This window comes from Amphibalanus amphitrite, unplaced genomic scaffold (assembly GCF_019059575.1).
Source record: "Amphibalanus amphitrite isolate SeventyFive unplaced genomic scaffold, NRLGWU_Aamphi_draft 000888F_arrow, whole genome shotgun sequence".
In the NCBI taxonomy this organism is placed as follows: Eukaryota; Metazoa; Arthropoda; class Thecostraca; order Balanomorpha; family Balanidae; genus Amphibalanus; species Amphibalanus amphitrite.
The window spans coordinates 62,712-134,800 of record NW_024882382.1 but is presented as its reverse complement, the minus strand read 5'-3'; the positions used below and the strand labels follow the sequence as shown (position 1 = coordinate 134,800).

At 46.2% G+C, this 72,089-nt stretch overlaps 1 protein-coding gene across 1 annotated transcript; it reads left to right on the top strand.

The window, feature by feature from the left end:
* Positions 1-14,116: 14,116 nt before the first annotated feature.
* LOC122367678 (beta-1,3-galactosyltransferase 5-like) lies at positions 14,117-59,201 on the top strand. Its single transcript, XM_043341015.1, has 6 exons — positions 14,117-14,268; positions 25,540-25,969; positions 31,532-31,662; positions 46,451-46,641; positions 53,141-53,282; positions 58,366-59,201. Exons 2-6 carry the CDS (start codon positions 25,577-25,579, stop codon positions 58,583-58,585), a joined length of 1,077 nt encoding a protein of 358 aa, XP_043196950.1. The 5' UTR covers positions 14,117-14,268; positions 25,540-25,576; the 3' UTR covers positions 58,586-59,201.
* Positions 59,202-72,089: the final 12,888 nt, after the last annotated feature.

The following is a 72,089-nucleotide window of genomic DNA, read 5'->3' as shown; positions in this document are numbered from 1 at the left end:
GGCAGGCACTGCGGATAATGGGTAGCCAGCGATCCTGTAGCATAGCACCTGAATTTCTGTTCAAATTGGCATCATTTGGTGACACTAATACAGTCTCGCGTCGTCCTACGGTTCTGATGTAGGCCGACTCCAAGAGGAGTCTCATCTGATGGTGAGCGGCACGGTCGAGGATCTTGGCATCATCAAACAGAGGCGTGCACTGCCGATGGGAGTTGAATGCTGAGGCGTTGGCTCTGGAGCTCCTCGAGCCAGACCAGCAGTCTCTGTGCTCTCTGACTCTGGTTCCCAGCTCCCTGTCCGTCTCGCCGATGTAGATGACCGGATCACCGTCAATCTTGCAGGAGCACTCGATTTGATAGACTACGTTGCTCTCCTGGTGCTTCGGCAGCTTGTGCTTGCTTTTGCTGCACAGAACTGCTCCAAGTGTCTGAGATGGCTTGGAGACGAGTGAGATGCCGATCTTGTTGGCTGCTCTTTTCAGTTGGTAGAAGTAAGCACCTGCGAAGGGCACTGACATTCTAACCTGCAGCTGACTGTTGCTGGTGTCTGGCGGAGAGGGTAAAGCCCGAGCTTTCAGACGGAGGTCTTCATTGGTCTGGTGTATGGTGTCGTTGATGAATGAGATAGGGTAGCCATGCTGATGAAATTTCCGGCGAATGAAGTCCAGTTCCTTCTGCCGATCCTTTACGCTCGTGCAGTATCTGCTGGCTCGTAAACAGTCTGATCTGATGGCCGATCGAAGGTATCTTGTCTCGGTGTAGGAGTTGAAGGATGGAACCTGATTCGTAGAGCACGCTTTTCTGTACACCTTTGTCTTGTAACAGTTCTCCGTTCTGCTTATGAAGATGTCCAAATAGGGGAGTTGTCTTCCTTCTATGTCTCTGTTGTGACTTTGATGTTCGCATCTTTGTTGTTCAGCTGCCTGACCCACTCTCCGATGATGTCATCACTGCCTTCGAACAGGACAAGGTAGTCGTCAGCATATCTGCAGAATGCATGAACTTGTCCTCCACAAGCAAGAGCTAATTGCTGCAGGTCACGCTCCCAATGGCCCATGTAGAGGTCAGCGACCACAGGCGAGTAGCTCTTCCCCATGGCCAAGCCAGTTGTTTGTCTGAACCATCTCTCACGGTCACCATCTTGAACCACTGCGTGGCAGTTCTTGATGGACAGGTCCAAGAGGTCGGCGATAGCTTCTGGCTTCAGACAGGTGACGTCAGACAGAGCTTCTCTATGTTCTAGAAGCATGTCTCGGATGAGTGGAATGGCTTCCTGCGTCGGGATGGATGGAAACATCGCTTCCACGTCTAGAGACACCAGGCGGCATCTGCTGGCGGTGTGCTGCATGTTGTTCAGCATCTCTAGCACTTGGAGCGGCGAAGTAATGGAATGTGAAGGTCTTGGTAACACTTTCAAGCAGGTTGTCAGATGTTTTGTCAGCTCATAATCTACGCCGCGGTGGGCTGGGCAGATCGGTCGAAGTTTGAGACTGGAGATCCAGTGGAGCCTTTCGGCCTCTGTTGTTGGAGGCCCTGTGTACTTGTGGGTCTTCACTAGTCCATAGAAGGGGACTACAGAAGAAGACTACACTCATTCGTTTACATGTAATTGTACATCAACCGGGCCTGCCTATTGACTAGGGCCGGTCTCCGGCTGGTTTTGTTAGGTCTAGTTTCAGGCAGAACATGAACGGCGTTGATGTACTTGGGAGTTTTTTACAGCGTTAACTAAACAATGCTTTATGCTACAGCCGAGTCTGCAACTCAACCTGGTCGTTACTCAGCATTGTCGTCATCACAGAGCTTCAAATCGATCAGCTACAGGCTGAACACGTACCTATAGGGTATAAGAAGACGTCCAAAAACTGTTGGCCATAGTATCTGTAGTGGGATCTACGTTCCATGCTGGTCAGGCATTTTGCAAAATGCCTAGTCATTTTGTAAAATGGCTAGCCATTTTGAAAAAAGCCTGGTTGCGTTCAGTCATTTTTCAAACAGCCGTCTTTTTGTAAAATGCCTAGGCATTTTACAAAATGACTGATTTTCTAAAGTGCCTGCAACATATACACGTGTGTTTGTAATGCCCGTCACGAGAGGAAACCGATGGATGATATCCAATTTTAACCCGCGCACCGACCGGGGGGGGGGGAGGGGGTCGGTTATCCGCCCCCCCTGAGGTTTTACGTAGATAGCGGGAAAACCGAGGCAAATTTGTTACGACTATTTTCTCATGAATTTTACACATGGGGTGCAAGTTTCAACCTCCCAATTTTTAAAGTCAGGTCACGAGGTCACTTTGAATGACCCAACCTCAAGTCACTTTTTTGCAACTTTGTCACCGTGCCAGAGCTACAGTAGATGTCGGAGGCCTTTGAAAGTCGCAGGTGTAATTAGGTCACTAGTAGCTACAATTTGTATATCTCGGAATTTTGATATCGATGACCTAAGGTCAGGTCAATTTCGCGACCTCCCCATTATAAGTCAATGGGGGAAAAATCAACTCCCTGTTTTTACCACTAAAACGGGTCGGAATGGCCCCATATACCATACATGACTTTTTATGCGATCAACCTTCACTACCTTGAGGCCTGCTTTGCTGTTGGACAGCTGGAAGGTCATGTGACATCATCAAAGGTCACCAAAGGTTTTTTGCTAATAACTCCTTACAGCAACAAGATACAGCCGCGCCGATGGTCTCATTGTGTTCAGCTCGTCAAAACGCATCAAATGATATACGTGATGACCTCGAGGTCACGTGACCTGAAGTCAACCTTTGACCTTGACCTTTCGTTGTCAGCATATATTTGGTTTGATGCGGATTGACGAGAGGATCACGATGGTGTCCTTAGTTTGTTCCTAGCTTGACCAATGTGAAAGTTATCTATTCGAGAAAAAAAACTCCCTCCATATCTAGCGACGCCATTTTGACTTTTTTGACCCCTGTGACGTCATCTTTGATCTGACCTGAAAATGACCTGTGTAAAAATTGTAGACCTTGTCCGTGCGTACCCCATACCGTTTACCGTTGCTTCGTTCTCGAGATCTCAGGTGGGGTGGTCATCCGCCCCCTCCCCAAGTCGGTACTAAGTTGGCGCAGACCCCCGTCGGTGCGCGGGTTAACCCTATTCCGGGCGGGCTCTGAAGGGCTCGTTTCTGGGCGGGGGGGGGCTTCTCGGCCCCCTTCATATCTAAAAAAAAAACACACATCGGAGCGACAAACGGCAAACGGTGTTTGATAGGTCGCTTAACCCGCGCACTGCTGGGGGGTGTTTGAACACCCCCCTTGTGGTTTTTCGCGAATATCTCAAAAACGGCGGCGCGGAGCGCCGCCGTTTCTGGTACACCTTATCATACATCAATTCTACACATGTTGTCAAAAGTCAGACCAAGGTCTTTTAAGGTCAGGTCACCAGGTCACTTGAAGTGACCTCACCTCATAAAAAGTTTCAATGTCTGTGATAGCTACACCGAGTGACCGATCGCTTTGAAACTTTCAGCGATTGCTAAGAGCAATAGCATGTACAAAATGTTTATCTCAGAATTTTGATATCGATGACCTAAGGTCAGGTCAATTTTGCGACCTCCCCATTATAAGTCAATGGGAGAAAATTGAAATGCGCCTCTTTTGGACGAAAGACATTACAAACACCCCCAAACACTGATTTACAAGTGGTTTAGACACACTGACCATGAAAATGGTGTCCGTGACCCCTGCTTATGCCCTGACGTCATCTTAGGTCACGAATGGTATCTAACAGTTTTTCGCAAATAACTTTTGATAGAGGCATGCTAGCCCGCGCCCTGCTGGGGGTCCTGGATTTCCACGCCCTGCTGGGGGGGGGGGGGTGTTTGAACACCCCCCCCCCTTGTAACTCGGCTCCTGGGCCACGTAGCGATACGCGGAAGGCGGCGTTCGAAAGAGCGTCAAAAATAATGACGAAATCACTTCGGTCAATTTTTTGGTCAGGTCAAAGGTCAGGTCACCAGAGGTCATTGAAGGCAAAATTTCGCCGATTTCCAGGTCGAATGTCGAAAATTTCCAAGAAGCCAACGCATAACTCGGCAACCAATAGAGGTACAGCGCCGCGGAAAAGCGCATTCGATAGCCCTATTAACGCCCTTTCTGAGTAATTCTCTCAAATTTGACCTAACGTCAACGGTTTTGCCTGCGGGGGCAAAAACTGCAAAAAAAGCCGATTTTTTCGGAAACAGTTTTTCTGCAATAACTTTTGACCCAAGCCTTGTACGAGCTTATTTTTGCCGGCATCGTGTTCCTCTCGTCAAGACGCATCGAATGAACTATGACTTGACCTTGAAAGGTCAACTTGAAAATTTGACCTCAGGTCAAGGTCATGACCTGACCGGAAAGGGTCATGTTGCATATCAGTCGATCCGTATCGTCGAGCTGAACACATCTAAGGCGTTTTCAGCGCTCTAGCATGCCTCTATCAAAAGTTATTTGCGAAAAACTGTTAGATACCATTCGTGACCTAAGATGACCTCAGGGCATAAACAAGGGTCACGGACACCATTTTCAAGTTCGGTGTGTCTAAACCACTTGTAATTCGGTGTTTGGGAGTGTTTATAATGTCTTTCATCCAAAAGAGGCGCATTTCAATTTTCTCCCATTGACTTATAATGGGGAGGTCGCAAAATTGACCTGACCTTAGGTCATCGATATCAAAATTCTGAGATATACATTTTGTTCATGCTATTGCTCTTAGCAATCGCTGAAAGTTTCAAAGCGATCGGTCACTCGGTGTAGCTATGACAGACATTGAAAGTTTTTATGAGGTGAGGTCACTTCAAGTGACCTGGTGACCTGACCTTGAATGACCTTGGTCTGAAATTTTCACAACATGTGTAGAATTGATGTATGATAAGGTGTACCAAAAACGGCGGCGCTCCGCGCCGCCGTTTTCTAGATATTCGCGAAAAACCACAAGGGGGGGGTGTTCAAACACCCCCCCCCCCAGCAGGGCGCGGGCTAGAGCGATGAAAACGCCTTAGATGTCTTCAGCTCGACGATACGGATCGACTGATATGCAACATGACCATTTCCGGTCAGGTCATGACCTTGACCTGAGGTCAAATTTTCAAGTTGACCTTTCAAGGTCAAGTTATAGTTCATTCGATGCGTCTTGACGAGAGGAACACGATGCCGGTAAAAGTAAGCTCGTACAAGGCTTGGGTCAAAAGTTCTTGCAGAAAAACTGTTTCCGAAAAAATCGGCTATTTTTGCAGTTTTTGCCCCATGCAGGCAAAACCGTTGACGTTGGGTCAAATCTGAGAAAATCACTCAGAAAGGGCGTTAATAGGGCCATCGAATGCGCTTTTCTGCGGCGCTGTAGCTCTATTGGTTCCCGAGTTATGTGTTGGCTTCTTGAAAACTGTCGACATTCGACCTGTAAATCGGCGAAATTTTGCCTTCAATGACCTCTGGTGGCCTGACCTTTGACCTGACCAAAAAATTGACGGGATTGATTTCCTCATTATTTTTGATGCTCTTTCGAACGCCGCCTTTCGCGTATCGCTACGTGGCCCAGGAGCCGAGTTAGAAGGGGAACGGGGGTGTTCAAACACCCCCCCCCCCCAGCAGGGCGTGGAAATTCAGGACCACAGCCGGGCGCGGATTAAAGATCTACAACTTTTACATAAAACATTTTCGGGTCAGGTCAATATTGAGGCCACCAGAGGTCCTCAAATATAAAATATTTTGGAATTAGTTACTTATATAAATAACTTTTGAACTAAGAGATATAGAGACTTGAAATTAATACATTTTTTTTGCTCTCGTCGAGGCGATTCGAATTAAGTATGCGATAACCTTCACAGGTCAATTTGAACTTTGACCCGAGGTCAAGGTCAGGTCATTCTTCAATGAGGTTGTGAAGCATGGTAATGCTGCATACCAAACGACGCGCCTTGACCAGGCGAGCACTTTGGTACCACTTACAAGTTTTTAGCACCATCATGTCGTGATTTATTGACAAAAAATGATTTATGACGTCACATGACCTCTGATGACCTTACCCAGTGCCTCGGTCAATAAGCGGCACCAGGATCATCACCGATGAGATAATCTTCCATAATACTGAACGAATTGGGTGGTTTTGACTCGTTTACACGAAGCAGGAGGCGTTTCAATATTTTCCCATAGGCTTGTAATGTAAAGGTCACAAGTCTGGCCTAACCTCAGGTCACAAATATAAAAATTCTGAGATATTGAAATTGCACATACTGGTACCCTTACTAAAACCTGAAGAGAAGAAATTCATCAGTCAAAAACTCTAGCTCTGGCGTGATTGCAAACTTTTCAGAGGTGGGGTCAACAAACCGCCTCTGGTGACCTGACCTAACCTGACCCGGCAACTTTTTTTTTGTCGAAATGTGCGCAATGAATGTTTAGAAAAAGTCACCGAGTATGAGCTTTCAGTCTCGCGGCGTTTGGCAATGGCACAAGAAAAACCTGAGGGGGGCCTAAACCCGCGCACCGACGGGGGTCTGCGCCAACTTCGCACCGACGGGGGGGCGGATGACCGCCCCCCCCCCTGAGATCTCGAGAACGAAGCAAGATAGCGACAAGCGGTAAACGGCATCGGATACGCACGGCCAAGATCTACAATTTTTACTAAGGTCATTTTCAGGTCAGGTCAAAGATGACGTCACAGGGGTCGAAAAAGTCAAAATGGCGGCGCTAGATATGGAGAGAGTTTTTCTCGAATAACTTTCGAATTAGTCAAGATGGGAACAAACTAAGGGCATCATCGTGATCCTCTCGTCAATCCGCATCGAACGATATATATGTTGACCTCGAAAGGTCAAGGTCAAAGGTTGACCTCAGGTCACGTGACCTCGAGGTCATCATGTATATCATTCGATGCGTCTTGACGAGCTGAACACAATGAGACCATCCACGCGTCTGTATCTTGTTCCTGTACGGAGTTATTGGCCAAAAACCTTTGGTGACCTTTGATGGCGTCACATGACCTCACAGCTGCCCAACAGCAAAACAGACCTCAAGGTAGTGAAGGTTGATCGTATATGAAGTCATGTATGGTATATGGGGCCATTCCGACCCGTTTTAGTGGTAAAAACAGGGAGTTGATTTTTCCCCAATTGACTTATAATGGGGAGGTCGCGAAATTGACCTGACCTTAGGTCACCGATATCAAAGTTCCGAGATATACAAATTGTAGCTACTAATGACCTAATAATATCCTGCGACTTTCAAAGGCCTCCGACATCTACTGTAGCTCTGCCACGGTGACAAAGTTGCAAAAAAGTGACTTGAGGTTGGGTCATTCAAAGTGACCTGGTGACCTGACCTTAAAAGGTAGGAGGTTCAAACTTGCACACCATGTGTAAAATTGATGAGGTTATAGTCATACCAAATTTCGCGGCGCTTCCCGCTATTTGCGAAAAACCTCAGGGGGGCGGATATCCGCCCCCCCGTCGGTGCGCGGGTTAAAGGCCCCCCGCCGCCCGGAAAAGGGTTAAGCTACGGCGTCCTAAATGCAAATATGGATTTTGTCCCAATGTATCTGCCAAAAAAAAAAAAAAAATGACGGTGTACGGCTTTGGTCGATCTATCGTGGAATGTCCCAGAGTCTGAGTCGGGCACAAACAAATACATGTGGGGACAAGAAACACAGGCATAAGTATTCAATCGCTGGACACTCGCTCGCTCTATATAGGTACATACGGACGATTCAAGACAGCACACCGCACACGGATGTCGCACCTCCTTCCCCTGACACGGGTCATCGTCGTGCGTTCGCCATCGCTGGACAGACTGCAGCATTGGCCGCACGGGCGAATTAATGCATGGGATGAACTTTACATCCGTGAACCGATTGATTTACTACCGAGGCGTTGACACTTACGTATAGTGGTGAGTGTACCTGTACACCATGCACGACATCCATATATGTCCTACTATTGTCTACCATTGTCCATGGAGTTTCCTACACTGCTTGCGCTCTGCATTAATTCCATGGGGCTGTTAAGTACTACGATAACAGGTTCTAAGCGCCCGCTTGCAGTCGGCCATTTGCAGAGTGGGTTCGGCGTTTTACCATGCGCCGAAGTATGCCCACAGCATTAGCCCGAGCGTGTGATAAAAGCTTTGATTGGGCATATATATTTATTACTACATATATATCTGAGGTGGGTGTGCCTGTCCATGATCGAGGTCCCGGCATGATTGCGTCTAAAGCAGGCTACAGGCCATGTAGTGCTTAACCCTCGCCGGCCGAGGGGGGCGGGTGCCGCCCCCCCCATAGGGTTTTTTCGCGATAGCTCCGAACACGCTGGCGATAGAGAGCTGAAACTTGGAATACCTGACCTTTGATTCAAGCCGCATCTTTTGACACCAACCGCATTTTTGTGTCAGGTCAGGTCACTGACCTATGACGTCATAAGTGAACCTCTGCACGGTCTTCAGATGTCGCAACTTCGCAACGCCCTCACTGCCAGAGGAGATGTCACAGGGAAATGAAACTTGCAGGATCTAATATCCATTATGAGTCTTACAACTTGTATATCTCGGATTTTTCCTAAAGGTCATATGAGGTCAGGTCATTTTCGTGACTTCACCATTATAAGTCAATGGGGAAAAATGAAAACTGCTATTCTGGCGCCGGGAACGATCTCCAACTATCTCAAGCACACAGAATCGCGATTTGATGCACTCCTTGCAAGGTTAGATGCGTCACTTTTGCAATGTTGACCTTGCGTGACGTCATTTATGACGTCATCAAGGTCATATTAGTTTTTCGTCAATAACTCTTGATCAAATTGAGCTAGCGAGTCGCGGAAGCCACCAATGGACTCAGGAAGACCTGCCGAATCGAATGATATGCAACATGACCCCTTTCGACCAACTTCGTGACCTGGGGGTGCTGACCTGACCTTGACCTGAGGTCAACACCCCAAGTTGACCTGACCCAAACAAAAAGTATATCATTCGACGCGCCTGAGCGAGGCGAACACGATGCTGCCAAAATCGCGGCTCTGCGGCCGTTTTTTGCGAAGTTATTAACCAAAAACAAAACCGTACCCTGGGGCACTTGACCTGACCTCAGAGGTCACCGGTTGACCTAGGACCTTAAAATCGGGTACCAATCTCTGCGTCTCGTAACGGCGCACACGCTCGTTTTTTCCGCGACGCGCTAGCTCCACCAGGGGCGAAACGGCGAGGGGGGGGGTCGTACCTGCCCCCCCTCGGCCGGCGCGTATGTAGAAAACCAATAGGTCCGGCGAGGGTTAACCCTCGCCCTGGCAGGGGGGTCGATGCGACCCCCCTAAGGTTTTTCGAAGATATCGTAAAAACGGCACAGCCTAGGGCCTATGGGGCACCCTTTTTACATATGACCTGAAAAGTTCAGGTCCGATAATAGTTTCAATGGCAGAAATCTGAACAATTCTGAAGAATGGTGGTTCAATGACGAAATGTGACTTCAAAATAATTGAGTAGCTTTCGACGTGTCACATAGATTTCGACGTCGACGACGTCTTAGAGCATTTGTCGTACGTCTATCTACTTGGATCTGATTTCATACGAGATCCAGGAATAAATTATATGAAAAACTTTGAGCTTCGTTAGCAAAAACGTAACCATTTCATGACCATTTACCCTTGATTAGGTCACTTGCTGTTGTGGGTAGTCTTCTTTCTCTCCAAGGTCAAACTTAAGATGTCAGTGAATTGACTTTGCTCAAAATTTTGCGATACGTCAAAAGGTCTGTCTTGGATGGATCCAGTTGAACGTCTGTTGCCCAAATTTCAGTCTCCTATCATCACCTGTTTTCAAGGAATCCGACTTAACCCGCGCCCCAGTGGCGGTCTCAGCCAACTTCGCCCTAGTGGGGGGGGGGGGGGGCATATGTTACCACCCACCTCTAACTCAAAAACTAAGAGGGCTAGAAAGACGCGGTAAAAAACAGTCGATAGCTCTCAATGCGTACGTTTGAAAGTATTTCAGTCATTTTTCACCTTAGAGCAATATTGGGGTCACCAGAGGTCATCAAAGGTCAAAATTTGCCAATTGTCATTATATTTTTCAGAAAACATGCCACTATCTCAGGAACTATGGTAGCTATAAAAATGCATGAAAGAGCAATCGATAGCTTTTGAACTCGTCTTTTGAAAAGGTCATTATCAATATTGACCTCAGGTCAACGGTTTAGCCTCCAGAGGGCAAAAACTCCAAAAATAGCTGTTTTTACGAAAAGTGTTTTCGACAATAACTTTCGACTACAAAAAGCCACGACATTTTTATTGCCAGAATCGTGTTCCTCTCGCCGAGACGCGTCGAATGAACTATAATTTGACCTTGAAAGGTCAACTTGAAAATTTGACCTCAGCATGTTGCATATCAGTCGATGCGTCTTAACGAGACAAACACAATGAGACCATCCCCAGCGTTCTATCTCTTTCCAATCGCGAGTTATTGGCAAAAAACTGTTTGTAGCCTCAAATGACCTCGGATGACCTTTCTAGAGGCTATCAGCAAAAATGACACATTTGTCATCACGAGTGGACTAAATCATTGTGATTCTGAAATAGTTGGACTGTTCCTATGCGTACACACGGATCTAGAGGCATTTTCATTTTTCTCCATTGACTTGTAATGGAAAGGTCACGCCACTGCCCTGACCTTAGGTCACGGATATAAAAAATCCGAGATATACACATTGTAGGCGCCCATAACAGCATGCAATCCACCAAGTTTAAAACCTTTCTGACAAACACTGCAGGCTGGACATGATTGCAAACTTTTTTTAGGCTTGGTCAGTTAACTTGACCTGGTGACCTGACCTGACATGACCTGGGTTCAAAAATTTCACACATTGTCCAAAATTGATGTACCAAAAGCTACCCCAAGCGGCGTGCCGCTGCGCGCCGCAGTTTTTTATTCACACGCAAAAAACGCGACAGGGTGGTAACATATCCCCCCCCCCCCACTGGGGCGAAGGTTATTAACCTTCGCCCCAGGCCTACTTATTTAGCACCCTTTTCCCCGCCAGGCCTACTACGTCCGGTCTGAATCAACCCTCGCATGGGGTGATGCAGCCCCGATTAGTTTTTTTCTGAGCTGGATGCTAAACAGATCAGCAGAGCGCGACAATATTTTGCATTTCCAAAGCGGCATCTTTGCGCAACCCCTCGCCCGTATAGGGGGGTCGAACGGACCCCCCATGGTTTTTCGCGAATAACTCGCGTAAAAAGCGGCCGATCGCGACGAAACTTTCCGTACCCTCGCGTTCATCAATTTCACACCTACCCTGAAAATTTCATGACCCTGACCCAAATGACCTTTGACCTGTGACCTACTTTTCGAGACCATGTTTGGCTGGAATTGCGATTCGGCGTATGTCGGCTCGCATTAGCCGCGCGTTTGCAGTCTTTTCGTGGTTTCAAGCGTTCAAACATGTGATATGATGTTGCCCTCATGCATTAGGGTGGGTGTCAAGGTCACCTGAAGGTCAGGTCAGGTCATTGACCTTTGATGACCTCGGTTCACTTTTTCGAGTTTTACATGTTTCTAGGTCAGTTTTTGGAGCTGAATTCGAATTTAGCAACCATATGAACATTTACGAAGTAGTTTTGGTGCCTTCGTAACATGTTACGAAGCTGTCAGAGGCGGTTGCCACCTACTACGAATACCCTTACTGGTTGACCTGACCTGACCTGACCCGACCTGGCCTAAATACATGAAGACATCATCTGTGATCAAAATTAACTTGATATTCGTGATCAGCACCCCGAAAAACCCCATTGCAGCTACACTTTACGACGTTCTAACAGGTCCCGATTTTCCCACCTTTGGGGTCATTGACCTGACCTGCAAGGTCAACCAATGACCTAAGACCTTAAAATTGGGTATCATCGGCTTCCTCTCGTCACGGGCAACACGCTCGTTTTTTCCGCGAAGCTCTAGCTCGATCAGGGGCGAAACGGCAAGGGGGGGGTCCAACGGACCCCCCCCCCCCTTATACGTTCGCGGCTGGAAAAAGACCAATACGGGCGAGGGTTAAAAAGAAGAAATAATTGACCGGGTTATGTCAGGTTACAGAGCTATAACGTTATAACAGGTACAGCCTCAGGCCAGAAGTGCGTAAAATCGCAGATTATCACGTGTTATTGGGAAATATCAACCACAACAAAGACTTTGCGGGCTATTTCGGAGCATGAGTGACCTTATCAAGGTAAAAGGAAGTCAGGGGAAGGTCATTGACCCTTTTTTACCTCTGGTGACCGTTCGTGACCTAGACTATAATGGGGTACATAGGTGTCCTAACTTCAACTTTGTCTTTTATTCAGGACGTCTAAGAGTGTTTATGAAGCATTGTGATGCAAAGCATGAAATGGATTGATTACATCAGTTTCGGATAGGTATCTATTAGGTGGTTCAATAAGTAACAGTCAATGGTTATATTATGCTGCGTACCCTTATATGGAAAATCCTTCCAAAAATGGAATGCTTCCAAAAATGGAAGATTTGACCACAGTTTCCCCGACTGATCTGACCTTTGAGTGGTAGTAACCCGGCAGTTGCTGGGGTATTTCGCCACCCACCGTTTGCTGGGGGGGGGCGTTAAACGCCCCCAGCCGATAACTCGAGAACCAATAGGCGCAGCGAAACGCACGAGGCGGCAAACGGAAGAACGCGACGAGACGCTTCAGATATGTACTTTAAAGTTTAATTTTGAGGTCACAGGTCAGGTCAAGGTCAGGTCAAACACCTGAAATCGGATTTTCAGTAGCATGGGCTTCAGGACTTCGCAATGGGCGCCTCTCGTCATAAACGCTGTCAAAACGGTGCACAATCCATCATATAAGGCCTACAAGAGTGTCAGCTCCATGTAGGCGTCAGTCAAGCATAGGTCAGGGTCAAGGTCAGGTCAACCGGGCAGGCACATATCCCCGAAAATCAAAACCAATATTCGCAGCCTGTGACACATGTTTTATGGGTAATTTGGGGCGTAGAACACGATGGTGACATTCATTTTACCATATGTGTACGTGTTTGGCTAAAAAAGTTCAATTTAAAAATGCATGTTTCATGGTCGTGAAGTAGTCACGAGAAATTGCCAAGATTCAGTCCAAGATTTTGGAAAATGCGGAACGCTAATCAACAATCGAAGAAAGCCATTTGATTGTAAGTACATGGTATTGGCAGTCCAATGGCGTTTACGACATGTCTGTATGTCTATTCTGTGATTTTATATGGTTTTTTGAACATATGCCGTTTTTGGTCGAAAACTCAGAAATCATGACGTCACTAAAACCTCGATATCTCAAAAATTTCCCGACCGATTTTTTTGAAACTTTGTCACAATACACTTCAATCAATTCCCTACAGGTACCCATAATTTGGCCGCCGTTTTTATGCTATGGCCCGGCGAAAAAAGTGGGGGCGTTTAACGCCCCCCCCAGCAACTCGCGGGTTTATCTATCAACAATTGCATGATGCACGTTGAAGAGGTAATGTCTTCATATTGATGTATTTAAAATAAATTTCTGAAAAAAACACGTAATAACAGGGGACTTTTGACGATTTCTGCCATTTGAATTTTGTCTTTTTGACTTTTTGCAAATTGACTTTTGTCTCTTTGACTTTTTTGCCATTTGACTTTTATCTCTTTGACTTTTTGTCGGTTTGACTTTTTACTTTTGACTTTTATCCATTTTGACTTTTTATATTTTGACTTTCATCTGTTTTGACTTTTCCGCATTTGAATTTTTGCTTTTGACTTTTATCCGTTTTGACTTTTTCACGTCTGACTTTTCTCCTTTTTGACCTTTTGCCATTTTGACTTTTTGCTCTTTTGACTTTTTAGTTTTGACTTTTGACGTTTTGACTTTTTGACGTTTTGACTTTTATACATTTTGACTTTCTTCCATTTGACTTTTATCCCTTTTGACTTTTTGCATTTGACTTTTTATCTGTTGACTTTTTGTCTTTTGACTTTTTGTCATTTGACTTTTTGTCCGGTTACCGACTAAAACAACGGGCAGCCGCTTTGCCCCACTCTCCCCTATCTAGGACAGTGGGCCAGCCAGTCGGCACCGCTGTGAGCTGATTGGGGATGGTTGTCGTCGTCCCAAAGTTGGCATGTGTGACGTCACAGACAACGGGCTGGCGCTCAGCAGGCCTGCATCAGTTTCGAAGGTGACGTGTGATTCGCCGGCCGGCCAACCCACTGGAAGTTCTGCACTGCTGACCCACAGTCCGAGCCAGCCGGTCACTCACTTCGGTCCGGTAAGACATTTCTTATGCATTAAAATGCCTGGCTTTTTAAAGAGCACTATGGTTGTAGGTATGTGTTTTAGGCATCGTTTAAAATCTTCCATTTCATAAAATATCTAGGCATTTCATGAAATACCAGACATTCGACGAACTATAATCGAAATTAACCCGTGCTTGACAGGGGGGGACTCTAAAGGGCCCCTCCCGTTTTTCTGCCATATCTTCTAACTAAATGATGTTGATATGTCCCACTAAATGTATCAAAACAAAACCAGCAGTACCTACCTTTAGCTGCATCGTCTTGATATCGTGTATGCAAACTGGAATTTCGTAACTACAATAGGTCGGCCGGAAATGACTTCGGAGTGACGTTGTATCGGTCGGTTTTGACTCAAAACATTGAATTACGGCAATCGCTCTCAAGAGCTTAGTTTTTAAGGAAGATCCGATTTCTTTGCACGAGAGGACTAGAAGTATAGATTACCATCAAACTGCAATATCAGACTTTTAAAAGTTTGAACATTTCGAAAACGTAGGAACATATAAAAATTTCATATCAGTTTTATTTAGTTAAAAAAAAAAACGTAGTATATGTGATAGAAAACATGCCGATGATTTATTATAGCAGGTTTTAGCCCGATATCTCCAAAAATAGCTTATTTAAAGGCATTTTAGTCTAAATATTACTATTATTCTTTTTTTCAAATCAATTTTTTGCCTTACATGTTACAGCAATGTAAATAGCACAATCGGGTTCCTGAGCTTAACCCTCGCCGGCACAGGGGGGGGGGGGGGGGTGATGCAACCCCCCTAAGGTTTTTCGCGAATAACTCGCGTAAAAAGCGGCCGATCGCGACGAAACTTTCAGTACCCTCGCATTGATCAATTTTACACCTACCCTGAAAATTTCATGACCCTCACCCCAATGACCTTTGACCTGTAACCTCTTTTCTGTGATCATGTTTGGCACAAATCGCGGTTCGGCGCATGTCGGCTCGCATTAGCCGCGCGTTTGCAAGCTTTTCGTGGTTTCAAACGTTCAAACATGTGATTTGATGTTGCTTCCATGCATTAGGGTGGGTGTCAAGGTCACCTGAAGGTCAGGTCAGGTCATTGACCTTTGGTGACCTCGGGTGACCTCGGTTCACTTTTTCGAGTTTTACATGTTTCTAGGCTAGTTTTTTGAGCTGAATTCGAATTTAGCAACCATTTGAACATTTACGAAGTAGTTTTGGTACCTTCGTAACATGTTACGAAGCTGTCCGAGGCGGTTGACACGTATTACGAATACCCGTCACAACCCCTACCGGTTGACCTGACCTGACCTGACCTGACCTGGTCTAAATGCTTAAAGACATCATCTCTGATCAAAACTAACACGATATTTGTGATCAGCACCCCGGAAAACCTCATAGCAGCCACACTTTACGACTTTCTAACAGGTCCCGATTTTCCCGGGTTTCGGGTCATTGACCTGACCTGGAAGGTCACCCAATGACCTAGGACCTTAAAATTGGGTATCATCGGCTTCCTCTCGTGACGGGCAACACGCTCGTTTTTTCCGCGAAGCTCTAGCTCGATCAGGGGCCAAACGCGAGGGGGGGTCGTACCAACCCCCCCCCCCCCCTTGTGCCGTCGAAGGACTCAAAATGGCCTGTGCTGGCGAGGGTTAAACTGCTTCTGATAGACACCCGTTTTTTGTTATAAAATTTTATCTTTAAAATTGGACCTTTTTGACCTGAAAGTAACCTGACATTAGCCAAATTCGGCTGAAAATTGCCCCAAATACCACAGTGGATATGCCAATCGGATACCACCTTTTTCGTTTACCGATATCAAACCGAAACCAACTTGATATTTAGTATTTCAATCCAAATGTGTTGGTGTTTTGTTGATATTATGGATCCTCGCTAACGCCTATGAGGCTGTGAATTTGGTAAAAACTTGGAATTTCCCCTCAAAGTCCCTACTTGGTTCAGTGTCGGTATTTTCCCATGGTTTTGGTGGGTATTTGGTTTGGTATCGGTATTCCGATTTTCTGTAATTGACATCACTATAACACAGACGATACTCTTTTCACATTATTTGTCTGAAATTAACACGCGCACCGACGGGGGTCTGCGCCAACTTGTTACCGACGGGGGGGCGGATGACCGCCCCCCCCCCCCTGAGATCTCGAGAACGAAGCAGGATAGCGACAAGCGGTAAACGGCATCGGATACGCACGGACAAGGTCTACAATTTTTACAAAGGTCATTTTCAGGTCAGGTCAAAGATGACGTCACAGGGGTAAAGAAAAGTCAAAATGGCGGCGCTAGATATGGAGAGTTTTTCTCGAATAACTTTCGAATTAGTCAAGATAGGAACAAACTAAGGGCATCATCGTGATCCTCTAGTCAATCCGCATCAAATGATATACGAGTATATGTTGACCTCGAAGGGTCAAGGTCAAAGGCTGACCCCAGGTCACGTGACCTCGAGGTCATCATGTATATCATTCGATGCGTCTTGACGAGCTGAATACAATGAGACCATCCGCGCGGCTGTATCTTGTTCCTCTACGGAGTTATTGGCAAAAAACTTTTGGTGACCTTTGATGACGTCACATGACCTTACACCTGCCCAACAGCAAAACAGACCTCAAAGTAGTGAAGGTTGATCGTATATGAAGTCGTGTATGGTATATGGGGCCATTCCGACCCGTTTTAGTGGTAAAAACAGAAAGTTGATTTTCCCCCCATTGACTTATAATGGGGAGGTCGAGAAATTGACCTGACCTTAGGTCACGGATATGAAAATTCCGAGATATGAAAATTGTAGCTACTAATGACCTAATAACATCCTGCGACTTTCAAAGGCCTCCGACATCTACTGTAGCTCTGGCAAGGTGACAAATTGCAAAAAAAGTGACCTAAGGCTGGGTCATTCAAAGTGACCCGGTGATCTGACCTTAAAAGTTAGGAAGTTCAAACTTGCACACCATGTGTAAAATTAATGAGAAAATAGTCGTACTAAATTTCGCGGCGCTACGCGCCGCGGTTGTTCTGATATTCGCGAAAAACCTCAGGGGGGGGGCGGATATCCCCCCGTCGGTGCGCGTGTTAACTAGTGGTGTCAATTTCAGAAAACGTATGTCCAAAGTCCATCCAATGTCCAATGCTTACGTCAACTGTCCGTCCAAAAATGTCCAAGCCAGCCATTTTTCCAAAGATGTCCGACACCTACGCAATAGTTTACACACAACACTGTTATTTAATTTGCTTTTCATGTACCGTTACCAGCTCAAAAGTGTTAATCATATTGAAAGCTGAGCTTTCTAATAGCCAATCAATGTTAAACACGATTACTTTTTAAAAATGTTGAGGTGTAGCAAGCGATTGTCCAAAGTTGTCCAAAGCCTGCTGCCATTGTCCAACCGAATTCCGAAATGGACATTGGACAAAATCGGAATTCCGAAGATTCAAGTTTCGATTGACACCACTAGTGTTAACCCGGCAGTTGCTGGGGTATTTCGCCACCCACCGTTTGCTGGGGGGGGGGGCGTTTGTATTTACATTTAAGAGCGATCCACATACGATGTGCGTGGCGATTGCGTTAAACGCCCCCAGCCGATAACTCGAGAACCAATAGGCGCAGCAAAACGCACGAGGCGGCAAACGAAAGAACGCGACGAGACGCTTCAGATGAGTACTTTAAAATTGAATTTTGAGGTCACAGGTCGGGTCAAGGTCAGGTCAAACACCTGAAATCGGGCTTTCAGTAGCATGGACTTCAGGACTTCGCAATGAGCGCCTCTCGTCATAAACTCTGTCAAAACGGTACACAATCCATCATATAAGGCCTACAAGAGTGTCAGCCCCATGTAGGGGTCAGTCAAGCATAGGTCAGGGTCAAGGTCAGGTCAACCGGGCAGGCACATATCCCCGAAAATCAAAACCAATATTCGCAGCCTGTGACACATGTTTTATGGGTAATTTGGGGCGTAGAACACGATGGTGACATTCATTTTATCATATGTGTACGTGTTTGGCTCAAAACGTTCAATTTAAGAAATGTATGTATCATGGTCGTGAAGTAGTCACGAGAAATTGCCAAGATTCAGATCAAGATTAATAATCGAAGATAGCCATTTGATTGTTCATAGTATTGGCAGTCTAATGCCGTTTACGGCATGTCTGTATGTCTATTTTGTGATTTTATATGATTTTTTGAACATACCTATGCCGTTTTTGGTCGAAAACTCAGAAATCATGACGTCACTAAAACCTCGATATCTCAAATAAAATTCCGACTGATTTTTTTTTTAAATTTTGTCACAATAGACTTCAATCAATTCCCTACAGGTACCAAAAATTTGGCGCGCCTGCAGCGCGCCGTTTTAATGCTTTGGCCCGGCGAAAAAAGTGGAGGCGTTTAACGCCCCTCCCCCCAGCAACTCGCGGGTTAACCATAAAACACATCTCACGCGACCGATACATGATATGAAATTTCCGTGACCTAGGATGACCTAACCTTGACCTAAAAAATTCGAAGTACATATTTTTTACCCTTAGAGTATCTTAGGCATATATAAACGAGTGTGTAAACCAAAATGAGTGTCAACTTCGCCATAGGGGGGGGGGGGACATCATATGTTACCACCAACCTCTAACCCAAAAACTAAGAGGGCTAGAAAGACGCGGTAAAAAGCAGTCGATAGCTCTCAATGCGTACGTTTGAAAGTATTTCAGTCATTTTTCATCTTAGAGCAATATTGGGGTCACCATAGGTCATCAAAGGTCAAAATTTGTCAATTGTCATTATATTTTTTCAGAAAACATGCCGTTATCTCAGGAACTATAGTAGCTAGAAAAACGCATGGAACAGCAATCGATAGCTTTTGAACTCTTCTTTTGATAAAGTCTGTATCAAATTTGACCCCAGGTCAACAGTTTAGCCTCTAGAGGGTAAAAACTCCAAAAATAGCTGTTTTTACGAAAAGTGTTTTTCGACAATAACTTTCGACTACAAAAAGCCACGACATTTCTATTGCCAGAATCGTGTTCCCCTCGCCGAGACGCGTCGAATGAACTATATATTGACCTTGAAAGGTCAACTTGAAAATTTGTCCTCAGGTCAAGGTCATGACCTGACCGGAAAAGGCCATGTTGCATATCAGTCGATGCGTCTCAACAAGACAACCACAATGAGACCATCCCCAGCGTTCTATCTTTTTCCAATCGCGAGTTATTGGCAAAAATCTGTTTGTAGCCTCAAATTACCTCGGATGACCTTTCTAGAGGCCATCAGCAAAAATGATACCTAGGTCATCACGGATGGTCCAAATCATTGTGATTCTGAAATATTTGGACTGTTCCTATGCGTACACACGGATCTAGAGGCATTTCCATTTTTCTCCATTGACTTGTAATGGAAAGGTCACGCCACTGACCTGACCTTAGGTCACGGATATAAAAAAATCCGAGATAAGTAAATTGTAGGCGCCCATAACAGCATGCAATCCACCAAGTTTAAAACCTCTCTGACTAACACTGCAGGCTGGACGTGATTGCAAACTTTTTTTAGGCTTGGTCATTTAACTTGACCTGGTGACCTGACCTGACATGACCTGGGGTCAAAAATTTCCCGCGCATTGTCCAAAATTGATGTACCAAAAGCTACCCCAAGCGGCGCGGCGCTACGCGCCGCGGCTTTTTATTAACACGTAAAAAACGCGACAGGGTGGTAACATATGCCCCCCCCCCCACTGGGGCGAAAGTTAACTAGCTGATTAAAACACTGCAAAAAAGGTTTTAGGACTGCAAATTACTGCTTCGTGAATGATTTTATTGATTAAAATCATACAACACAATATTAAATTGCGATTGAAATCAACACTGTGAGTGTTATTCACTACAAGAAAATTCATTTCTCTTGAGTAATTCAACCAAAAGGGCACATGAGTAAATATTACGTCATCAGCTTAACCCTCGCACGACCAGGCCATTTCTCATAACACGAACGACCAGGGGGGGGGTTGTTACGACCCCCCCCCCCTGGCGTTTCGAAACGGAAGGTCGTAGAGCTTAGCGGAAAAAACCAACGGATTGCTCTCAACGAGATCTCGCGATTGGTGGTATATTTTTTGGTCCTAGGTCAACATTTGACCTACTTTTGACCGGTCAAAGGTCAAATTTTCGGAAAAATAGACTTTTTTTTTCAACTTTCGGCGGCGATTGCGGCAAAACGGTGGGAGATATCGACTTGAAACCTTCACTATCGTGTTCCTTGATCAATTCTCTATCGTTTGGTATGTATTTCGTTTCCCTAGCTCTAAAAATGGCGCGTTGGGAGCGCCGGAAGTCGGCAAGGTCACAGTCGGCGGCAGAAATTCGAAAAATCAAAATTTAAATTTTTGAAATCTGATCGTATTTTTGGATTTGGGAGGTCCGTTTGCTCCCTATAGAAGCTAATATTGCTGCATATTCCCATTGAGGTGACAAGAATTAGCAAAATAGTGGTTCGGGCGCTTTTCAAAAATAGTACCGGACGCTGTTCCTCTTGTGACGTCATAGCTCCGTGACCTGACCTGACCCGGTCAAATTTTTTATACCATATGATAGCCAATACTTGCCCCAACATGCATGGGAAGTTTCATCACGATCCATCAACCGATGTCCGTACCACCGGCAGGAAACCTCGGGCGTTGGCACTCAGTTTGTGAAAATCCGGCCGGAGGCTGTACCTCTTATGACGTCATAACTCTGTGACCTGACATTACCCGATCATTTTTTTTCGGCAAAAGATGCGCAAAGGTTGCCCCAGAGGGTATTGAAAATTTCAGCCCGCTACGACAAGCCGTTTAGCGTGCACTTCGAAAAAACCTCAGGGGGGGGGGGTTGATACAACCCCCCCTAGGCGTTCTAGGGTTAATCCTTTCTTTAGGGAACAGAGGATCTTAAAAGTCAATCCTTGGAGATCATATTGCGCCACTTTGTATTCATTTTGTCTGAATGTTGTGTTTTCTTGCAAAGATAAGACAAAATGCTAGTTTAATTCATTTTCATTTCATTTTGTGACCAAAGTTAGGCTCAGGGCTACCTTACACCTGCCTTTTCAGCTGGATTTTCAGTGTCAAATTATTTGTAGAGTATCTCAGACCACATCTCAGGACTCAAGGCCAGTTTCCGTGTTTTGTGTTGTTTTGATTCTGCCTTTTGCCGAAGGAATGCTGCCATGAACATCTATTTATTGTATTGTATTATACCTATTACCTACCATTAGACTTACTATTTGGTTGTGCTTTGCAACATGAATGAGTATTCTTCCTTTGATAGACCACAGTAGATTCTTGACAATTCTAATTTTAGAGCCAAACCTGTGAAATGGTGAGGTTCATGTGTTACCCCTACCCTTAGCATTGGAACTTCTACCACAAAATGTATTTTGCAGTGGCTAAGATTGCTGTTATTACAATTAACCCGCGCCCCACTGGGGTCTGCGTATAACACGCCCTACTGGGGGGGGGGGGGGGCTATTCATAGCCCCCTCCTAACTCCGGAACTACTGGGCCGATCGTCAAAATTCAAACGGCGTCTGATAGCCCCGGAAAACTGTTGAGCGAAACTTAATTTCATTGACCTCGAGGTCACCGATGACGTCACAGGTCAGGTCAAAGTAAAAATTATTAGCATTTTGGCTTCTTCACGTTTTGGGCTCTGGCCGCCGTCTTACAAGTCAGATCAGGCTCATTTTTGGTTCACACACTCGTGAACAGATGCTCTAGATACTCTAAGGGTACCAAACTTGTACTTTGATTTTCAGGTCAAGGTCAGGTCATCACAGGTCACGAAAATATTATATCATCCGTTGGTAACGTGACACATGTTTTATGGTACATTTAGGCCAAACATTTCGAATTTGATGTCGTCTGTGTCATCCGAGGTCATTTTGAGTCAAATTTAGCTTAGGTGAGGTCACTTTCAGGCCAAAAAGGTCAAATTTTGAAGTTAAATTTTTTGAACAAAAAAGGTGTCTATTGGATGCAGTTTGAGCTCAGGAACACGATGGTGCTATTTATGTTGGCGTACGATGTCAATTTCGTGCTGAAAAAATTGATTTGAAAAATTAATAATTGTTAATTTTTTGCAATAATGCGTATAACTTGGCCATTTTTGAAAATATTTAGCTAAAACTTGCTAGAGTTAGTCATAATAATGCGTTCTATCACATATATTCCATTTTTTCGGAAAGTCAACAAAATTAAAAAAAAATGTAAAAAATATAAATTTTGAATTTTATTATATAAAATTTTCGAAATTTTCAAAATTTCGAAAATCCGAGATGGCAGTTTGGTAGCGCAGTTTATTTTGAGTCCTGTCATGCAAAGAAATTGGATCTAGCTTAAAAACTGAGCTCTTGGGAGCGATTGCCGTGGTTCAATGTTTTGCGTCGAAATCGGCCGAACATGACGTCACTTTGACGTCATTTACGGCCGACCTATGGTAGGTACGAAGTTCAAATTTTGACACAAGGTGTCAAATTGATGTAGCCGAAGGTATTGAAAGTTTAGCGTTGATACGTCAAGCGGTTTGGAAGTTATTGCAGAAAAACGGGAGGGGGGGGGGCTATAAATAGCCCCCCAGTGGGGCGCGTGTTTGAAATAGCCTCTTAGTGTCAAAAGTTTAAATCATATGCTGATAATTTTTGTGTGTGTGTGTGCAAAATCAAAAATACCGGCATGCTACCGGCAAGACATGCCAGATACCACGAAAAAACCTGCGGTAATGAAATATTACCGGCATGCCGGTAGCGCGGTAGGGAAATTTTGCAACTCTATTAGATACTATTTGTGACCTGAGATATCCTCGGGGACATAACGAGGGGTGACGAATACCATTCAGTTCAGTTCCCGGTTCAGTTCGGTGGTGGCATGTTTCGTTTTATTTCGGTGTTCGAAAGTGTTTAGATTGACGTTCGTCCAAAAGAGTCCCCTTTTAACCCGCGCCCGGCTGGGGTCCTGGATTTCCATGCCCTGCTGGGGGGGGGTGTTTGAACACCCCCCCCCCCTTGTAACTCGGCTCCTGGGCCACGTAGCGATACGCAGAAGGCGGCGTTCGAAAGAGCGTAAAAAATAATGACGAAATCACCTCGGTCAATTTTTTGGTCAGGTCAAAGGTCAGGTCACCAGAGGTCATTGAAGGCAAAATTTCGCCGATTTCCAGGTCGAATGTCGAAAATTTCCAAGAAGCGAACGCATAACTCGAGAACCAATAGAGCTACAGCGCCGCAGAAAAGCGCATTCGATAGCCCTTTTAGCCCTTTCTGAGCAATTCTCTCAGATTTGACCTAACGTCAACGGTTTTGCCTGCAGGGGGCAAAAATTGCAAAAATAGCTGATTTTTTCGGAAACAGTTTTTCTGCAATAACTTTTGACCCAAGCCTTGTACGAGCTTACTTTTACCGGCATTGTGTTCCTCTCGTCAAGACGCATCGAATGAATTATAAGTTGACCTTGAAAGGTCAACTTGAAAATTTGACCTCAGGTCAAGGTTATGACCTGACCGGAAAGGGTCATGTTGCATATCAGTCGATCCGTATCGTCGAGCTGAACACATCTAAGGCGTTTTCATCGCTCTAGCATGCCTCTATCAAAAGTTATTTGCGAAAAACTGTTAGATACCATTCGTGACCTAAGATGACCTCAGGGCATATACAAGGGTCACGGACACCATTTTCATGTTCAGTGTGTCTAAACCACTAATAATTCGTTGTTTGGGAGTGTTTATAATGTCTTTTGTCCAAAACAGGCGCATTTCAATTTTCTCCCATTGACTTATAATGGGGAGGTCGCAAAGTTGACCTGACCTTAGGTAATCGATATCAAAATTCTGAGATATACATTTTGTACAAGCTATTGCTCTTAGCAAGCGCTGAAAGTTTCAAAGTGATCGGTCACTCGGTGTAGCTATGACAGACATTGAAACTTTTTATGAGGCGAGGTCACTTCAAGTGATCTTGTGACCTGACCTTGAATGACCTTGGTCTGAAATTTTCACAACATGTGTAGAATTGATGTACGATGAGGTGTACCAAAAACGGCGGCGCTCCGCGCCCCCGTTTTTGAGATATTCGCGAAAAGTCACAAGGGGGGTGTTAACCCTCGCCCATGTAGGGGGGGTTGGTGCAACCCCCCCTGAGGTTTTTCGGGAATAGTGCAAAAACGGCGGCGCGCAGCGCCGCCAAATTTTGGGTACCTTATGGGGAAAACCTTGCGCATCTTTTGATAAAAAAAATTGACCGGGTCATGTCAGGTCACGGAGTTATGACGTCACAAAGGGAACAGCCTCCGGCCGGATTTTCACAAACTGAGTGCCAACGCCCGAGGTTTCCTGCCGGTGGTACGGACATCGGTTGATGGATCGTGATGAAACTTCTCATGCATGTTGGGGCAAGTATTGGCTATCATATGGTATAAGAAACTTGACCGGGTCAGGTCAGGTCACGGAGCTATGACGTCACAAGAGGAACAGCGTCCGGTACTATTTTTGAAAAGCGCCCGAACCACTATTTTGCTAATTCTTGTCACCTCAATGGGAATATGCAGCAATATTAGCTTCTATAGGGAGCAAATGGACCTTCCTAATCTAAAAATACAATCAGATTTCAAAAATTTAAATTTTGATTTTTCGAATTTCTGCCGCCGACTGTGACCTTGCCGACTTCCGGCGCTCCCAACGCGCCGTTTTTAGAGCTAGGGAAACGAAATACATACCAAACGATAGAGAATTGATCAAGGAACACGATAGTGAAGGTTTCAAGTCGATATCTCCCTTCGTTTTGCCGCAATCGCCGCGGAAAGTTGAAAAAAGTCTATTTTTCCGAAAATTTGACCTTTGACCGGTCAAAAGTAGGTCAAATGTTGACCTAGGACCAAAAAATATACCACCAATCGCGAGATCTCGGCGAGAGCAATCCGTTGGTCTTTTCTGCTAAGCTCTACGACGCTCCGTTTTCAAACGCCAAGGGGGGGTCGCACCAACCCCCCCCCCCCTGCATGGGCGAAGGTGGCAGATCGCCGTTTACGGGCGAGGGTTAAAACACCCCCCAGCAGGGCGCGGGGGGGTTCTATCTAATTGACTTTAGATAGAAAGGTCGCAAAATTGACCTGACCTTAGTTCACATATATCGAAATTCGGATGTGAACAAATATGTACATTTTGTTGCTCTTATCAAGTGTTGAGAGTTGCATGTGGTTTTGACATGAAATAACATTCTAGTTCTGACTCTGATTCTGTCCACCAGCTATCACTACTTCAGAGAGCCAGCCTCTGACGGCGCCATGATGGCGCCGATCGCATTCCGTCGGCGTCTGCTGCTGACCTTCTGCTGCTCGCTGCTGATGCTGCTGCTGGTGGCCCAGCAGGTCGTGCACCAGGCTTCTCAGATGGAGCTCCCAGCCGGCTGCTGGGGCGTTCCGGAGCCGCGCCCGGGCGCCGCCGTACTGCCGCAGTACGGCCGGTACCAGTACCTGCTGAACAGTCCCGTGTGTGGTGGCGGGGAGCAGGTGCGGGCCGTGATCGTGGTCCACTCGGACCCGCGCCGCCCGGAGGTGCGCCAGGCCATCAGGGACTCGCTGCCGGCAGCCGAGCTGGCCCAACTCGGTCTGAGACGTGCCTTTATGCTGGCTGAGGCGTCCACCAGGCTGAGTGTGAATGAGACCACCATATCGCGAGTGAGAATTGCCTTGTTTGCTCAAGCGTAAAAAACGACGTCATACATACATTTGTAGCTATAAATTATAGCATGCTATGAATTTGGTACACGGGAAAAATCATACAGCACTGAGCACAGTCGGTGAAACAAAACTACGGCGGCGCTCCCCGCCGCCATTTTGTTAAATATCTGTGAAAAACCGCAGGGGGAGGGTGTTCAAACACCCCTCCCGGCCGGTCGCAGGTTAAGGGCCTTTTTTTGCTTAAGTAGGTCGAAGGTCAGGTCAAGGTCAGGTCAAGGGTACAAAATGCATGTTTTACAGTATCGGCCTTGCACCGTAGTTGTCGAAGAATGGACTGAGACTGATTGCCCGAAACGTGTTCTTAGGCTACCAAGACAATATTCGTTGCATGCAATATCATGCAAAGGTCAAGGTCAAGGTCAGGTCACCAAAAACGAAACATAGAAAAGGGCATGTGCGACACATGTTTTATGGATCATTTTATTCATAGAATTCAATAGGCACACTCAATAAGTGATATGGACCACATCTGGATGAATTTCAGGTCAAGGTCAGGTCAAGGTCAGGTCGAGTGAGGTCAATTTTCAAAGTTGGTTGTTAAGACTTAAAAAGGTATCTATCTGATGCAGTTTTTCAAGCCGAATCGAATGGTGATATTTTTTGTTTCCTTGCGAGGACAAGAACTTCAAAAAAAATCATTCAAAAAGATTATGTGTCGTGACGTCATAAAATTTTTAATAACTCCCACATTTTTTACCGATTCTTCTAAAAATTAGTATGGATGTGCACATGTAGACCACTTCTCTGACATGCATTCTGTTTTTTCGATACACTTAAAATTTTGGATTTTATATTCATTTTCCAAAAAAAACTATTTTTAGAAAAAAATGGGGAAAATCCCAAAGTTTAAAAGTGAGATAGCCATTTGATAGACAAAGTAAAATCACGTATAACCTTTTTGTTACGTCTTGATTCCTTTAACCCGCGCCCGGCTGGGGGTCCTGGATTTCCACGCCCTGCTGGGGGGGGGGGGTTTGAACACCCCCCTTCTAACCCGGCTCCTGGGCCACGTAGCGATACGCGGAAGGCGGTGTTCGAAAGAGCGCCAAAAATAATGACAAAATCACTTGGTCGCTTTTTGGTCAGGTCAAAGGTCAGATCACCAGAGGTCGTTGAAGGCAAAATTTCGCCGAATTTCAGGTCGAATGTCAACAATTTCCAGGAAGCCAACGCATAACTCGGGAACTAATAAAGCTACAGCGCCGCGGAAAAGCGCATTCGATTGCCCTATTAACGCCCTTTCTGAATAATTTTCTCAGATTTAACCTAACGTCAACGGTTTTGCCTGCAGGGGGCAAAAAGTGCAAAAATAGCCGATTTTTTTCGGAAACAGTTTTCTGCAATAACTTTTGACCCAAGACTTGTACGAGCTTACTTTTACCGGCATCGTGTTCCTCTCGTCAAGACGCATCGAATGAACTATAACTTGACCTTGAAAGGTCAACTTGAAAATTTGACCTCAGGTCAAGGTCATGACCTGACCGGAAAGGGTCATGTTGCATATCAGTCGATCCGTATCGTCGAGCTGAGCACATCTAAGGCGTTTTCACCGCTCTAGCATGCCTCTATCAAAAGTTATTTGCGAAAAACTGTTAGACACCATTCGTGACCTGAGATGACCTCAGGGGCATAAATAGGGATCACGGACACCATTTTCATGTTCAGTGTGTCTAAACCACTTGTAATTCAGTGTTTGGGAGTGTTTATAATGTCTTTCGTCCAAAAGAGGCGCATTTCAATTTTCTCCCATTGACTTATAATGGGGAGGTCGCAAAATTGACCTGACCTTAGGTCACCGGTATGAAAATTCCGAGATATACATTTGATAGATACTGTTACCCTTATCAATCGCTGAAAGTTTCAAAGCGATCAGTCACTCGGTGTAGCTATGGCAGACATTGAAACTTTTTATGAGGTGAGGTCACTTCAAGTGACCTGGTGACCTGAACTTGAATGACCTTGGTCTGAAATTTTCACAACATGTGTAGAATTGATGTATGGTAAGGTGTACAAAGTTTTTGAAATATTCGCAAAAAAAACACAAGGGGGTGTTCAAACACCCCCGCCCCCCAGCAGGGCGCGGGTTTACCCTCGCTGGCACAGGCCATTTTGAGTCCTTCGACGGCACAGCGGGGGGGGGGGGTGGTACGACCCCCCTTGCGTTTGGCCCCTGATGGTGCTAGAGCTTCGCGGAAAAAACGAGCGTGTTGCCCGTCACTAGAGGAAGCCAATAATAAGGTCCTAGGTCATCGATTGACCTTCCAGGTCAGGTCAATGACCCAAAAATCGGGAATATCGGGACCTGTTATAAAGTCGTAAAGTGTGGCTGCTAAGAGGTTTTTCGGGTTGCTGATCACGAATATCGTGTTAGTTTTGATCACAGATGATGTCGCTAAGCGTTTAGACCAGGTCGGGTTAGGTCAGGTCAGGTCAACCGGTAGGGGTCGTGAGTGACGGGTATTCGTAGTATCTGTCATCCGCCTCTGACAGCTTCGTAACATGTTACGAAGGCACCAAAACTACTAGCAAATGTTCAAATGGTTGCCAAATTCGAATTCAGCTCCAAAACGTAGCCTAGAAACATGTAAAACTCGAAAAAGTGAACCGAGGTCACCAAAGGTCAGTGACCTGACCTGACCTTCAGGTGACCTTGACCTAATGCATGGGAACAACATCAAATCACATGTTTGAACGTTTGAAACCACGAAAAGCTTGCAAACGCGCGGCTAATGCGAGCCGACATACGCCGAATCGCGATTCCGACCAAAAATGGTCTCGGAAAAGAGGTCACAGGTCAAAGGTCATTTGGGTCAGGGTCATGGAATTTTCAGGGTAGGTGTAAAATGGATCAATGCGAGGGTACTGAAAGTTTTGTCGCGATCAGCTGCTTTTTACGCGAGTTATTCGCAAAATATCTCAGGGGTTGTATCACCCCCCCCCCCCCTCCTGTGCCGGCGAGGGTTAACCCGCGCACCGACGGGGGTTTGCGCCAACTTCGCACCAACGGGGAGGGGGCGGATGACCGCCCCCTGAGATCTCGAGAACGAAGCAAGATAGCGACAAGCGGTAAACGGCATCGGATACGCACGGACAAGGTCTACAATTTTTACAAAGGTGATTTTCAGGTCAGGTCAAATATGACGTCACAGGGGTCGAAAAAGTCAAAATGGCGGCGCTAGATATGGAGAGTTTTTCTCGAATAACTTTCGAATTAGTCAAGATAGGAACAAACTAAGGGCAGCATCGTGATCCTCTCGTCAATCCACATCGAATGATATATATGTTGACCTCGAAAGGTCCAGGTCAAAGGTTGACCTCAGGTCACGTGACCTCGAGGTCATCATGTATATCATTCGATGCGTCTTGACGAGCTGAACACAATGAGACCATCCGCGCGGCTGTATCTTGTTCCTGTACGGATTTATTGGCAAAAAACCGCTGGTGACCTTTGATGACGTCACATGACCTTACAGCTGCCCAACAGCAAAACAGACCTCAAGGTAGTGAAGGTTGATCGTATATGAAGTCATGTGTGGTATATGGGGCCATTCCGACCCGTTTTAGTGGTAAAAACAGGGAGTTGATTTTTCCCCCATCGACTTATAATGGGGAGGTCGCGAAATTGACCTGACCTTAGGTCACCGACACCAAAATTCCGAGATATACAAATTGTAGCTACTAATGACCTAATAACATCCTGCGACTTTCAAAGGCCTCCGACATCTACTGTAGCTCTGGCACGGTGACAAATTTGCAAAAAAGTGACTTGAGGTTGGGTCGTTCAAAGTGACCTGGTGACCTGACCTTGAAAGTTAGGAGGTTCAAACTTGCACACCATGTGCAAAATTGATGAGAGAATAGTCGTACACAATTTCGCGGCGCATCGCGAAAAACCTCAGGGTGGGGGGCAGATATCCGCCCCCCGTCGGTGCGCGGGTTAACCCGCGCACCGACGGGGGTCTGCGCCAACTTCGTACCGACGGGGGGGGGGGGGGGGGCGGGGCGGATGACCGTCCCCTGAGATCTCGAGAACGAAGCAAGATAGCGACAAGCGGTAAACGGCATCGGATACGCACGGACAAGGTCTCATTTTCAGGTCAGGTCAAAGATGACGTCACAGGGGTCAAAAAAGTCAAAATGGCGGCGCTATATATGGAGAGAGTTTTTCTCAAATAACTTTCGAACTAGTCAAGATAGGAACAAACTAAGGGCACCATCGTGATCCTCTCGTCAATCCGCATCGAATGATATATATGTTGACCTCGAAAGGTCCAGGTCAAAGGTTGACCTCAAGTCACGTGACCTCGAGGTCATCATGTATATCATTCGATGCGTCTTGACGAGCTGAACACAATGAGACCATCCGGGCGGCTGTATCTTGTTACTGTACGGAGTTATTCGCAAAAAACCGCTGGTGACCTTTAATAACGTCACATGACCTTACAGCTGCCCAACAGCAAAACAGACCTCAAGGTAGTGAAGGTTGATCGTATATGAAGTCATGTATGGTATATGGTGCCATTTCGACCCGTTTTAGTGGTAAAAACAGGGAGTTGATTTTTCCCCCATTGACTTATAATGGGGAGGTCGAGAAATTGACCTGACCTTAGGTCACCGATATCAAAATTCCGAAATAAACAAATTGTAGCTACTAATGACCTAATAATATCCTGCGACTTTCAAAGGCCTCCGATATCTACTGTAGCTCTGGCACGGTGACAAAGTTGCAAAAAAGTGACTTGAGGTTGGGTCATTCAAAGTAACCTGGTGACCTGACCTTAAAAGTTAGGAGGTTCAAACTTGCACACCATGTGTAAAATTGATGAGAGAATAGTGGTACAAAATTTCGCGGCGCGTAGCCCCTCGGTTTTCCCGCTATTCGCGAAAAAACTCAGGGGGGGGGGCGGATATCCGCCCCCCCCCCGTCGGTACGCGGGTTAAGCTGAACCACAAACAGGGGCCTGATAAGTCTAGACACATTTAAAAACGTCTTGAAAAAAGACGTATGAAAAGAAAAGTTTGAGGTCAGTTCTGACTATGACCTTGACTTTGAGCTTGAATGTTGAGGACATCATCGTAATCCTCAGATTACCTTCATTCCTTTCACACTATTTTTAGGGTTTTATGCATCCTGCGGTCCTGTAGAACACTTATTTTGATATCACTATAAATACGCCGATTTTTTTTTTTGAGTCTTCGCCCTGACTTCTGACCTTGAATCTCGACCTGAGGTAAAAAATTAGGCGTTTTATAATCTTCTTGTAAAAACCTTTCGTTTGTTGCCGCTTTGCTTCTGTATCTCCCTTGTTTACGGAGGTAGACACTAGACAGAGGGTCGGGCGAAAAACGCCACCCCCGGGCTGCGGTGGGAGGGATTACCCTCCGGGCCCGGCCGGGTTGGCGTGCTACATTTCAATCGCTAGCGGCTTATAGTATTTGTGTCCTCTTGTCAAAGCCATGGCTTTTTTATTTATTGAGTGACATGTAGTTTCCCCACAGTTCGCGATGGCGGCAGAGAGCGCTCTTTATCACGACATAGTGCAGGGAGACTTCCACGACTCCTACCACAACCTCACCTACAAGCACATCATGGCATTGGACTGGGCCACCACCTTCTGTCCACAGGCCAGGTAAGAGGAAGAATGGTGCTCACAGATATTAAAGGTAGTGTGCCAGCTTTCCTGGACCGTATGGAGTTAATGGCCCAGATAAGGAGAACCGGATTTTTAGAACTTATCCATACCTTCAAAACTCATGGAAACGTCTTAAATTCTTCAAATTTGGAGTACCCCAGTGCGAAATTCGCCCCGACGGGTTGTCGGTCGTACCCCAACCGCATTTCACACCACTATGAACAATAAATGCACACACTGAAATCGCTATTACCGATATGCTCATCCAATCAAGTTTCGATAAACCCGTTCATCATCAGCTCCTGCGGTTTCGAACACGCCTGTTAGGTGGTGCGGTAGACCGCGCCCAAAGCCAGGGCCCCGGTAACGTGAGGTAGCCGAGTCAGGGCAGCGTGCGCTGACCCAAGCCGGAGCCGCGCGTCCTCCCGGTGTCATGTGATAGCCCGGGGCTGCCCGCGGGGATGCGGTAGACTGCGCCCAAGGCTGCGGCCCCGGCTTGGGTCAGCGCACGCTGCCCCGACTCGGCTACCTCACGTTACCGGGGCCCTGGCTTTGGGCGCGGCTTCTGCTCATACTTTGTGGTGCGGTGGTGGTGCGTCGGGCTGCGCGCTCTGACTTCGGCCAAGAAAAATGCGTCAGCTGATCATTGTCATTTCTGCCACTTGCGTGTGGTGAAATGGGGTCATAACTTATGAGACGGCTTTTTCATATCAATTATTTTACATAAAATCATATTTCAAACCATAAATAATGTTCGACAGCCAAATAAAAGAAACAATACCAATACAGGCTTACAGTTTAAGGCTCGACATTGTGTTGTCTACGATTTGACAGCTGATAACTCATTCCCGTACGTCGTATGGTCGTAACACTATAATGACCTTTGCTTACATTGTCACATGTGCGCCGCATTCGCGATTGTTGCCGACGTCTGTTTACAGGTGAGCCCACTACAGTTGTTATACATATCTAAAAACCGATAAACTTTTAGGCGAAAAAGGCACTATTCCAGGCTCATTTTTGACTTTTTTTGCGATATTAGGTAAAAACAGAAGCTTCTTATCCTAGGAAAAATAAAATGAGAAATCTTTCAAAGGTGGCACACTACCTTTAACCCGCGCGGGGCTGGGGTCTCCAGCCGAACGCGCGGGGCTGGGGGGGGGGGTAAATTTTACCCCCCTGTTATCTCCCGAACTAATGGTCCGATTTGGAAAATTCAAACGCCAATCGAAAGCTCTCATCACGAACTACTAAAAACATGTACTTAATTTAAAGTTTGAGGTCAAGGTCAAGGTCAGGTCAAGGGTACAAATTGCAAGTTTCTACAGTATCGGCCTTGCACCGTAGTTGCCGAAGAATGGAGTCATGGACTGAGACTGATCGCCCAAAACCTGTTCTTAGGCTACCAAGACAATATTCGTTGCATACAATATCATTCAGAGGTCAAGGTCAAGGTCAAGTCAGGTCAGGTCAGGTCACCAAAAAACAAAATATAGAAAAGGGCATGTGCGACACATGTTTTATGGGTCATTTTACTCATAGAATTCAATAGGCACACTCAATAAGTGATATGGACCACCTCTGGATGAATTTCAGGTCGAGGTCAGGTCAAGGTCAGGTCAAGTGAGGTCAAATTTTGAAGTTGGTTGTTAAGGCCTAAAAAGGTGAACATCTGATGCAGTTTTTCACGGCGAATCGAATGGTGCTATTTTTGTTTCCGTACGAGGTCTAGAACTTCCAAAAAAGTCATTTTTCAAAAAAAATTGTGTGTCGTGACGTCATAAAATTTTGAATAACTCCCACATTTTTGAACCGATTCTTCTAAAATTTGGTATGTAGGTGCACATAGACCACTTCTCTGACATATATTCCGGTTTTTTCGATAGACTCAAATTTTTGGATTTTATAATGATTGTCCCAAAAAACTCAGTTTTTTTGAAAAAATTTAGGCCAAAATCCAAAATTTTCAAAAAACCGAGATAGCCATTTGATAGACAAAGTAAAATTACGTATAACCTTTTTTGTTACGTCTTGATTCCTTTAAAAATGAAGATGTTAGCGGCGTTTGAACTTTTGCCGTTTTTGAGGCGAAAATGGCGAACATGACGTCACTAAAACGTCAATTTCTAAAAAATTTTCCGACGGATTTCGCTCAAATTTTCAGGAAACGTGTCAAATTGATGTAAGAAAAGGTACTGAAAGTTTGGCGGCGCTGCGCGCCGCCGTTGTTGAGATATCGCAAAAATTCGCGAGGGGGGGTAAAATTTAGCCCCCCCAGCCCCGCGCGGGTTAATGAACCCGCGCCCGGCTGGGGGTCCTGGATTTCCACGCCCTGCTGGGGGGGGGGGGGGTGTTTGAACACCCCCTTCTAAATCGGCTCCTGGGCCACGTAGCGATACGCGGAAGGCGGCGTTCGAAAAAGCGTCAAAAATAATGACGAAATCACTTCAGTTAATTTTTTGGTCAGGTCAAAGGTCAGGTCACCAGAGGTCATTGAAGGCAAAATTTCGCCGATTTCCAGGTCGAATGTCGACAATTTCCAAGAAGCCAACGCATAACTCAGGAAAAAATAGAGCTACAACGCCGCGGAAAAGCGCATTCGATAGCACTATTAACGCCCTTTCTGAGTAATTCTCTCAGATTTGAACCTAACGTCAACGGTTTTGCCCGCAGGGGCAGAAACTGCAAAAATAGCTGATTTTTTCCGAAACAGTTTTTCTGCAATAACTTTTGACCCAAGCCTTGTACGAGCTTACTTTTACCGGCATCGTGTTCCGCTTGTCAAGACGCATCGAATGAACTGTAACTTGACCTTGAAAGGTCAACTTGAAAATTTGACCTCAGGTCAAGGTCATGACCTGACCGGAAAGGGTTATGCTGCATACCAGTCGATCCGTGTCGTCGAGCTGAACACATCTGAGCGTTTTTATCGCTCTAGCATGCCTCTATCAAAAGTTATTTGCGAAAAACTGTTAGATACCATTCGTGACCTAAGATGACCTCAGGACATAAACAGGGGTCACGGACACCATTTTCATGTTCATTGTGTCTAAACCACTTGTAATTCAGTGTTTGGGAGTTTATAATGGGGAAGTCGCAAAATTCACCTGACCTTAGGTCATCGATATCAAAATTATGAGATATATGTACATTTTGTACATGCTATTGGTCTTAGCAATCGCTGAAAGTTTCAAAGCAATCGGTCACTCGGTATAGCTATGGCAGACATTGAAACTTTTTATGAAGTAAGGTCACTTCAAGTGACCTGGTGAACTGACCTTGAATGACCTTGGTCTGAAATTTTCACATGTGTAGAATTGATGTATGATAAGGTGTACTAAAAACGGCGGCGCTCCGCGCCGCCGGTTTTGAGATCTTCGCGAAAAACCACAAGGGGGCAAAGGGGCAAACGGTGTTGGATAGCCCTATCAGGGAACTACCTTGTGACCCAATTTTATTGACCTAGGTCAAACCGATGACGTCACAGGTCAGGTCAAAGGTCCAATTTTCACCGTTTACAGGCATTTCAAGAAATGCGTTGTAAAACCGAGTAAAATGCATTTCATTGAATATCATCGATGGGGAAATGTTCTTCAAACTCAAATTTTGCTATTTGAGGTCACTGATACCAGGTCAGGTCACAGAGGTCAGGTCACTGGGGGGTCACAATATGAAAGTGTCGTGTGATACATGTTTTATGATCCATTTTACATGACAAATGCGATTATGTGGGTCAGGCAGCCTTTGGGGCCAGCTTAGGACACGTTTTGGTCAAGGTCAGGTCAAGGTCCCGTTGCCGGTCCCGTAGCTCAGTTGGTTAGAGCGTTGGACTCCGCGTGGTGAGAGCACGCGTTCCCGGTTATGACAGTCCGGGTTCGAAGCGCGACGGGCGCTCGACATTTATGGGCCTCCTGACAGGTATGGTTGCGGTTGGTGGCAGGCCGTAGCCAGGCGAAGTCAGCGAGGGGACCGGCCGTGCGCGGCTTTGTGCGCACATACAACTTTGGACTCTAAATTCTGCCATAGAATCGGAATTGCGCGATCGGAGGGTAGAGGGCAGGGTCATCGCAACAAGCTTCGCTTAGCGGTGGCTCTGTCCTTGTGAATCCTTCCCATCAAAAGGTTCGGACTAAATTTATTTAAAATTTTTTAAAAAGGTCAGGTCAAATTAGGTCAAATTTCAAAGCTAATATTTTTGCATAAAATGGGTATTGAATCGATGCAGCTTGTCACGGGGAGCTCAATGGTGGTCTTTGTTTTGCCGTACGTGGTCTAGAATCGCTAAAAATTGAGTTTAAAAATTTGACGTTATTATTTTTGAACAGTTTTTTGCTATAACTTAGCCAAAAAACGAGATATCGATCTGAAATTTAGTATGTATATAGCAGAGCGCAGAGACTATCACATATATTCCGTTTTTTTCGAAATTCGGGAAAAAAAATTGTTTTTTTTAGTTTTTTTCTAAAAAAAATCAATTTTTTAAAATTTTGGGGGGTCAAAATCCCAACTTTTTGAAAATCCGAGATAGCAGTTTTGTAGCACCGCTTTTTGTCTACTAGAACATTTAAAGAACTTTGAAATTGCTTGATAACTGTAGATTTGGTGAGCGTTTCAAGATTGCATGTTTTTTGCTCATTTTTGCTCGAACATGACCTCAGTTTGACCTCAATAACTCCTGACCTAAGGTGACCTAAGACTTGACATTTTGTGTGAAGGTGTCAAATTGATGCCCGGGAAGGTACTAAAAATTTGGCGGCGCTGCGCGCCGCCGTTGTCTCGCTATTCAGGAAAAACCACAGGAGGGGGGCCAAAATGCCCCCCCCCCAACGGGGCGAGGGTTAAGCCAGCTGGCAACTGGCGAGAGAGGGCCACGCTAGACCCGGGAGGACCGTGCCGCCATCTACCTGCGGCACGCTAAACTTTCGATCCAAATTATCACCGGTGAACCGGGCGCGGGCAAGGTGGGGTGGTGGGTCCGTGGTGTCATTCGTAACAAGCACTGCAGCCGGGCACCCGGGCCCATAGCCACCCATTCATCCATTCGGACAAAATTTCTTTTAAGAAAAGGTCAGGTAAAAAAAGTCAAATTTTAAAGTTGATATTTTGCATAAAATGGGTACGGATTCGATGCAGCTTGTCACGGGGAGTCTAATGGTGGTCTTTGTTTTGCGCTACGGAGTCTAGAATTGCTACAAAATTTTGAAAATTTGCCGTCATCAATTTTGAACAGTTTTTTTTTCGCTATAACTTCGCCAAAACCAGAGGTATCGATCTCAGAGTTGGTATGTGGATAGAAGGAGGTAAGGAGTAAGGACTATCACATATATTCCGTTATTTTCGAAATTCAAAAAACTTTTTGGATATTTTCGCTATGATATTCAACAAATCTTTTTATGTTTGGGATCAAGGTCCAACAATTATAATTTTGTTAGCACTGTCAATTCTACAGCTTTTATTGTCTTGATCATTTTTCTGTATTTGCAAAGCTATAGGCCTGAGAGCTCTTCCCGCAAAACCCTTTTTTGGGTCGAAAACGTCAGAACATGACGTCACTCTGACGTCATTTCCATCCAACCTATCATAGCCTTTAATAAAATGTTCGGTCACAATGTGTACAATTGATGTCCGGGAGGGTACTTAAAGTTTGGTGACGATCGGCGCAGCGGTTCTGGAGATATATCGAAAATTCTGGAAGGGTGGGGTCAAAAATACCCCCCCCCCCAACCAGGGCGCGGGTTAACCAACGTACGGACGGGGAGGCGGATGCTAGCATGAAAATCGGCACATAACTCAGGAGCCTATAGAGCTGCATCGCCGCAAATGAAGCGCATCCGATAGTTCTTTAAAACCCGGTAATTGCTTGGGTATTTCGCCACCAGCCGTTTGCTGGGGGGGGGGGGGGGGGGAACGTTAAACGCCTCCAGCCGATAACTCGAGACCCAATAGGCGCAGCGACACGCACAAGGTGGCGAACGAAAGGACGCGACGAGACGCTTCAGATGAGAACTACTTGAAAGTTGAATTTCGAAGTCACAGGTCGGGTCAAGGTCAGGTCAAACACCTGAAATCGGGCTTTCAGTAGCATGGACTTCAGAGCCTCGTAATGGGCGCCTCTCGTGATATACTCTGTCAAAACGGTGCACAATCCTTCATATAAGGCCTACAAGAGTGTCAGCTCCATGTAGGGGTCAATCAACCATAGGCCAGGGTCAAGGTCAGGTCAATCAGGTAAGCACATATCCCCGAAAATCAAAACTGGTATTCGCAACCCATGACATATGTTTTATGGGTAATTTTGGGCGTAGAACACGATGGTGCCATTCTTTTTATCATACAAGTAGGAGAGACCTGGGAGGTATGGGCCATCGCAATCTTAACCCTAGAACGCCTAGGGGGGGGGGGGTTGTATCAACCCCCCCCCCCCCTGAGGTTTTTTCGAAGTGCACGCTAAACGGCTTGTCGTAGCGGGCTGAAATTTTCAATACCCTCTGGGGCAACCTTTGCGCATCTTTTGCCGAAAAAAATTGATCGGGTCATGTCAGGTCACGGAGTTATGACGTCATAAGAGGTACAGCCTCCGGCCGACAGTTACCAAACGTGTGCGCCGAATCCCTAGGTTTTCTGCCGGTGATACCCACATTGTTTGATGGATCATGATGAAACTTCCCATGCATGTTGGGGCAAGCATTGGCTATCGTGTGGTGCAAGAAAATTGACCGGATCAGGTCAGGTCACGGAGCTATGACGTCACAAGAGGAACAGCGTCCGGTACTATTTTTGAAAAGCGCCCGAACCACTATTTTGCTAATTCTTGTCACCTCAATGGGAATATGCAGCAATATTAGCTTCTATAGGGAGCAAATGGACCTCCCAATTCCAAAAATACAATCAGATTTCAAAAATTTAAATTTTGATTTTTCGAATTTCTGCCGCCGACTGTGACCTTGCCGACTTCCGGCGCTCCCAACGCGCCATTTTTAGAGCTAGGGAAACGAAATACATACCAAACGATAGAGAATTGATCAAGGAACACGATAGTGAAGGTTTCAAGTCGATATCTCCCACCGTTTTGCCGCAATCGCCGCGGAAAGTTGAAAAAGTTTGATTTTTTTTCGGAAAATTTGACCTTTGACCGGTCATAAGTAGGTCAAATGTTGACCTAGGACCAAAAAATATACCACCAATCGCGAGATCTCGTTGAGAGCAATCCGTTGGTTTTTTCCGCTAAGCTCTACGACCTTCCGTTTCGAAACGCCAGGGGGGGGTCGTAACAACCCCCCCCCCCCTGGTCGTTCGTGTTATGAGAAATGGCCTGGTCGTGCGAGGGTTAATTAACACGCGCACCGACTTCGCCAACTTCGTACCGACGGGGGGGGGGGCGGATGACCGCCCCCCTACGATCTCGAGAACGAAGCAAGATAGCGACAAGCGGTAAACGGCAAGGGATACGCACGGACAAGGTCTGCAATTTTTACAAAGGTCATTTTCAGGTCAGGTCAAAGATGACGTCACAGGGGTAAAAAAAGTCAAAATGGAGGCGATACGTATGTATAGTTTTGTTTCGAATAACTTTCGAACTAGTCAATTTAGGAACAAACTAAGGGCATAATCGTGATCCTCTCGTCAATCCGCATCGAACGATATATATTTTGACCTCGAAAGGTCAAGGTCAAAGGTTGACCTCAGGTCACGTGACCTCGAGGTCATCATGTATATCATTCGATGCGCCTTAACAAGCTGAACACAATGAGACCATCCGCGCGGCTGTATCGTATTCCTGTACGGAGTCATTGTCAAAAAACCGCTGGTGACCTTTGATGACGTCACATGACCTAACAGCTGCCCAACAGCAAAACAGACCTCAAGGTAGTGAAGGCTGATCGTATATGAGGTCATGTATGGTTTATTGGGCCATTTCGACCCGTTTTAGTGGTAAAAACAGGGAGTTGATTTTTCTCCCATTGACTTATAATGGGGAGGTCGAGAAATTGACCTGACCTTAGGTCATCGATGTCAGAATTCCGAGATATGCAAATCGTAGCTACTAATGACCTTATAACATCCTGCGACTTTCAAAGGCCTCGGGCATCTACTGTAGCTCTGGCACGGTGACAAAGTTGCAAAAAGTAGCGAGGTTGGGTCATTCAAAGTGACCTGGTGACGTGACCTTAACCCTCGCCCATGTAGGGGGGGGGGTTGGTGCAGCCCCCCTGAGGTTTTTCTTAGCTACATGACGCCGAACCGTTTCAGATAGCCTGCTCAAATTTTCAGTACCCTATGGGGCATCCTTTGCGCAACTTTTGTTTTTTTTTGTCAAGGTCATATCAGGTCACGGAGTTATGACGTCATAAAGGGAACAACCTCCGGCCAGATTTACACTAAATTGGAGATTGCTTCACATTGGTATAAATGCCGACTGACCTGACACACTGATGGATTGTTTTAGAATCATAACTGGCTGATTTGACATTGGCACAATGTCCGTTGACCTTTTCAAGGTTACTAAAGGTCAAGGTCAGGTCAGTGACCTCGGTTGACCTGTAATGACTTCTTGCACTTGTATGCCTTTTCGGGGTATTTTGATGCCCTGAATTCGAATTTGCTATCCATTTCAGGCATCGTCGGTTGTTTCTTGTAGTTCATTTTGGGTCAGGGTCAGGTCAGTGACGTCACACGCCTGACGTTACCCAATGCACAAATGACCTTGCAGACTTCCGATGCTCCCAACGCATCATTTTTAGAGTTATGACATCAAAATACACACCAAACGATAGAGAATTGATCAAGAATCACGATAGTGAAGGTTTCAAGTCGATATCTCTTACCGTTTTGCCGCAATCGGCGCGGAAATATGAAAAAGTTAGATTTTTCCGAAAATTTGACCTTTGACCGGTCATAAGTAGGTCAAATGTTGATCTAGGGCCAAAAATATACCACCAATCGCGAGATCTCGTTGAGAGCAATCCGTTGGTCATTTCCGCTAAGCTCTACGACGCTCCGTTTTCAAACGCCAGGGGGGGTCGCACCAACCCCCCTGCATGGGCGAAGGTGGCAAAACACCGTTTACGGGCGAGGGTTGAAAGTTAGGAGGTTCAACCTTGCACACCATGTGTAAAATTGATGAGAGAATAGTCGTACCAAATTTAAACCGCGGCGCGTAAAAACCTCAGGGGGCGTATATCCGCCCCCCCGTCGGTGCGCGTGTTAACCCGCGCCCCGTAGGGCTACCGGCGGACCCTACCACCCGTAGGGGGGGGGGGGCCGTTTCGGCCCCCCCTAAGATCTCGGAAAGTTACCGGCCGATTTTCAAAATTCAAACGGCGTTCGATAGCCCTACCCAGGAACTACCTTGTGACCAAATTTCATTGACCTAGGTCAAACCGATGACGTCACAGGTCAGGTCAAAGGTCAGGTTTTCACCGTTCACAGGCAATTCAAGAAATGTGCTGTGAAATCGAGTAAATTGGTAATTTATTGAAAACCATCGATGGTATATTGTTCGTCAAACACATACTTTGCTATCTGAGGTCACTGATACCAGGTCAGGTCACAGCGAGGTCAGGTCACCGGGGGTCACAATATGAATGTGTCGTGTGATACATGTTTTATGGTCCATTTTACATGACAAATGCGATTATGTGGGTTAGGCAGCCTTTGGGGCCAGCCTAGGTCACGTTTTGGTGAAGGTCAGGTCAAGGTCAGGTCAAATTAGGTCAAATTTCAAAGTTGATATTTTTGCATAAAATGGGTATCCATTCGATGCAGCTCGTCACGGGGAGTCTAATGGTGGTCTTTGTTTTGCTCTACGAGTTCTAGAATTGCCAAAAATTGAGTTTGAAAATTTGACGTCATCATTTTTGAACAGTTTTTTCGCTATAACTTGGCCAAAAAACGAGGTATCGATCTGAAATTTGGTATGTAGATAGAAGACGGTAGGTACTATCACATATATTCCGGTTTTTTCGAAACTCAAAAAACTGTTTGGGTTTTTTGGCTAATATATAAAAAAAATGCTTTTTTGATTTTTGGGGATCAAAACTCAAAAATTTCAAAAATCCGAGATAGCAGTTTTGTAGCCCTGTCAATTCTACACCTTTTATGTCTTGATCATTTTTCTGTATCTTCAAAGCTGTAGGCCTGACAGGTCTTCTCGCGAAGGTCTTTTTTCGGTCGAAAATGACAGAACATGACGTCACTCTGACGTCATTTCTGGCCAACCTATCACAGCCTCTGGAACAATTTTTGGTTACAATGTGTAAAATTGATGCCCGGAGGGGTCCTGAAAGTTTGGTGGCGATATCTCCAGCCGTTTAGGAGATATCGACCGAAAAGGACAGGGGGCCGTTTCGCCCCCCCCTACGGGGCGCGGGTTAACCCTCGCCGGCCGAGGGGGGGGGGCGGGTGCCGCCCCCCCATAGGGTTTTTTCGCGATAGCTCCGAACACGCTGGCGATAGAGAGCTGAAACTTGGCATACCTGACCTTTGATCCAAGCCGCATCTTTTGACACCAACCGCATTTTTGGGTCAGGTCAGGTCACTGACCTATGACGTCATAAGTGAACCTCTGCACGGTCTTCAGATGTCGCAACTTCGCAACGTTCTCACTGTTAGAGGAGATGTCACAGGGAAATGAAACTTGCAGGATCTAGTATCCATTATAACTCTCACAACTTGTATATCTCGGATTTTTCCTAAAGGTCATATGAGGTCAGGTCATTTTCGTGACCTCACCATTATGTCAATGGGGAAAAATGAAAACTGCTATTCTGGCGCCGGGAACGATCTCCAACTATCTCAAGCACACAGAATCGTGATTTGATGCACTCCTTGCAAGGTTAGATGCGTCATTTTTGCAATGTTTACCTTCCGTAACGTCATTTATGACGTCATCAAGGTCATATTAGTTTTTCGTCAATAACTCCCGATCAAATTGAGCTAGCGAGTCGAGAAAGCCACCAATGGACTCAGGAAGACCTGCCGAATCGAATGATATGCGACATGACCTCTTTCGACCAACTTCGTGACCTGGGGGTGCTGACCTGACCTTGACCTGAGGTCAACACCCTAAGTTGACCTGACCCGAACAAAAAGTATATCATTCGACGCGCCTGAGCGAGGCGAACACGATGCTGCCAACATCGCGGCTCTGCGGCCGTTTTTTGCGAAGTTATTCACCAAAAACTGAACCGTACCCTGGAGCACTTGACCTGACCTCAGAGGTCACCGGTTGACCTAGGACCTTAAAATCGGGTACCAATCTCTGCGTCTCGTAACGGCGCACACGCTCGTTTTTTCCGCGACGCGCTAGCTCCACCAGGGGCGAAACGGCGAGGGGGGTCGTACCCGCCCCCCCCCCCCCGGCCGGCGCGTATGTAGAAAACCAATAGGTCCGGCGAGGGTTAAAGAAGTGCTGCGTATTTTTACAGATTTGACTGTGTAGCCATTCTTTTATACAACCCACGTGATTTCCAAAATTTTCCTCAATCTACTTTGGCAATGAGCGGTGATAAAACATTTTTGCCCTCTCGAGTAAAATACGGTACATACAGAAAAAAATCGGGGAAAATTTGAAACAGGCTTGTTTTATGATGTCAGACCATCGCCAACCTAAAGTATAATCGTCGCCCTGGCAGGGCATTTTTCATAACACGGCCTGGCAGGGGTGTTGATGCAACCCCCCTCGCGATTGGCTCCTATGGCACTTAGAAACACCAAATTTGGTACGTATGTGGGTCCAGCGAGTTCCCGACCCTGTGCAAATATTGTTGCTCTATGTCAATATTTAGGGGGGTTGGGGGGGGGTATAAATATAAAAAAAAATCGCTAAAAACAGTTCAAACGTTTTTCGCTTATGTAGCACGCTACATCTTGAGCTTTTAACGTAGTATCTTTTCGGCACGGCTCGGTCAGACAGTCCCCCTCCCCCCCCCCCGCAGTCCGGCCAAAGCGTAGCCTCGCTTTCCCACACCCAACCCCTCCCCCCGTTTCCCTAATCTATCACTGTCCGCACAGAATGGGCCACTCCAATTAAGACAAGCACCTCTGAAGACAGTCACATCAGGATGAGTCATTGGCAGCCATTACAAAACAGCTGAAGCTACAGCAGACGTGGGCACAATGTGAGGCAGCGCGCAGGCTTAACCCGCGACCGCCTGGGGGGGGGGGGTCGGATCCGACCCCCCCTCCGTTTTTCTTGAATCTCTCATGAACCACTTTCGCTATCTACTTGAAACTTGGCATACCTTCTCCCCCATCAATTTGACGTCCTCTGTGCAATTTTCAAGAAAAACTTTTCAAAATTTTTTGAGATATATCGATTTTAGTGATGGAACTACATGGCATTTTTAGTCAAAAGGTGGCAAATGTTTAAAAAAATCGCCAAAAATCAGGGTTTGAAGCAAATTGCAAATTAAGGACATGAAAAGACGCAGCTCAACGAGTTCTTTAAAATGGCTATCTCGGATTTTCCATAAAATGCGTTTTTTTACCCCTAAAAATTCAAAAAAACTATATTTTTTGGAAAACAGCTAATTAAATCCAAAATTTTGAGAATTTCAAAAAACAGGAATATATGTTGTAGAGATCTATTAGAACATTAGATGCCCCAAATTTCAACTTTCTATCTTGATTTTTGACCCCCAAATTGTAAAAAATAGCTCCAACATGCATAGGGCATGGTGACGTCATAAGCATTTTCGTGAATTAGAGGCACTTCTGAACATCGCATGTGAAAACAAATGGCACCACTAGATTCCTGGGACAAAGCGCGTCTAGAAAAGTGCATTTTTATGTCAAAAATAAAAAGTTGAAAAATTGACTTTTTTCTTAGCCCTCGTTTAGTTATGTATGGTATTAACGAATTTTTATGCTTTCAATGCACACTTATCACCAGCACAGTGACTTGGGGTCACATATAACCATTACCATCGGATTCGGCGTGAAAAATAAGCCATAAAACATGTGTCGCACGCCCATGTAGCAGAAATTGAAAACCGTGACCTTTCGTGACCTGACCTGACCTTGACCCGTACTTAGTATGACCCCTATACGCACATGGTACCTTCACTAGGCCTTTGAGGTCATTTTTGGTGAGTTTCGAGCAGCAGCTATCGATTCCGCTGTCCGTAAGCCTAGTCATGCAAAACCCCTGAATTTGACCTTTGACCTGACCTTGACCCGAAAGTTGACCTCAATCTTAAAATCTTAAGAGTGCTTTGGGAAGGTCTCGTAGAGACCTTTCGAACGCCGCCTCGCGGGGCTCGATACGACCATTGGTTCTCGAGATAACAGGGGGGGGGGGTCAGATCCGACCCCCCAGGCTGTCGTGGGTACGGAAATAGCCCAGGCGGTGCCGGGTTAAGGCACGTAGCACATTGGGTCTCACGTAGCCACAGCTGCACCACAGTTAAGTCACACCGCAACGGACGTGCTGACCTTAGCAACAGCCTCCGTCACAGACGTACTCGTAGTTCCAGACGTCCCCACCGCGGACAGAAGGCGCTGACGCACGGCCACGCCCGGGACGGTGGGCGGAGCAGGAGTGACGTCACAGGGGCGTTACGGCAGACGAAACGGAAGGAAACAAAAGTTTGAATAAAATGAAATTGAAGAATCAAAATTAAAACTCGAAAATCACAAACCTTTCGGGGATTGTTTTATGCCAGCGATTAATAAAATGATAAAGCACTCAACACGAAGACTTATCAATTTTACACATGGTGTGCAAGTTTGAACCTCCTAACTTTTAAGGTCAGGTCACCAGGTCACTTTGAATGACCCAACCTCAAGTCACTTTTTTGCAACTTTGTCACCGTGCCAGAGCTACAGTAGATGTCGGAGGCCTTTGAAAGTCGCAGGATGTTATTAGGTCATTAGTAGCAATTTGTACAATTTGTTTATCTCGGAATTTTGATATCGGTGACCTAAGGTCAGGTCAATTTCGATACCTCCCCATTATAAGTCAATGGGGGAAAAATCAACTCCCTGTTTTTACCGCTAAAACGGGTCGGAATGGCCCCATATACCATACATGACCTCATATACGATCAACCTTCAGTACCTTGAGGTCTGTTTTGCTGTTGGGCAGCTGTAAGGTCATGTGACGTCATCAAAGGTCACCAAAGGTTTTTTTGCCAATAACTCCGTACAGGAACAAGATACAGCCGCGCGGATGGTTTCATTGTGTTCAGATCGTCAAGACGCATCGAATGATATACATGATGACCTCGAGGTCACGTGACCTGAAGGTCAACCTTTGACCTTGACCTTTCGAGGTCAACATATATATCATTCGATGCGGATTGACGAGAGGATCACGATGATGCCCTTAGTTTGTTCCTATCTTGACTAATTCGAAAGTTATTCGAGAAAAAAAACTCCATACCTAGCGCCGCCATTTTGACTTTTTCGGCCCCTGTGACGTCATCTTTGACCTGACCTGAAAATGATCTTGTAAAAATTGTAAACCGTGTCCGTGCGTATCCGATGCCGTTTACCTCTTGTCGCTATCTTGCTTCGTTCTCGAGATCTCAGGGGGGAGGGGGTCGGTCATCCGTGCCTCCCCCCCTCCGTCGGTACGAAGTTGGCGCAGACCCCCGTCGGTGCGCGTATTAAAATTGCCAGTGGACCCTGAGAATTGATAGAGGAGCAGCTTTTCGAAAAATCAGGCTTCTAGCCCTAAAATCGTTCAGTGCAGAACAGAAAACTACCTGGGGGCGTGGTACCCCCCCCCCCCATGTGCAGGTGAGGGTTAATCATAAAAAGGTCAATCTATTTTCTGTTACAGACATATAATCAAGATGGACGATGACATCGCTTACAATGTGTACGAGGTACTGCACTTGCTGGAGAAGAGCCCTGATACGGGATACCTGGGTGGTAATGCCTTCCGAAAGGCCAAGCCTTACCGTGGTGATTCTAAATGGCATGTCAGCTTGGAAGAGTGGCCAAAGGAGTATTACCCACCGTATGTATCAGGTAGGTAATTATTGGTCGCTGTGGGGAGTAGTATAACTGCTAATATGCTTAGAAGTCTCCTTACGTTAACATTTATCAGTCTTCAAATTATATGATTAATTTGGAATGAATACAAATGACGATGGATGCGAATCAAGCGGCGTTCTTCGAATTTTGTTGGCTAGCTACTTTACTAGTATCACCCAGGATGTCAAGCACACCTGTTCGTGCACTTTTTCGCACATGTTATGAAAATTTCACACCCAGGTCGCCTTAGGTCAGGTCACCAGGTCACGCCAAGTGACCTCACCTCAGAAAAAATCAGAATGCTCGTCATAGCTACACCGACTGATCGATTGCCTTGACATTTTCAGCGATTTATCAGAGCAACATTATCTATAAAATTTATATCTCGGAATTTTGATATCGTTGACCTAAGTTCAGGTCAATTTTGCGGCCTCTCCATTCCCGCGCCCCAGTGGCGGTCTCAGCCAACTTCGCCCTAGTGGGGGGGGGGGGCATATGTTACCAACCACCTCTAACTCAAAAACTAAGGGCTAGAAAGACGCGGTAAAAAGCAGTCGATAGCTCTCCATGCGTCCGTTTGAAAGTATTTCTGTCATTGTTCATCTTAGAGCGAAATTGGGGTCACTGGAGGTCATCAAAGGTCATAATTTGCCAAATATCATATTTTTCAGAAAACATGCATTTATCTCAAGAACTATGATAGCTAGAAAAACGCATTGAAACGCAATCGATAGCTCTTAAACTCTTCTTTCGATAAGGTTATCATCAAAATTGACTTCAGGTCAACAGTTTAGCCTCCAGAGGGCAAAAACTCCAAAAACAGCTGTTTTTTTTTCGAAAAGTGTTTTTCGACAACTTTTGACTGAAAAGGGTTACGACATTTCCATTGCCAGAATCGTGTTCCTCTCGCCGAGACGCATCGAATGAACTATAATTTGACCTTGAAAGGTCAACTTGAAAATTTGACCTCAGGTCAAGGTCATGACCTGACCGGAAAAGGTCATGTTGCATATCAGTCGACGCGTCTCGGCAAGACAAACACAATGAGACCATCCCCAGCGTCCTATCTTTTTCCAATCGAGAGTTATTTGCAAAAAATCTGTTTGTAACCTCTAATGACCTCGGATGACATTTCTAGAGGCTATCAGCAAAAAAGACACCATGGCCGTCACGGGTGGTCCAAATCATTGTGATTCTGAATTATTTGGACTGTTCCTATGCGTACACATGGATTTAGAGGCATTTTCATGTTTCTCCATTGACTTATAATGGTAAGGTCACGCCACTGGCCTGACCTTAGGCCACGGATATAAAAAATCCGAGATATACAAATTATAGGCGCCCATACCATCATGCAATCCACAAAGTTTCAAACCTTTCTGACAAACACTGCAGGCTGGAGAGGATTGCAAACTTTTTTTTAGGCTTGGTCAGTTAACTTGACCTGGTGACCTGACCTGACATGACCTGGGCTCAAAAATTTCACACATTGTCCAAAATTGATGTACAAAAAGCTACCCCAAGCGGCGTGGCGCTACGCGCCGCGGTTTTTTATTTACACGCAAAAAAACGCGACAGAGTGGTAACATATGCCCCCCCCCCCCCACTGGGGCGAAGGTAAGTCAATGGGAGACGTTAGGCGGCACGGGCGGACATCGATAGCAGCGCCTCTATCGGTCACTAGGGAAAGCTTGGCTGTAGGCGACGAAATACCGGCTGAGTTGTCACACGTTGAATAGGTTTATAGACATCCGTCTTGTGAAAAAGTTGAACTTTTGCCTTCAATATTTCTACAGGCAATTTTAGAAGTGTCTTCACATAGATTACAAAACCATTTAGATTATTCTATTCACTTCAAGCCTTTCCTATTGTTCTTGACGAGATGCGGGAACTATTTCTAATTAGTGTTTCTAGCTTAGTAAAAGAACATATTATGCAAACGATGAAAAAAGCATAAATGGAAGATTTTATATGCAATTTTCTCTAACAATTAATGGTAAATTATCTACATATCAAGGAAAAGATGCATGCTAACTGATAATTTAAAGTTCTTGGGGCCAGTTGTCTTCCTCTTTTCTTACGTCGCCCCAAGGGCCGCGAATACACTAGTGATAACGCCTATCGAAAATTGAAAAGCGTCTGTTTTGCACGAACGCTATTCTAGACACTCACAAACATCGAGATGTAGGTAAAATTGACACACTGAACCAGAAAATGGCAACTGTGACCCCTCGTTATGTCCCCGAGGTCATCTCAGGTCACGAACAGAATCTAACAGTTTTTCGCTAATAACTTCTGATAGAGACGTGCTAGAGCGCTGAATACGCCTAGATGTGTTCGGCTCAACGTTGCGGATCGCCTCATATGCAACATGACCTTTTCCGGTCGGGTCATGACCTTGACCTGAGGTCACATTTTCAAGTTGACCTTTCAAGGTCAAATTATAATTCATTCGACGCGTCTCGACAAGAGGAACACGATGCTGGCAAAAGTAATGACATGGCTCGCCTCTTTTGAGTCAAATGTTATTGCCGAAAAAAAAAACACTTTTCGTAAAACGGCTATTTTTGAAGTTTTTGCCCTCTGGAGGCTAAACCGTTGACCTGAGGTCAAGTCTGAGAACATTAATCAAAAAGGTCTGTAAAAGGGCTATCGAATGCGCTTTTCTGCGGCGCTGTAGCTCTATCGGTTCCCGAGATAGCCGTTGACAGTTTCCAAAATGTTGAAAAAGTCAACATTTTACCTTTGGTGACCTCTGGTGACCTGACCTTTGACCTGAACCAAAAAATGATAAAGTGTTTTCGTCCTTATTTTGGAAGTTCTTTCGATTTCCGCTTACCGCGTGTCGCTACGTGGCCCAGGAGCCGAGTTAGAAGGGGAGGTGTTCAGACACCCCCCGGCCCGGCGCGGAATCTCAGAGCACCGGCCCGGCGCGGGTTAAGCATTTAGACCAGGTCGAGTCAGGTCAGGTCAGGTCAACCGGTAGTGGTCGTGACGGGTATTCGTAACACGTGTCAACCGCCTCTGACAGCTTCGTAACATGTTACGAAGGTACCGAAACTACTTCGTAAATGTCCAAATGGTTGCTAAATTCGAATTCAGCTCCAAAACCTAGCCTAGAAACATATAAATTCGAAAAAGTGAACCGAGGTCACCAAAGGTCACTGGCCTGACCTGACCTTCAGGTGACCTTAAAGCCCACCCTAATGCATGGGAGCAACATCAAATCACATGTTTGAACGTTTGAAACCACGAAAAGCTTGCAACCGCGCGGCTAATGCGAGCCGACATACGCCGAATCGCGATTCCGGTCAAACATGGCCTCAGAAAAGAGGTCACAGGTCAAAGGCCATTTGGGTCAGGGTCATAAAATTTTCAGGGTAGGTGTAAAATTGATCAATGCGAGGGTACTGACAGTTTCGTCGCGATCGCACGTTTTTACGCGAGTTATTTGCGAAAAACCTTAGGGCGTTGCATCACCCCCCTGAGGGCATCACCTGTGCCGGCTGTGCCGGCGAGGGTTAAAGGATTGATACTTTCCAGGTATCAAATAGGTTCCACCGCGAAAGTCCTGTCTTGAAAAAGCCTATGAGAATCAAAAATGGCCTGCGGCCTGTTTCACAAAAAAAAACACACACCAAAAAAACACAAAACGTCGGTTACAAGCAATGCCTGATAAGTGATTACAGCTAATTAAAATTCGAATTCACAAAATCTACGAGCATAAATTTAAAGTTGAAAAAATGCAAACCTATTTAACACAACAAAGTATGCTAAGAAGCTTTGACATCGCAAACTTTCTTCCCAACGAAGAGCAAAATTTGGAAAGGAAACGTTGTTACAACCAGACATGTGCATGGATCCGAGTGATGGATCTATGATCTCAGTGGATCTCGAAGCAGAGTACAGGTTGGGATCTATGATCCCACCGGATCCGGCGGGAAAAATACATCTTGGATCTATGATCTCATATGATCTGACGATAAATTAAGAACATGGATCTATGATCTGAGTGGATCCCACCATGCATCACATTTGAAACCATGTTTTAAAGGGTTTCTTTGCCAATAAGTGACACAAAACTACGGATTATGATGTGCGATCACTAAAATTACTAAAACAGAACGTTTGTGAGTTAAAACAAGTGTTTTTTTTTTGGGATATATGTGTTGACAAAAAATAAGTGAAGATCTATGATCTCACTGGATCTCCAGCAAAAAATGAGACTCGGATCTGTGATCCCTACGGATCTCTCGATAAATTACAGAGCTGGATCTATGATCCCTTCGGATCCGAGATCAGGATCCGTGGGATCAGATCCCAGATCAATTTTCTCGCATCTATGCACATGTCTGGTTACAACCAACCTTAAATTTCATTGGCCCTGGCGTTCGGAATTTAGTCACTAAAAGAGGAATATTTTCAAACAAATATTGTATGTTGAATCGTTCTATGCTCTTTTTCCACTCAGCACACTCCCTAAAAGCAGGGACTGTGCTGAGTGGAGTTTCAATATTTACTCAGCGCCGGGCCGTTGCTCGGCGCTAACCACGCCGAGCTGGGAAGGAGGGGGGGGGGGGGCTGGACCATCCCCGTCTAACTCGGATCCTGGGCAATGTAGCGACAGACGATAAGCAGCATTCAAAATAGCGTCAAAAATAATGGCAAAAACGTTGAAGTTATTTGGTCCAGTCAAAGGTCAGGCCACCAGGGGTCATGAAATGTTGCCAATTTCAACATTTCTTTCGAGAAAAAAAAATCGGCGCAGAACTCGGCAATAAATGTAAACTACATCGTCTCGGAAAGACTGGAAAGGCATATTCAATGGCTATTTTAAATTGTCTTTCCGGAAAATAGCTTTGGCCTCAGGTCAACGGTTGAGCCTGCAGAGGGCAAAGACTAAAAATAGCCGTTTTAGCAAAACAAATTATTTGATAGCTTTTGACTCAAGAAAAGCAAGAAATTTATTTCACCAGCATCGTCTTCCTCTCGTCGAGACGCGTCGAATTATTTATAAATTGACCTTAAAAGGTCATCTGGAGCATTCATACTCAGAAAGCATTATGACATAACGCGAAGGGCCATGACATGAAGCAGATCATCCTATCCGTATCGTCGACCTGATCACACATCGAATACATTTTCCTCGTTTTAGCATGTCCCTATCACAATGGTTGCCGAAAACAAACTGCTGGGAACTTTTCATGACCTGAGAAGGCCTCAGGGATATGAGGCGTCACGGGTGCAAATTGTATGTTCAGCTTGTCAAGTTAACCCGCGCCGGGCCGGTGCTCTGAGATTCCGCGCCGGGCCGGCTCCTTCTAACTCGGCTCCTGGGCTACGTAGCGACACGCGGTAAGCGGCAATCGAAAGAACGTCCAAAATAAGGACGAAAACACTTGGGTCATTTTTTGGGTCAGGTCAAAGGTCAGGTCACCAGAGGTCACCAAGGAAAAATGTTGACTATTTCAACATTTTGGAAACTGCCGATGGCTATCTCGGGAACTGATAGAGCTACAGCGCCGCCGAAAAGCGCATTCGATAGCCCTTTTACAAGTCTTTCTGAGTAATGTTCTGAGATTTGACTTCAGGTCAACGGTTTAGCCTCCAGATGGCAAAAACTCAAAAAAATAGCCATTTTTACGAAAAGCGTTTTTTTTCGGCAATAACTTTTGACTCAAAAGATCCATCACATTACTTTTGCCAGCATCGTCTTCCTCTTGTCGAGACGCGTCGATTGAGCTATAATTTGACCTTGAAAGGTCAACTTTAAAATTTGACCTCAGGTCAAGGTCATGACCTGACCGGATAGGTCATGTTGCATATCAGGCGATCCGCAACGTCGAGCCGAACACATCTAAGACGTTTTCAGCGCTCTAGCACGCCTCTATCAGAAGTTATTAGCGAAAAACTGTTAAATTCTGTTCGTGACCTGAGATGACCTCGGGGACATAACGAGGGGTCACAGTTGCAATTTTGCGGTTCAGTGTGTCAATTTTACCTACATCTCGATGTTTGAGTGTCTAGAATAGCGTTCGTGCAAAACAGACACTTTTCAATGTTCTCCCATTGGCTGGAGAGGCCGCAAAATTGACCTGACTTTATGTCAGCGAGATCGAAATTCCGAGATATACGTTTTATAGATAATGTTGCTTTAATCAATCGCTGAAAGTTTCAAGGCAATCGATCAATCGGTGTAGCTATGACGAGCATTCCTATTTTTTTTTCTGAGGTGAGGTCACTTGGCGTGATCTGGTGACCTGACCTAAGGCGACCTGAGTCTTAAATTTTCACAACGTGTGCGGAAAAGATGCACGAACAGGTGTGCCGAAAAACGGCGGCACTCCGCGCTGCCGTTTTTGAGATATCTGCGAAAAACCGCAGGGGGGGGGGTGTTCAAACAACCCCGGCCCGGCGCGGGTTAACCTGTACCTATTCGATGTGTGATAGTGTTTGGAATGAAAAGTGATACTGTACCCATTTTTTTTTTCAGGGTGGCTGTATATCGCCAGTCAGGACATGGCAAGTGCGATGGTTAGAAGGTCCACCGAGCTGCCGTTTTTCTGGATAGACGATCTATTCATCACCGGAATGATAACAGAAAGGATGGCAATTAACATTACAGGATTTAACAAGTAAGAATGCGTGGAATCATTAAATAATTTTGATGAGCTTTCATTTCATACTCACCTTCGCTCGGGTGGCAGGAAGGGTCTTTTTTGGCGACACCTGCCGTTTTTTTTTTTTAATGTGTAAAGAAACCGGCAGCCCAGCCCTGCCGCCCCGACCACCGATTGTGACTAGCGCGGCCTTCCGCGTCCTGCCGGCGATACTGCCTAGTGCCTGAGCTAGGGATAAGCTTTCCGCCGAATGTCCAACTCGACTGCGGTTGGGAGAGACGGGCTATCTCTGCCAGGGTTGCCAGATCCAGAATGGTCCTTATCGCCAAATTCGCCCCTCGAATTTCGCCAAAATTCGCCAAATAGGATGCGCTGTATAAGCATACGTAGCAGCGCAAGTTGGCGTTCGTGTAACCTATCTCGTTTCTCATATTCATCTACATAACAGCGTACCTTAACCAGCGCCAAATAAAATAGCAAAGGCAGAGGTGGGGATCTCGGGGGGGGGGGGGGGGTCAGGACCCCCCTGAAAACGAATTACTGCTATGTAAGTCAATGGTACTGCATTCAGCCCGCCTCCATCTGCCCGGCATGGACCCCCCCCCCCTGACATTTTGACAGATCTCCACCCCTGAGCAAAGGTCGTGCGAGATGTGGTTCAGAAGATATTTTCATCAGGAATATTTTATATTTTAGTGCCTAATATGAAACGTTGGAAGGTTAAATTAATCAGATTACGAAATATTTCGTAACGATGTTTTTCGCTTTGTTTTGTTTATTTTTTTAAATAATATTCGGTGCTTTGGAGGCGAACTCGGAAATTCACCAATATTTGACGTTTTATCGCCTATCGCCAAACGCCGTGCTTCTATCGCCAATGACTTCCAAAATTCGCCAAATTGGCGACATATCGCCAAGTCTGGCAGCCCTGATCTCTGCAGCTTGTGAGACGGTGTTTTGCTGTTGTCGGACCCCACATCATCCATGTGTTAACCCTCGCCCGCACATGCCATTTTCCCATCCTAGAACGCACATGGGGGGGGGGGGGTGGTTGCCACCCCCCCCGCGCCATTTCGTTCCTGTTGGAGATAGAGCTTAGCAGTAAGGACCAAAAAGATTCTTTGGGAAGAGACAAATCCAATGATACCCAGTTTTACTTTCTCAGGTCAGTCATTGACCTTCCAGGTCAGGTCAAACTAAAAAATGTTGCTGTTTTGGGTCACCGTTGGATATCAAGTGCGCTGCTTATCAAATACCGATGACGATGCTGTTTTCTGGTGCCAAGCCAGCTAGAACCTCTTTGTCACACTATCCGACCAGAATTTTGCTGCTGAGGTCATTTCAGGTCAAGTTAGGTCAAGGTCAATTATATGTGTTTGTATGTCTGTGTGTGTCTGTGTGTATACTGATGTGTGCACCGATTGTTTTTGGGTCCATATTACATGAAATCATGATCTGAGAAGCTTTTACCAAAAATACAGTCAAAAAACTTCACAAAAAGTAAATTCAGCTTGCCTAAAACGCAATTATCTTAGATGACCTAGGTTGACCTTGACCCTGACCTTGACCCCTGTACATCGTCGAACAACATGTTCCATGATAGGTGGGAGGTAAGACTGGCAAAAAAGGCCGAAATCAGGGTGTCAAAAGCTCACAAGGCCCATGACAAACGCAAGATGTTGAGAATTGGCCATTTGGGTCATGACATGACCTGAAAAACAAGGTCATATCTCCGAAACCAAAAATCACAGAAACTTGAAATTTTCAGTGGACATCAAGAAAGGATAGACAAGCAGCTATACGAAAAATCAGCCTTCTTGCTCTAAAAATGTTGAGTGCAGAGCAGAAAGACTGCCTGGGGGGGGGGGGTGGCAACCACCCCCCCCCCATGTGCGGGCGAGGGTTAAATATGTCCATTGTGTCAAGAGCAGGACAGGTCTAAGCTATCTGGAAGCGTGGTGTTGTAGTGCCGATCCATAAGACCGGGGATAGAGCTCTGCCATCTTACTTTAGGCCCATCAGCGTACTCAGTGTCTGAGAAAAACTAGCGGGCTGAGAAAGTCAGCAGTGCCCAGGTCGTGAATTATATAGCAAAAACGCAGACGTTGACGGGCCCACACCGTATGCGTACCGTCCCATGAATTCCATCGAGGAGGCTGCGGTAGACATGTGGTCAGTGCCATAGCCGCCAACCGCGATCTTGGTCTTGTGACTTGTATCAGTTCGTGCGATCTATCCAAGGCATTCGACGCCGTGGACAGCAACATTGTTATTTCACAAGCTTAGCTGGAACGGCATATCAGACCACTGCAACCAGTGCACTGGTTTAGTGAGTATTCTCGGGACAGAAAGTAGTCTGTACAAGGAAGAAGCAGCCTCGAAACCGTTGTATTTGGAGTAATCCACGGCAGCAACTTGAGGCCAATATTGTTCAACATATTCACCAACGATCTGTCATGTCACCTATCGGACAGCTCTGTAAAATTGTATCCCATGCAGACGACTCCGTACTGCTACACAGCACCTGCCAACCACAGACGGGTCCCCGAGCTGAGATGTAACATAGAGAGCGATCTGGCCACACAATCTGCGTGGTTTCGATACAACGGGTTGCAAGTTAAACCCGCCAAAAATCGACATGACTCTGGTCGGTACAAATTCTTCTGTCAGTCAAACCGTCAGCTTTCGGATTACCTTTGACGGAATCACTTTGGAACAAACAGATCACATCAAAATCATCGGAGATCAGAACTTAGCCATGGAAAAAACTGCCCGAGTAGTACAGCGCTGCTACCGGACTTTCGTCACATTCAGAAAGCTGTATAGCACGCTGCTTCTCTCTACTATGTCAACGCTTATCCTGTATCTGGTCATGCCCCATATTGCATATCCCGCCGCACCGACGGGGTTCCGCGCCAAATTATAACCGACGGGGGGGGGGGTCGACTGTTGACCGCGCCCTCTTAGATCTAGAGAACGAAGCAAAATAGCGACAAGTGGTAAACGCATGGGGTACGCACGGACAAGGTCTACAATTTTCTATCGTCGTTTTCAAGTCAGGTCAATGATGACATCACAGTGGACCAAAAAGTCAAAATGGTGGCGCTAGAAATGAAAAAAATCGAATAACTTATGAAGTAGCCAAGCTACTAGGAGCAAACTAATGGCACCATAGTGATCCTCTCATTAACCCTCGCCCCAGTGCACTGGGGCGAGGGTTAACCTGCGCCCCAGTGGCGGTCTCGGCCAACTCGCCCTAGTGGAGAGGGGGCATATGTTACCACCCACATCTAACTCAAAAACTAAGAAGGCTAGAAAGACGCGGTAAAAAGCAGTCGATAACTCTCGATGCGTACGTTGGAAAGTATTTTTTTGTCATTTTTCATCTTAGAGCAATATTGGGGTCACCAGAGGTCATCAAATGTCTGAATTTGCACGTCATTATATTTTTCAGAAAACATGCCCTTATCTCAGGAACTATATGATAGCCACAAAAACGCATGGAAAAGCAATCAATAGCTTTTGAACTCTTCTTTTGATACCGAGCCCCCCCCCCCCTTCAGCCCATCATGCGCGGGTGCAATTCTAAAGTTGTTTTATCTGGTCGTGTAGAAAAAGACCGAGCTACAAAACTGCTATCTCGGGTTTTCAAAATTCTTGGATTTTTATCTCAAAATTCTTTTAAAAATGTTTTTTTAGAACAAAAAAAAAACTATAAAAAATCCCACAAATCATTCGAATTAAAAAAAAAACGAAATACATGTGATAGTCTTTGCGCTCTTCGATATACATATGAAATTTTAGATCGATACCCCCTTCCTTGGCCAAGTTATAGCGAAAAAAAACGCGTTATGCGGCACGGGCGGACATCGATAGCAGCGCCTCTATCGGTCACTAGGGATAGCTGGGCTGTAGGCGACGAAATACCGGCTGAGTTGTCACACGTTGAATAGGTTTATAGACTTAAGTCTTCTGAAAAAGTTGAACTTTTGCCTTCAATATTTCTACATGCAATTTTAGAAGTGTCTTCACATAGATTACAAAACCGTTTAGATTATTGTATTCACTTCAAGCCTTCCCTATTGTTCTTGACGATGATGCGGGAACTATTTCTAATTAGTGTTTCTAGCTTAGTAAAAAAACATATTGTGCAAACAATGAAAAAAGCATAGATGGAAGATCTTAAATGCAATTTTCTCTAACAATTTAAAATGTAAATGCTCCAAACCATTACATTGTCATTTTTAGCGAAATTCATCGATTGTCCTCAAAAGATTTCGCGCCAGTTTTCGAATCATTCTTAAGTAGAACGCAAGATAATACGACACGGGCACCTCGATGCGATGCATTTTTTTATTACAAAATGCTTGGCCGTCAAAAAGCAATCGAACGAACTGAATGCCAACCAAATCGACACAGACCAACCCAATACCCACGGGTCAAAAATAACCCTTCTTCGCGTTGCAGAGTAAGCAAGTCACCCTAGTAATTTGCTATTTGAGGTCACTGATACCAGGTCAGGTCACTGAGGGTAACAATATAAAAATATCATGTGATGCATGTTTTATGGTCCATTTTATATGCCAAATGCGATTATGTGGGACGGGCAGCCCTTGGGTCAGTTGGAATTATGTTTTGGTGAAGGTCAGGTCAAGGTTAGGTCAAGGTCAGGTCAAATAAGGTCAATTTTCAAAGTTAATATGTTTGCATAAAATGGGTATTGATTCGATACAGCTCGTCACGAAGAGTTCAATGGTGGTCTTTGTTTTACGCTACGTGGTCTAGAATTGCTAAAAAATTGAGTTCAAAAATTCCGGCCAAAAATTCCGGCTAAACATTAAAAAATTCCGGCCGATTTCAGCCAGAAATGGCCTCGAGATATAGGTCACAGGTCAAAGGTCATTTGAGTCAGAGTCATGCAATTTTAAAAATAGGTGTAAAATTGATGAACTCGAGGGTCCTGAAAGTTTCGTTGCGATCGCCCGCTTTTGCGCGAGTTATTCGCGAAAAACCATCATTGGGGTCCATCCGACCCCCAACACATGCGAGAGGGTTTTCACAGTCCCTGCTTTGATGTAACAAATACTTTGTCTTACAGTCTTTTCGCTACGTCGGCTGACTGCGTCCGTCACACGGTCAACCAGAACTACCCCCGGCTCGGACAACCCAACGGCACCGTCTTCAGTCCCAGCGTGGTGGTCACGCCCACTGACCGCGACCTGGACGCGCTGAAGGCCTTCAACAAGCTCTGTCGCTACTGCAGGAGCCGGCCGTGCCAGAAGAGAGAGCGAGGGAAAGTGTGTGCGAATACTTACTGAGGTGGCTGCATGTAATGTGTGTAGTTTGTGTCCTATGTCATACGTATGTAGTTTGTGTCATATGTCATAGTATGTAGTTTGTGTCGTATGTCATAGTATGTAGTTTGTGTCATATGTTTTATCACATGATTTGAGATCGAGAGTGTCCGTCCGTCCGCGCCTACTCTCTTTTTTTTGAACGCCTTCTCCTCTACGCCTACTTTTACCTTACAATTTAATACATGAAATAAACAGTGACACTCACTGCGACAAAAGACTTGCGCATTGTGGTGTGACCCGCGTGGCCAAGCCGGGGCGGCGTCCTATCATGAAACCGCCCTGGCCGAGGGGTGAGCTGTGGTATACCTCCTCAGCAACGGAGAGCTGCTCCGTACCTGCATCTTTGAAGGCATGTCATACATGATTTTTAACCCTATTGTATTGGTGGCAGGGGGTTTTCATCCGACCCTCAGGTTTTTCGGCAATATCTTCGCAACGGCTGGAGCTAGGATGCTGTTTTTTTTTTACTTTTTAAGAAATACACTGAACACCACTGAAAGTTTCAAGTTGGTACCTTTCTCAGGGGCGGTTCCAGGGCATCGGGAATTGAGAGGTCCTATTCGTGAAGTAGATCATTTGGGTGAAAATCACAATGCTGGTGCATTATAACTGTGGGTATTCATTCTGTAGATAGATCAACACTATTTGTAGGTATTACTATTTACTGGCGGATCCAGGCTTGCGTTTTGGGGGGGCCAACTCATGCAGGAGCCAAACCTAGGGTACCCCCAAATCCTGTTTTCTCATCGGATTTAGGCCACTTATTTTTCGTCACAGCCCTGATACTATGAATATTTTTATTTTTATAACTAAAAAGAGAAAAATATATAAATGGTAGCCCACCCGACCCATGCCTTTATATTACTTCGTAAACACTTACCATTGCTTTTGTCGACCAGTTAACCCGCTTCGAGTCAGTGCTTGGGTCCCTTTGCGGGCCGGGAGGTGGTAAAACACCCCCTGTCTAACTCGGCTCCTGGGCCACGCACTGATTGAACTATGTTTCATTATCGTTTGGGGCCTGGGGGAGGGGGCAAACGGGCCACTTTAGGCCTCTGGGAAGGGGGCATGACCCTCAATACCCCCTTCCTGGATCCGCCAGTGTAAGAGACCATTGGAGCTGTAGTTGGGTACCTCAGACGTCAGGGTACGCCCTCAAATGTATAGGACTCGCGTGGAGACCTCTTATGCTATAGTGGACTGAAAGGACCCAAAGGAGCCCGTCTAGGGCTCCCAGAGATAGACGTGGGCCCTCAGGAGCCCGCCAGAGCCCCCAATGAGGGATAAGTGAGGGATACCAAGTGCCTGCAATCGCATATTGCATAAGCCATAACGTATCAGTGGCAGATCCAAGGGGGGCCACATGGGTCATGACCCCCCTTGGTGCCCGGGGGCACCACAGGCCTGTCAGGGGCACCACCGACCTAGCAGGGGCACCGGGCACCACCAGCCCGCCAGGGACACCACAGGCCTAGCAAGGGTACCACGGGCCTGTGAGGGGCCCCACAGGCTTGTCAGGGGCACCACAGGTCTGTCAGGGACACCAGAGACCTGCCAGGGGCACCACCGGCCTCGCAGGGGCACCATGGGTCTGTCAGGGGCACCAGAGGCCTAGCAGGGGTACCATAGGCCTTACAGGGGCACCACCGGCCTTGCAGGGGCACCTTGGGCCTGTCAGGGGCACCATAGTCCTGTCAGGGCTCAGGGGCACCAGCGGCCCAGCAGGGGCATCACAGGCCTGCCAGGGGCACCACCGGTCTAGCAGGGGCACCACCGGCCTCGCAGGGGCACCATGGGCCTGTCAGGGGCCCCACCGGCCTCGCAGGGGCACCACCGGCCTCGCAGGCATCACGGCATCACGCAGGGGCACCTTGGGCCTGTCGGGGGCATCACGGGTCTGTTGGGGACACTTAAGGCTTGTCAGGGGCACCACAGTCCTCTCAGGTCCCAGGGGCATCAGCAGCCTAGCAGGGGCACCCTAGGCCCGCCAGAGGCACCACAGGCCTGCCAGGGTCCAGGGGCACCACAGGCCTAGCAAGGGCACCACGGGCCTTCTGTCAGGGGCACCTCAGGCTCCCGTGCCCCCCCCCCCCGCTGGATCCGCCAGTGATGCCACACCACGCGAAACACCGGCAACTACCAGCTGCCGCGCCATAAACACGTGCCAACCACAGTCTTTTTTTGAAAGTGGCGACTCCGCTCGCGCAAATTTTGACTGACCCTCACTGCTACCATGTTGCCTCCATATTATGCTGTGGAAAGCTTTACTTCACCAAGTGGCTAAAAACCTCCATCAAGGTATATTTTCTTAGCAATTTTTCTGACGTTTTGGGGGGGGGGGCAAACAGGCCACTTTAGGCCTTTGGGGGCCATGGCCCTAAATGCCCCCCCCCCTGGATCCGCCAGTGTTACTATTTATAGTCTGACTATAAATAGTGACTATAATAGTCACCGTAAGTACAGGGTGGACCAAAAAGGATGGAAACATTTTAACCCGCGCCCGGCTGGGGGTCCTGGATTTCCACGCCCTGCTGGGGGGGGGGGGGTGTTTGAACACCCCCCTTGTAACTCGGCTCCTGGGCCACGTAGCGATACGCGGAAGGCGGCGTTCGAAAGAGCGTCAAAAATAATGACGAAATCACTTCGGTCAATTTTTTGGTCAGGTCAAAGGTCAGGTCACCAGAGGTCATTGAAGGCAAAATTTCGCCGATTTCCAGGTCGAATGTCGAAAATTTCCAAGAAGCCAACGCATAACTCGGGAACCAATAGAGCTACAGCGCCGCGGAAAAGCGCATTCGATAGCCCTATTAACGCCCTTTCTGAGTAATACTCTCAGATTTGACCTAACGTCAACGGTTTTGCCTGCAGGGGGCAAAAACTGCAAAAATAGCCGATTTTTTCGGAAACAGTTTTTCTGCAATAACTTTTGACCCAAGCCCTGTACGAGCTTACTTTTACCGGCATCGTGTTCCTCTCGTCAAGACGCATCAAATGAACTATAATTTGACCTTGAAAGGTCAACTTGAAAATTTGACCTCAGGTCAAGGTCATGACCTGACCGGAAAGGGTCATGTTGCATATCAGTCGATCCGTATCGTCGAGCTGAACACATCTAAGGCGTTTTCATCGCTCTAGCATGCCCCTATCAAAAGTTATTTGCGAAAAACTGTTAGATACCATTCGTGACCTAAGATGACCTCAGGGCATACACAAGGGTCACGGACACCATTTTCATGTTCAGTGTGTCTAATCCACTTGTAATTCGGTGTTTGGGAGTGTTTATAATGTCTTTCGTCCAAAAGAGGCGCATTTCAATTTTCTCCCATTGACTTATAATGGGGAGGTTGCAAAATTGACCTGACCTTAGGTCATCGATATCAAAATTCTGAGATATACTTTTTGTACATGCTATTGCTCTTAGCAATCGCTGAAAGTTTCAAAGCGATCGGTCATTCGGTGTAGCTATGACAGACATTGAAACTTTTTATGAGGTGAGGTCACTTCAAGTGACCTGGTGACCTGACCTTAAATGACCTAGGTCTGAAATTTTCACAACATGTGTAGAATTGATGTATGATAAGGTGTACCAAAAACGGCGGCGCTCCGCGCCGCCGTTTTTGAGATATTCGCAAAAAACCACAAGGGGGGGGCGTTCAAACACCCCCCAGCAGGGCGCGGGTTAAACTCGTATAAAACATGCATCATTGCATGCTTGTAACTGGGAATGATACCAAACAAGAGTACATTTCGTGGAAATTCATAATGGCATCACTCTCATATGCTTTCTCTCGTTTTCAGTCTCTCACAGTAAATGTTCGAAGAGACCGCCTTCGCGAGACAGGCACAGAGCGGCCGGTCTGGTGGCTGACGCGATAGCCCGCTTGTATGGCTCACACAGCCTTGCTGATCGCTCTCTTCAGTTCAGAGGCTTTCTGGACCTTCCTTGTAGACCTGGTCCTTGAGATGACCCCACAGTAAAACATCCATAGTGGTCAGGTCGGATGAGCAGGTAGGCCAGTTCCGACTGGCACCGCGGGATATCAGCCGGTCACCGAAGTGGTTTTCGATGCACTTGAGCGTTGTTTTTGCGATATGAGGAGGCGCACCGTCTTGCTGGAACCACATAAGGTCTATGATGAGGCTGCCATGCTTCGTTTGGACTCGCTCTCAGAACTTCCTCAGCGCCGCCTGGTATGCGCTGTTGATTGACGGTCACGGTGTCGCCGCTCCCTTCCTCGAACCAAAGTGGACCCACGATTCCTTTTCCGCTTAGGGCACACCATTTCGGTGACCTTGCTGCTGTGCAGTGACTTCTTTATCATCTCATCTCAAGGGCCAGGTCTACAAGGAAGGTCTCTGTGACCTGAAGAGAGCGATCACCAAGACTGTGTGCGCCATACCAGCGAACATGTGTCGTCGGGCTATCGCGTCAGCCACCAGACCGGCCGCTCTGTGCCTGTCTCGCGAAGGCGATCTTTTCGAACATTTGCTGTGAGAGACTGAAAACGAGAGAAAGCAGTTGAAAGTGATGCCGTTATGAATTTCCATGAAATGTACTCTCGTTTGGTACCATTTCCAGTCACATGCATGCAATAATGCATGTTTTATGCGAGTTCAAAATGTGTCCATCCTTTTTGGTCCACCCTGTATTACAGGTTCAATACCCACGTATCCCTCTTACACGGCCTTGTCACGTATTATCCTACATGTAGAAGTGAACAAGAGATAAATCATAGGCGGCACCAGGAAAAAAGAAAAGGAAGTCACCTTCCAACTCCGGTACGCTGACACCGCCTATGAATTACCAATTAACTTTTATAGTCTGTTCCATATCAAGTTTGCAGTCGGAGTTTCTTCGGCAGATCGCTCCTCCGCTCAAGAATTTTCGTCTTAAAATGTAAGAGCTGTATATACAGAAATCACGCACTGCATTCAGCAGGGCACTTCGACTGCAAGCTTGAAACGGAACAGAGTATAGTCATTCTATCACACGCTTTTGCAACATCATAAGAGAATATTGTTGCCAAGAGATTGTTGAGATGGGCGGACGTGTTTTAGAGTGCTCTAGTTTATTGCATATTTTAGCGCAGGTTCCTTGTAGCATGAGCTAAAATTTATACAAATTGATTCATAATTTTACGTAGTTCAGCCTAGTATAACCCTCGCACGACCAGGCCATTTCTCATAACACGAACGACCAGGGGGGGGGGGGGTGTTACGACCCCCCCCCCTGGCGTTTCGAAACGGAAGGTCGTAGAGCTTAGCGGAAAAAACCAATGGATTGCTCTCAACGAGATCTCGCGATTGGTGGTATATTTTTTGGTCCTAGGTTAACATTTGACCTACTTATGACCGGTCAAAGGTCAAATTTTCCGAAAAAATCAAACTTTTTCAACTTTCCGCGGCGATTGCGGCAAAACGGTGGGAGATATCGACTTGAAACCTTCACTATCGTGTTCCTTGATCAATTCTCTATCGTTTGGTATGTATTTCGTTTCCCTAGCTCTAAAAATGGCGCGTTGGGAGCGCCGGAAGTCGGCAAGGTCACAGTCGGCGGCAGAAATTCGAAAAATCAAAATTTAAATTTTTGAAATCTGATTGTATTTTTGGATTTGGGAGATCCATTTGCTCCCTATAGAAGCTAATATTGCTGCATATTCCCATTGAGGTGACAAGAATTAGCAAAATAGTGGTTCGGGCGCTTTTCAAAAATAGTACCGGACGCTGTTCCTCTTGTGACGTCATAGCTCCGTGACCTGACCTGACCCAGTCACTTTTCTTGCACCGCACGATAGCCAATGCTTGCCCCAACATGCATGGGAAGTTTCATCATGATCAATCAAACAATGTGGGTATCACCGGCAGAAAACCTAGGGATTCGGCGCACACGTTTGGTAACTGTCGGCCGGAGGCTGTACCTCTTATGACGTCATAACTCCGTGACCTGACATGACCCGATCAATTTTTTTCTGCAAAAGATGCGCAAAGGTTGCCCCAGAGGGTATTGAAAATTTCAGCCCGCTACGACAAGCCGTTTAGCGTGCACTTCGAAAAAACCTCAGGGGGGGGGTTGATACAACCCCCCTAGGCGTTCTAGGGATAATTGAGATCAAGGATAGACGGAAAACTTATTTGTTATCAACCCGTAAAAATTAGGATATTTTGATCCAATTAAGGTCGCCGTCCACTGCACTTTTATCCGCCGAAAATAAGCGCTTATTGGCAGAATTAACTACAGAGGCAATGGTAGGAGCAGAATCTACAGACGCCGAAACGGCCCAGCCGCCGACAACGCATTTCGGCATGTTTATCTTTTCATCGCTTACTTTACGATCTTAATTTAGTGGCGGAGAAGTTGGATCGTGGGAGCTTTTTCTGCCGCTGTTGACGCCGACTGCGCGAGATTCAGTTCCCCAGAGGTCTAAAAATCGAAGTCTGTTACCAACCAATCCACGATTTCGATTTCCTTACACCGACCAAATTTCTGCTTCAATTTGCGATGAATTGGTGTCAGGCATAACATGAAAGGTGCTTACAAGCTGATTCTTCATTGCGCTTTTATTTAGGTGTACGTCAGCTTTTGAATTAAGTTTTATCGTAAAAAATAAAAGTTTTGCAAATCACTTAAAGAAATTCTCCCAAGCTTCAGAAACATGTATTGAACAGAGTGACAGTCTGGTCAGAATCCACCAGCTTACACGAACAACCCTCAGATGATCACAATAAAACGCCCTGTGGGGGAGACAAACGGAGCGAGCGAGAGGGCGAGCCACGCACGTGAGGAATTACGAGGGGTACTTCCAACTAACTCCTGTACGGACACCTACTAACCGGTCTCTATGTGCAAAATTTGAGCGCGATCGGCCCAGCCGTAATCGATTTCTGGAAGCGACACCTGCACGTGCTCACGCGCAGCAGCACCCTACCCTTGACACATGGGAACACATTACCTGGTGAATGCCTAGCCTACCTAGTACCTACATACAAAATTTCAGCGCAATCGGCCCAGGTAGTTACCGAGATATTGTAATTGTCACAAAACAGACACCTCTTCCTTTGGCACGTGCATAAGGGGGCACTCACACGCACCGGGAACAGTTCAATACTTGGTAGAAGGAATGAAGCTACGCTACAAAAATTACCGCAAGTGAATCGGTCCAGTACCGAGTGATTCCTGAGATATAAGCTTCGCAGAATCTAGACCACGGCCGGCCGTGGTGATTTTTTTTCGGTGAACTTTGGTAGATATCGACAGTTCCGAGCAAGAACATCCTTAGTGTCAAATTTTTCGAAGTTGAGATTTTTATACCATTCGACTCAGCTCGACGAGCTGAGTCGAATGGTATAAAAATATCAATTTCGAAAAATTTGAAACTTAGGATGTTCTTGCTTGGAACTGTCGATATTCATAATTGCTTTCTGAGCCAAGGTATACCACTTTTATGCAAATTCATTAACATTTTGAAGGCGGAAGAGTCCCTTTAACCACTTCTGACACCTCACATTACTTTAGTGGTGGACTGTACAACACTCTAGGCCCTTATACGATCATCGATGGAACATATGTTGTGCTACTGACCGACGAACTGCTACTGGCTAATGCCTTCTGAAGACAGACACCCTCCTGTCAGGCTGATTCGGGTGAAGGTGTCGGCTGATGACGGTGCCTTCTAGAGCGGAAATGACATTGCTGCTCCTACGCACAAATTCAAAGCGGTGCCGTTCCTGCACCGCACGGATCAAGTCATCGGCGGCAAATATATCCGGTGCATTCCATCGGACGATCAGTTCCTTCGCCGCGTTGTGGTGGCTGAGTTGGCGGCGGGTTCCGAACACATCACCAACCACGCTCGCCATACTCTCCACAACACTTTCAAGCGGCCAGATGAGCCAGAGCCGCATCACCGTGTTCAGAAACGGCCTCAGTTCGGGCTCATTCTGAGCGTGGCGGTGCAGGGCCTTGAGCAGGACGCGATTGTCCGTCGTGCCCTTCACTCTCAGCTCCCTGACCACGCGGTACCCCATCGCGATGGACAGGGTTGGCACATCTGTGGTGGTCGGGATGCAGCCGGCCCTACGTAGACGCACGACAGCCGTCTGTACGTCACCCGCTATGCTGGAGGTCGGCGATGCACCAAGCTGGTCCACCGTCCAAGTCACCCACCGTCCGAATGTCCTGGACCCAGTTCTTCATGTTGGCGTTCTGGCAGCCACGGTTGTTGCCTCTGGCGTCGATACCCTGCTCTCTTTTCGCAAAGTGAGCATGCAGAGCACCTACGAATGCAGATATCTCTGCAGCCTGCAGAAACAAAGTCGACCAGCTTCACATTGCGTTCGATAGCAGCTAGAGACGGGGCATCATGGAACATCGACTAGTACGGGCTTTTAGCGGGTCTATATGGCAATTGGCACAAAGCAACTATCATATAATTATACACGTATTTCCGTTAAATTACGCTTACTTTTGAATCAAAACGGCCCAAATATTAATTTGTATCATAATAAAATGTGTTCCTTACTATAATATACCTTAAGACAAAGGATAGGACGTTTTTAAGCTACGTATCTGTGCAGTGATTAAATCAAAACTACCTCATCTCTGGCTAAGAAATTACCTGCTGAGGTCCGAGGGCAGTCGCCTGCTCTGCCAACCTCGGCCACCATTTCGGCATGTCTGCCGGATCTTCTCCCAGAAGATGACTACGAATGGCCGATGGGGTCAGGTTTTTCTGCCGCTGCTGCGAGGGTTTGTAGGCCACATCCAGAACCCCCTTCTGAGCTGCTAGTGCCTCCACTAGCTTTTGGTACGCTTCCTGGCGCTCCCACGGAAGAAGCTGTACGTTTTGCATTGCTCTGCTGCACTCGGCGATCACAGAGTAGACGTCCTGAAGTGCAGCCAGCCGAGTCCTAAACTGCTTATCTGTCGACAATCCAATTTGCACGAGTTAGTGTTTAAACAATGCATCGTTTTTGTAACTGTTGTCCAATAGACCTAAAAAAATGATATAGCAACACCTATACAAAAGTGATACCTAATTATGTTCACGGAGCAACTTGATATTGACGGTGACCGATTGACGGTGACTTTATATGCAGCCATTTTCACATTGCAAAGTTAATTCGATCCCATTCGTTAAAAAGGCATGTTATCTTTTCCACCTTAATCTTGGGCATGATTGCACTTAAATGATAACCGGAGAATGACATATTTTACTTTAGTTTCTGCTGAGTTTTGATACAGCTCTGAGTTCTCTAAGCAAAAATGGCACGAGATTCTCGACTAACCTTCCAGAAGCTGAAGATCTTTTGATAGCTCGGATCGGAGACTTGTCTTCGTATAGCCATCAGCTGCGTCTCCATCGCCGCTTTCATCACCGCCAGGTTGTTGGTGAATGATTTGATCACCGCAGCAGCGTATGGGGCGAACCTCGTATCAGACCATGATCTTGGACGATAGGTCTTCACATCCAGCTCGACACCGGCATTATGCAGCCGCTCCCATGTCCCGAGGCCAGCGTGAACCGCTGCGAGATTCGGGATATGCAGTCTTTCACTTCGCTCACCCATGACGTCTCCTTCCTGGCAGAAGACTCAGCCAGCTCTATCAGGTGCACGCTGTCCCACATGACTGGGACTGCAGCAGGTCTCGACTTCTCGCGCAGGTCCTCCTGTGACACTCTCATCAGGTCGACCAGCTTTTTAGGTGCACCGATACTATGGTACTGGCCATCAGTGCAAATGGCCGCGAGCTGATCAGGCCTGGTCACACCTACTTGGGACAAAGACCTCATCCATTCCTCAGCTATGGCCTGACCTCCATGGTCTTTCACAACAGGAGCTGCGATCACAAAACTTTGGATGAGATCCTTTGGCGGTGCTTCGGGAACGATGCATAGGATCGCTGTTATATCCACAGTGCGATGGTTGATTGTGGCCTTGTCTGCGATCAGGGAGACGCACGGCTGCTCTGCAATGAAGCGCTTGAGCCCGCCCATAGTCTCGCTCCAAAACGCGTCACGAAAACGGCTCATCTGCGCTGCAGAATGGCCAACGTCACCCATGTTGACGTTGTTTCTGTGCTGTGAGGCTATGTTGAGCTCGAAGTGCACGTGCGCCAGGGAGTACTTCAGAACCTTGAACGCCTCCCGCAGCACCCGTATGGCGACCGTCTTTGCGTCGGCTTTTCTTTCAGCACTCGTCGCCGCCTTCTTTCGGGCTTGTTCCACATGACGGTTGTGGGCTTTTGAGCTTAGATGCTGCTTGAGCTGAGCCTTCAGGTTAACGAATGCTCTTGGCATCTTTTCTGGCTTAGCAAAACTAGTTCCAACCCCAAAGTCATAGCGGAAGACGCCGTCGACTCTGTTCCTTTTCACAACTTGCTGTGAGCTCAGGTACACAGGTCTGACAGTAGAGAACATTTCTCTCACAGTCACTTCGGATCTGCGAGTTGGTCGCAGACTGCAGGCTTGCAATGTCCCTTGCACTACCCAACAGCGCCTCCGCGACGGCTACGGAGTCACCGAGACCAGTGCCATCGCTTGGCCTTAAAATCTCCATGATCTTGACCTGATTGGTTTCAACTGCTGTCATCCGTGAGGCGATGGTGGCAACTGCCCTTGAGAGCTGACTGTTCGTTGAGATAGTCATGGGCTCTGAAAGACAAAACAAAGCAATCAGAATCCAAAGAACGTCTTCGATTCTTTTGAATGACGTCCATATTAAGTGGAATTAATCCTCGCCGCTGATTACGTAACTGAAACCTTATCCTCCTAGCCATTGGGGAGGAAAGGCTCCGGCTGAGATATACCTAATTTACACCATCTGTGCATCAGACATGTGAGTCGTCTGGGCAGAGGAAGGGGCTCACATATCTGAGCATATTTGATCATCGCAAATATCACCAGAACGTCCAGACTGTTGGGTTCAACAGTTGACTAGTTTCCTGTTTGGGGAAAATGCTTGATAAGAAAACTAGAGCCTGATCAGGACACGTTAATGCCGGGTATGAAGCCACGTAACGTGGCACGCTCGGTCGATTTGTTCTGGGCGAGGATTTCTGCTACTTATCTAGCATATGCTTCTGCTTTGCAATTCAAAACGGTTGTCTCGGCCCTGATGTCATGCGAGGTGGCGTAGTGTAGAAGCGTGACATAATTACCAAGGCTACTCGATGTTTGATAATTTTCTGCATCTCGATGTTTGAGAGTGTCTAGAATGGCGTTCGTGCAAAACAGACGCTTTTCAATTTTCTCCCATTGACTTATAATGGAGAGGCCGCAAAATTGACCTGACCTTAAGTCACCGATATCAAAATTCCGAGATATACATTTTATAGATAATATTGCTCTAATCAATCGCTGAAAGTTTCAAAGCAATCGTTTAGTCGGTGTAGCTATGACGAGCATTCTTATTTTTTTCTAAGGTTAGGTCACTTGGCGTGGCCTGGTGACCTGACCTTAGACGACCTGGGTCGGAAATTTTCACATGTGCGGAAAAGATGCACGAACAGGTGTGCCGAAAACGGCGGCGCCTGGGGGAAAGGGTGTTCAAACACCCTTTCCGGCCCGGCGCGGGTTAAGCGAGTTATCCGCAAAAAAAAGAGGAAGGGGTCCGTTCAACCTCCCCCCCCCCCCCCCTCCTTTCCCATACAGGCGAGGGTTAAAACATGTGGGTAGGAACTGCCTTGGCAGTAGACATGCATATTGAAATCAAACCATGAAACTATCACAAATGGAGATTCATGGCACTCATCATACTCACCTGACTGCTGTTCTGATCCTGAGCCTTGTGTTGACACTGTACAGCTGGCAGCTTGGGTTGCATGGTTGCCAGGTGCAACTGATGACCCAGGCGTTGTGTGTTGCAGCACTTCTTCTTCAATTGCCTGTCTGGCACTGCAACCGGGCTGAGCCTCAGTCGTACTGCCTTCTGTCAACATGTCACCGAAATATTAGTTAGCAATTAAAGGGACCCTCCCACCTTAACATTAGATTTGAGTTGAGATAGCCAAAATGGGGTCCCTGGCTCACAATTACCGGTTTCGGCACTCACAACATCGAGAAATGCCTTAAATCGGAAATATTGAATTTCAAAATTGCAGCATTTTGATTCAGAGGGGCTAATGCATAGGAATACCCCTCTGATTCTGAATGTGTGACGTCATCGCAAATATCTAACGATTTTTAAATGTTTGACTAAAACGTTTTGTAGCACGCGGTGGTATATGCTGCTTTGCGCGCAGCAAATGCCGCACTTTCAAATAAAGTCGCTAGGAACATCGGAGATCCCAAAAAGTAAACAAAAGTAAAAGTCTAATATCTTGAAAACCGGTGAATATTTTTCGATGAAATTTGGTAGATATTCGTTTTTGCTCTTTCTGAACCGAGCGACATCACTTTCATGCCTATTCATTAACTTTTTTGAAGGTGGGAGGGTCCCTTTAATGAGCCTACAATTACATAGCTCCCATCTAAACAAAAGTGGTTTTATTACTTTTTAACAACATGTCATTATATTCAGCAAGTAATGCAAAGTTTGATTGATGTGTTACCACAGGAAGGGTTACAAGTGTTGACAAGTCCTTGGTTATTTTTGTTAGCTCACAAAACCAGCAAGTAGAAAAAAGAGGGCATGGAATAAAAGCACCATTGGTGGCACCCATGCACACTGCTGTATGCAACACTGGTCCGCATTGAATTGAAGTAGCATGTTACTTGAATCCATGATCTTTAAGCAGTGCTTATATGCAAACATAACTAAGAATAGGTACCTGCGGATTAAAAATACCACATTTATCGCCAAGACCCACATCAAAAACATCATCTCCAGTAGGTACAGACATACCTGTCACCACAGGTGGTTCGAGTCTAGGCCTTTTAGGGTCTGGCTCATTGGCACAAGCTTCCAGCCTTCGCAGAGGCACAGCTGGTGGATGAGATTGATGACCTGCTGCTACTGCTTCTGAAAAAAAACACACAAATGGCTTTAGATGAAATGTTGTGAAAGGTGTTTTATACACTTAAAAATTGTGCATTCATCTTAGTGTGATTATCACAAAAAGTTAATGCTACAAACAAACTGACAGTAAAATGAGCGCCACCAAGGTCTAGCATATTGAGACTAGCATATTCCTGAAAAATTAACCCGGCAGGCGGTGGGCCTACCAGCCACCTTCCGCGCGGTGGGGGGGGGGGCACTTTTTTGCCCCCCCCCGTATCTCCGAAACTACTGGACGGATCCGGAAAATTCAAACGGCGTTCGATAGCCCTGTCAAATTTGTCGAGGGAAACCAAATTTCATTGACCTCGGGGTCACCGATGACGTCACAGGTCAGGTCAAAGATAAAATGTTTCACCGTTCACGGGGCTTCTAGGGAAAGCGCTATAACACCGAGTAAAACGCATTTTGTCGAAAATCAGCGATAAGGCGCCAGTTGTCTAGTACATATGTTGCTATTAGAGGTCAC

Excerpts from the sequence above, each read along its gene's own strand:
- LOC122367678 (XM_043341015.1), top strand. The coding sequence starts at position 25,577 with ATGATGGCGCCGATCGCATTCCGTCGGCGTCTGCTGCTGACCTTCTGC. Across the intron at positions 25,970-31,531 it reads ATGAGACCACCATATCGCGA|TTCGCGATGGCGGCAGAGAG; the intron begins GTGAGAATTGCC and ends GTTTCCCCACAG. Across the intron at positions 46,642-53,140 it reads TTACCCACCGTATGTATCAG|GGTGGCTGTATATCGCCAGT; the intron begins GTAGGTAATTAT and ends TTTTTTTTTCAG.